General features: G+C 38.5%; 2 protein-coding genes, 1 long non-coding RNA gene and 1 pseudogene across 3 annotated transcripts; 3 read left to right on the top strand and 1 right to left on the bottom strand.

Moving 5' to 3' along the window:
• Positions 1-21609: 21609 nt before the first annotated feature.
• LOC138316570 (uncharacterized) lies at positions 21610-25027 on the top strand. The gene is made up of 2 exons (XR_011207657.1): positions 21610-23677; positions 24474-25027. It is a non-coding gene; the product is annotated as an uncharacterized lncRNA (long non-coding RNA).
• A 30405-nt stretch (positions 25028-55432) lies between these two features.
• On the top strand, positions 55433-58195 carry LOC138328965 (uncharacterized; annotated as a pseudogene).
• A 1382-nt stretch (positions 58196-59577) lies between these two features.
• LOC138321096 (uncharacterized) lies at positions 59578-61633 on the bottom strand. Its single transcript, XM_069268368.1, has 5 exons — positions 61598-61633; positions 61280-61440; positions 59989-60236; positions 59769-59787; positions 59578-59734 (listed from the first exon to the last, which is right to left on the bottom strand). Exons 1-5 carry the CDS (start codon positions 61631-61633, stop codon positions 59578-59580), a joined length of 621 nt encoding a protein of 206 aa, XP_069124469.1.
• Positions 61634-61836: 203 nt separating this feature from the next.
• LOC138304586 (uncharacterized) lies at positions 61837-70750 on the top strand. The gene is made up of 6 exons (XM_069257081.1): positions 61837-61990; positions 63291-64338; positions 66914-67206; positions 67620-67757; positions 69708-69801; positions 70699-70750. The coding sequence occupies exons 1-6, from the start codon at positions 61837-61839 to the stop codon at positions 70748-70750; spliced, it is 1779 nt and encodes a 592-aa protein (XP_069113182.1).
• Positions 70751-72089: the final 1339 nt, after the last annotated feature.

Raw genomic sequence — 72089 nt, 5'->3', positions numbered from 1 at the left:
ACAACTGTAAACATAGAATTTTTCATAAATTTTCGGCTCTTGCCTGTCCTGAAGACACGATGGTATAGCACAGCTCATTCCAACAAAACGAAATCCTTTCGGTGTCACGACTGTTACTTTGGTTTTCATCAAACTGCTGCAGGTTGGCGTGGGATTTCATCACTCCAGGAAAATAAATGTACACATCTATTTCGACGATTCCCTCATACTCCATCGAGTCTAGGAATCGTTGGAGCGATGACAGATGACATGTTTGGGGACTTACCTCGACGGCCATTGCCAGTCGGGGGAGTGGTCTGGGGATCAGGTTTCCGAGCACATCAACGTGCTGGGGATAAGGCTGTTCGGTTGGCTCTGCAGGCTTTTCGGAAGATTCTACATTCCAAGGTGGTTTGTGTGACTACAAACAACTCTACAGTTGTCGCGTATCTAGAGAGAAAGGGTGGGGGCAAAGTCCCACGTCCTTTGTGCCCTCGTCATTCGTGTTCTCCTCTTCTGTCAGGAAATGCGGTTGACTGTCTTAGTCAAGCATCTTCCAGACAGGTTGAATGTTCTGACGGATACTCTTTCCAGGCGCCGCAAGCCGGTTGTGACAGAGAGGCAGCTAAATCTTCCGATCTTCGAAGGTATTTGCTAGGTGTGGAACAGACCTCATATAGACCTTTTCTCCACTTCGCCACTAATTGTCCACTTTTGTCTCTCCGGTGCCAGACCAAATGACTTGGGCTGTGGACGCTCTATCTCTAGATTGGGAAGGGATACATGCTTATGTATTCCCTCCATTCAACCTGTTGGGCAGGGTTCTAATAGAAGTTTCGGGAGCATCATTTCCCCCTCCTTCTGATAGCGCTCCTGTGACCGAGACAATCCTGGTTTCCGGAGCTCTTGTCGTTTCTGTTGGTGGATATTCCTCTGGTTTTCCCACTCAGAACCAATCTCCTGCGCCAGCCTCAGTCCCGAAAGATCCATTCAAGAGCGTGGAAGCTATCTCAGGAGGCCTCGCTCAGTCAGTCTTTTCATAAGACGTGTCAACTCGCATCGCCCGATCTATAGGTCTTCCTCACCTGCCGTCTAACAGTCATGGAAGATTGTCTGTGATTGGTGTATCGACAGGAAGATTGATTAGGTCAAGGCCTCTGCCCAGCTGATTGCGGATTCCCATCTCTATTTGTTTAGGGAACGCAAACTTGCCTCTAGTACTATTGCAGGCTACCACATGGCTATTTCCAGTGTACTGTATTCTCATGGTAGATCAGAGTACGGCAGTTAGCTCCGCAGTGGAATATATCACTTGTGTTACTAAAAGGGGCTCCTTAAGAGCCTTTGGTGTCGGTCTCCATTAAGCTTTTAAATTTTGTCTTCCTGTTTGCTTTTGCCTCAGGCCGTAGGAGTAGTGATATCCATCTATTCACTTTTCGTGCTTCGTTGGGCCAGATATAGCTCTGTTACCCTACTCACTGATCCTGCCTTTTTGGTAAAGATTCACAATCTCTATTGAGTCGAAGGAGAATGATCGGACGCTTAGGTGTTCCCTTGACAAAACAAGGGGGCGATGTACTATTCTTGCCCTTTAAACAGGGTCAGCAGGATTTCTCCTCCCAGTACATCTCCAGATGGATATGTCAGGTGATCAGGATTGCTTATGAGCAGTCTAATTATTAATCTTGGGCGAAATGCAAGGAGATGGTCCATGAGGTTAGAGCCCTTGCGGCTTCTTTGGCTCTCCATAATGGGTCCTGGTTCCAGGACATCATGTCTGCTGCCTTTTGGCGTGGTCAGACTACTTTCAATGACTTTTACCTACGGTCCCTGTCCTCTCATTCTAATTGACTGTTTCCTAGGATCCCGTTGTGGCATCCCAGTTTGTGACTGTTCCTCCTCAGCAGATATTATATGTATTTGTAGTTTTTAACTTATGCGAGCAGGCATCACCATGGTACACCTTTTTCAAGGGGAGGTATATCTGAACTAGCCTTTGGATACAAACTGGATCAGGGAATATCTTATATTTTTTTTAAATTATTGGGGAGGGGGTTGGAGGTCATCTCGCTTCTGCTGCTAAAACAATAAATATATCATTTTATAATGCACATATGTTTAGACAAGAGTCAGTTCAATTCAGAATAACTGTTACAATGTGTTGACAGAATATTTGGAGTTTTAATTTATTTTAATTTTATTTTTTGTTTTTCAATTTTTTGTCTTCTGCATTTTCTTTTCGGTGTTGGGGGTGTGGGGGGTGGGGGTGGGTGTGGGTTCCCTCTATTTTTCCCACCTCACTAATGCAATATATCTTTTTATCGTACACATGTGTTTACACAAGGGTTAATGCAATTCGAAATAACTGTTACAAGGTCATTTGTCCATCAATTGTTTTACTTGTGATAAAAATTATGACATTTATCGATTTTTTAGGGAAAAATAACGGAAAATTTTTATTGTTTTCCCGTCATTTCACAAAAATGAGAAGACGTAACGTCATTATTATGATTTAATCGGATTCAGCATGTTTAATTTATATTTAAAAATGTGTTTATTTGCCTCTGTGTGTTGTCTGGTTCGGTATCTATGCGCGTATTTACGAATGTGTCATTTTGGCCATTTTTTGATATTTTTTTATGGGGGGAGGGGTCCCTCACTTTTTCCGACCTCATTGATGCGATCTTTCTTTTTATAGTACACATATATTTACACAAGGGTTGGTTCAATTCGAAATGACTTAAAAGGTGATTTGTCCATCAATATTTTTACTTGTGATAAAAATTATGACATTTATCGATTTTTTAAGGGAAAAAAAGCTGAACATTTTATTGTTTTCCCGTCATTTCATAAAAATGACAAGACATAACGTCATTGTTATGATTTAATCGTATTCAGCATGTTTCAATCATATCAAAAAATGTGTTTATTTGCCTCTGAATGTTGTCTGGTTCTCTATCTATGCGCAAATATGCGAATGTGTCATTTTGGCCATGTTTGATACCTGAAATCCAAGATGGCCGCCATATGACCCCCATGGGACATTAGTTGTAAATGGCAACAAGCATAAAATGAAACTAGACATCATATCGCTCCTAAAAAACATGTTTCGAAAAACTGCTAGAGGGGTACATGGGAACCTATTTCTCCTCCAAAGATTCAGCATCGCGCAAGACAGTATCCAAAGTCACACTCTCGCGCGATTACAAAATCACACTCTCGCGTAACTACAAACAATTAAGTAACGCTTGCAAAAATTCAAAATGAAAACAAGTGGAAGATAAACCTTCCAATTTATTCTTACCTGAATCTAACAATTACATTTTGTCCTGAATCTTAACTTAAAAGCCGTTTTACGTGAGCAGTTGCTTCGGAATTTTCCGTCTGGCAACGGAGAATGACGTTGAAATATAATTTGTAGCCGCAGTCACGTATTTTTGTAGAAAGTGAAAGTAGAAGTATCCTATGTTCAATATTGTTTTTCTTGTCATAAACTCAATGCCAGTAATTCAGCTAAGCTATGATTAATGATTGATAATTCCATATATGGTTTCTACCAGTACAGTTAGTCAACGCACACAATAAGCAATAAAAACAAAACACATGTCAATATCGATAAGACTGATGGGTCAGGGGAGATTACTCTTTCGCCGTTGGAAATGCTTTATTTAGATCTACCTGGCATATTTCTATTTAGTTACACATTTAAAAAAAACAACAACGAAATAATGGATCAACTGCTGCGCTCTCAGATAGAATTTGCCTAAAATTATATTATATTGTCTCATTAATATTAAGTGGTAAAAAGATGACATTGACAGTTTAAAATGAAGATTAATACTTTCAAGTATAAGACATTCAATTAAGAACAAAATCTAAAAAGAAATTATTCAAAGGTTCATTTCAATTAATAATTCAAGATTTTTTGTCTTCCATAAGTTAAAAAACGTTCTAAATCCAGGATGTATAGACCTTTTCGTATTATCTGCGGTCCTGAACCTCGCGCATGCGCAGAAATACCATTGAGTGGGTTATCCACTTCCGCATTTCGTCCATGACGCTTTCGCTTTCAGTACTGCTCCACTTATATGGCGAAGACTTATTAAGTGTAAGTTGCAAGTGTCGATATGAATGGAGATAACGCAAGTTGTTCTAATCGTTTTTAGTTCACCTGGCCCGAAGGGCCGGTGAGCTATTACCATGGCGCGGCGTCCGTCGTCCGTCCGTCAACATTTCCTACAAATCACTATTTTTCATAAAGTACTGCATGGATTTTAACAAAATTTGGTCAGACACTTCCTTAGGGGAATGGGATCAGATTTTGTATAAATGGTGACCCTGACCCCCCTGGGGCAGGAGGGGCGGGGCCCAATAGGAGTAATAGAGGTTAATTCTATAAATCGCTTCTTGTCCTAGAGTTCTGCATGGATTGCAACCAAATTTTGCCAGAAACTTCCTTAGGGAAAGGGGATCATATTTTGCATAAATGGTGACCCTGACCCCGCCCCCTTCCCTGGGCAGGAGGGGCGGGGCCCAAAAGGGGTAATAAAGGCAAATCCTCTAAATCGCTACTTGTCCTAGAGTTCTGCATGGATTGCAACCAAATTTGGCCAGAAACTTCCTTAGGGGAAGGAGATCAGATTTTGCATAAATGGTGAACCTGACCCCCCTGGGGCAGGAGGGGCGGGGCCAAATAGAGGTAATAGAGGTAAATCCTCTAAATCGCTACTTGTCCTAGAGTTCTGCATGGATTGTAACCATATTTGGCCAGAAACTTCCTTAGGGGAAGGGGATCAGATTTTGCATAAATGGTGGTCCTGACCCCCCTGGGGCAGGAGGGGCGGGGCCCAATAGGGGTAATAGAGGTAAATCCTATAAATCGCTACTTGTCCTAGAGTTCTGCATGGATTGCAACCAAATTTGACCAGAAAATACCTTAGGGGAAGGGGATCAGATTTTGCATAAATGGTGACCCTGACCCCCCTGGGGCAGGAGGGGCGGGGCCCAATAGGGGTAATAGAGGTAAATCCTATAAATCGCTACTTGTCCTAGAGTTCTGCATGGATTGCAACCAAATTTGACCAGAAAATACCTTAGGGGAAGGGGATCAGATTTTGCATAAATGGTGACCCTGACCCCCCTGGGGCAGGAGGGGCGGGGCCCAATAGGGGTAATAGAGGTAAATCCTATAAATCGCTACTTGTCCTAGAGTTCTGCATGGATTGCAACCAAATTTGGCCAGAAACTTCCTTAGGGGAAGGGGATCAGATTTTGCATAAATGGTGACCCTGACCCCCCTGGGGCAGGAGGGGCGGGGCCAAATAGGGGTAATAGAGGTAAATCCTATAAATCGCTACTTGTCCTAGAGTTCTGCATGGATTGCAACCAAATTTGGCCAGAAACTTCCTTAGGGGAAGGGGATCAGATTTTGCATAAATGGTGACCCTGACCCCCCTGGGGCAGGAGGGGCGGGGCCCAATAGGGGTAATAGAGGTAAATCCTATAAATCGCTACTTGTCCTAGAGTTCTGCATGGATTGCAACCAAATTTGGCCAGAAACTTCCTTAGGGGAAGGGGATCAGATTTTGCATAAATGGTGACCCTGACCCCCCTGGGGCAGGAGGGGCGGGGCCCAATAGGGGTAATAGAGGTAAATCCTATAAATCGCTACTTGTCCTAGAGTTCTGCATGGATTGCAACCAAATTTGGCCAGAAACTTCCTTAGGGGAAGGGGATCAGATTTTGCATAAATGGTGACCCTGACCCCCCTGGGGCAGGAGGGGCGGGGCCCAATAGGGGTAATAGAGGTAAATCCTATAAATCGCTACTTGTCCTAGAGTTCTGCATGGATTGCAACCAAATTTGACCAGAAAATACCTTAGGGGAAGGGGATCAGATTTTGCATAAATGGTGACCCTGACCCTTCTGGGGCAGGAGGGGCGGGGCCCAATAGGGGTAATAGAGGTAAATCCTCTAAATCGCTACTTGTCCTAGAGTTCTGCATGGATTGCAACCAAATTTGACCAGAAACTTCCTTAGGGGAAGGGGATCAGATTTTGCATAAATGGTGACCCTGACCCCCCTGGGGCAGGAGGGGCGGGGCCAAATAGGGGTAATAGAGGTAAATCCTATAAATCGCTACTTGTCCTAGAGTTCTGCATGGATTGCAACCAAATTTGGCCAGAAACTTCCTTAGGGGAAGGGGATCAGATTTTGCATAAATGGTGACCCTGACCCCCCTGGGGCAGGAGGGGCGGGGCCCAATAGGGGTAATAGAGGTAAATCCTATAAATCGCTACTTGTCCTAGAGTTCTGCATGGATTGCAACCAAATTTGGCCAGAAACTTCCTTAGGGGAAGGGGATCAGATTTTGCATAAATGGTGACCCTGACCCCCCCTGGGGCAGGAGGGGCGGGGCCCAATAGGGGTAATAGAGGTAAATCCTATAAATCGCTACTTGTCCTAGAGTTCTGCATGGATTGCAACCAAATTTGGCCAGAAACTTCCTTAGGGGAAGGGGATCAGATTTTGCATAAATGGTGACCCTGACCCCCCTGGGGCAGGAGGGGCGGGGCCCAATAGGGGTAATAGAGGTAAATCCTCTAAATCGCTACTTGTCCTAGAGTTCTGCATGGATTGCAACCAAATTTGGCCAGAAACTTCCTTAGGGGAAGGGGATCAGATTTTGCATAAATGGTGACCCTGACCCCCCTGGGGCAGGAGGGGCGGGGCCCAATAGGGGTAATAGAGGTAAATCCTATAAATCGCTACTTGTCCTAGAGTTCTGCATGGATTGCAACCATATTTGGCCAGAAACTTCCTTAGGGGAAGGGGATCAGATTTTGCATAAATGGTGACCCTGACCCCCCTGGGGCAGGAGGGGCGGGGCCCAATAGGGGTAATAGAGGTAAATCCTATAAATCGCTACTTGTCCTAGAGTTCTGCATGGATTGCAACCAAATTTGGCCAGAAACTTCCTTAGGGGAAGGGGATCAGATTTTGCATAAATGGTGACCCTGACCCCCCTGGGGCAGGAGGGGCGGGGCCCAATAGGGGTAATAGAGGTAAATCCTATAAATCGCTACTTGTCCTAGAGTTCTGCATGGATTGCAACCAAATTTGACCAGAAAATACCTTAGGGGAAGGGGATCAGATTTTGCATAAATGGTGACCCTGACCCCCCTGGGGCAGGAGGGGCGGGGCCCAATAGGGGTAATAGAGGTAAATCCTATAAATCGCTACTTGTCCTAGAGTTCTGCATGGATTGCAACCAAATTTGGCCAGAAACTTCCTTAGGGGAAGGGGATCAGATTTTGCATAAATGGTGACCCTGACCCCCCTGGGGCAGGAGGGGCGGGGCCCAATAGGGGTAATAGAGGTAAATCCTATAAATCGCTACTTGTCCTAGAGTTCTGCATGGATTGCAACCAAATTTGGCCAGAAACTTCCTTAGGGGAAGGGGATCAGATTTTGCATAAATGGTGACCCTGACCCCCCTGGGGCAGGAGGGGCGGGGCCCAATAGGGGTAATAGAGGTAAATCCTATAAATCGCTACTTGTCCTAGAGTTCTGCATGGATTGCAACCAAATTTGGCCAGAAACTTCCTTAGGGGAAGGGGATCAGATTTTGCATAAATGGTGACCCTGACCCCCCTGGGGCAGGAGGGGCGGGGCCCAATAGGGGTAATAGAGGTAAATCCTATAAATCGCTACTTGTCCTAGAGTTCTGCATGGATTGCAACCAAATTTGGCCAGAAACTTCCTTAGGGGAAGGGGATCAGATTTTGCATAAATGGTGACCCTGACCCCCCTGGGGCAGGAGGGGCGGGGCCCAATAGGGGTAATAGAGGTAAATCCTATAAATCGCTACTTGTCCTAGAGTTCTGCATGGATTGCAACCAAATTTGGCCAGAAACTTCCTTAGGGGAAGGGGATCAGATTTTGCATAAATGGTGACCCTGACCCCCCTGGGGCAGGAGGGGCGGGGCCCAATAGGGGTAATAGAGGTAAATCCTATAAATCGCTACTTGTCCTAGAGTTCTGCATGGATTGCAACCAAATTTGGCCAGAAACTTCCTTAGGGGAAGGGGATCAGATTTTGCATAAATGGTGACCCTGACCCCCCTGGGGCAGGAGGGGCGGGGCCCCAATAGGGGTAATAGAGGTAAATCCTCTAAATCGCTACTTGTCCTAGAGTTCTGCATGGATTGCAACCAAATTTGACCAGAAAATACCTTAGGGGAAGGGGATCAGATTTTGCATAAATGGTGACCCTGACCCCCCTGGGGCAGGAGGGGCGGGGCCCAATAGGGGTAATAGAGGTAAATCCTATAAATCGCTACTTGTCCTAGAGTTCTGCATGGATTGCAACCAAATTTGACCAGAAAATACCTTAGGGGAAGGGGATCAGATTTTGCATAAATGGTGACCCTGACCCCCCTGGGGCAGGAGGGGCGGGGCCCAATAGGGGTAATAGAGGTAAATCCTATAAATCGCTACTTGTCCTAGAGTTCTGCATGGATTGCAACCAAATTTGGCCAGAAACTTCCTTAGGGGAAGGGGATCAGATTTTGCATAAATGGTGACCCTGACCCCCCTGGGGCAGGAGGGGCGGGGCCCAATAGGGGTAATAGAGGTAAATCCTATAAATCGCTACTTGTCCTAGAGTTCTGCATGGATTGCAACCAAATTTGGCCAGAAACTTCCTTAGGGGAAGGGGATCAGATTTTGCATAAATGGTGACCCTGACCCCCCTGGGGCAGGAGGGGCGGGGCCCAATAGGGGTAATAGAGGTAAATCCTATAAATCGCTACTTGTCCTAGAGTTCTGCATGGATTGCAACCAAATTTGACCAGAAACTTCCTTAGGGGAAGGGGATCAGATTTTGCATAAATGGTGACCCTGACCCCCCTGGGGCAGGAGGGGCGGGGCCCAATAGGGGTAATAGAGGTAAATCCTATAAATCGCTACTTGTCCTAGAGTTCTGCATGGATTGCAACCAAATTTGACCAGAAAATACCTTAGGGGAAGGGGATCAGATTTTGCATAAATGGTGACCCTGACCCCCTGGGGCAGGAGGGGCGGGGCCCAATAGGGGTAATAGAGGTAAATCCTATAAATCGCTACTTGTCCTAGAGTTCTGCATGGATTGCAACCAAATTTGGCCAGAAACTTCCTTAGGGGAAGGGGATCAGATTTTGCATAAATGGTGACCCTGACCCCCCTGGGGCAGGAGGGGCGGGGCCCAATAGGGGTAATAGAGGTAAATCCTATAAATCGCTACTTGTCCTAGAGTTCTGCATGGATTGCAACCAAATTTGACCAGAAAATACCTTAGGGGAAGGGGATCAGATTTTGCATAAATGGTGACCCTGACCCCCCTGGGGCAGGAGGGGCGGGGCCCAATAGGGGTAATAGAGGTAAATCCTATAAATCGCTACTTGTCCTAGAGTTCTGCATGGATTGCAACCAAATTTGGCCAGAAACTTCCTTAGGGGAAGGGGATCAGATTTTGCATAAATGGTGACCCTGACCCCCCTGGGGCAGGAGGGGCGGGGCCCAATAGGGGTAATAGAGGTAAATCCTATAAATCGCTACTTGTCCTAGAGTTCTGCATGGATTGCAACCAAATTTGGCCAGAAACTTCCTTAGGGGAAGGGGATCAGATTTTGCATAAATGGTGACCCTGACCCCCCTGGGGCAGGAGGGGCGGGGCCAAATAGGGGTAATAGAGGTAAATCCTATAAATCGCTACTTGTCCTAGAGTTCTGCATGGATTGCAACCAAATTTGGCCAGAAACTTCCTTAGGGGAAGGGGATCAGATTTTGCATAAATGGTGACCCTGACCCCCCTGGGGCAGGAGGGGCGGGGCCCAATAGGGGTAATAGAGGTAAATCCTATAAATCGCTACTTGTCCTAGAGTTCTGCATGGATTGCAACCAAATTTGGCCAGAAACTTCCTTAGGGGAAGGGGATCAGATTTTGCATAAATGGTGACCCTGACCCCCCTGGGGCAGGAGGGGCGGGGCCCAATAGGGGTAATAGAGGTAAATCCTATAAATCGCTACTTGTCCTAGAGTTCTGCATGGATTGCAACCAAATTTGGCCAGAAACTTCCTTAGGGGAAGGGGATCAGATTTTGCATAAATGGTGACCCTGACCCCCCTGGGGCAGGAGGGGCGGGGCCCAATAGGGGTAATAGAGGTAAATCCTATAAATCGCTACTTGTCCTAGAGTTCTGCATGGATTGCAACCAAATTTGACCAGAAAATACCTTAGGGGAAGGGGATCAGATTTTGCATAAATGGTGGTCCTGACCCCCCTGGGGCAGGAGGGGCGGGGCCCAATAGGGGTAATAGAGGTAAATCCTATAAATCGCTACTTGTCCTAGAGTTCTGCATGGATTGCAACCAAATTTGACCAGAAAATACCTTAGGGGAAGGGGATCAGATTTTGCATAAATGGTGACCCTGACCCCCCTGGGGCAGGAGGGGCGGGGCCCAATAGGGGTAATAGAGGTAAATCCTATAAATCGCTACTTGTCCTAGAGTTCTGCATGGATTGCAACCAAATTTGGCCAGAAACTTCCTTAGGGGAAGGGGATCAGATTTTGCATAAATGGTGGTCCTGACCCCCCTGGGGCAGGAGGGGCGGGGCCCAATAGGGGTAATAGAGGTAAATCCTATAAATCGCTACTTGTCCTAGAGTTCTGCATGGATTGCAACCAAATTTGACCAGAAAATACCTTAGGGGAAGGGGATCAGATTTTGCATAAATGGTGACCCTGACCCCCCTGGGGCAGGAGGGGCGGGGCCCAATAGGGGTAATAGAGGTAAATCCTATAAATCGCTACTTGTCCTAGAGTTCTGCATGGATTGCAACCAAATTTGGCCAGAAACTTCCTTAGGGGAAGGGGATCAGATTTTGCATAAATGGTGACCCTGACCCCCCTGGGGCAGGAGGGGCGGGGCCCAATAGGGGTAATAGAGGTAAATCCTATAAATCGCTACTTGTCCTAGAGTTCTGCATGGATTGCAACCAAATTTGGCCAGAAACTTCCTTAGGGGAAGGGGATCAGATTTTGCATAAATGGTGACCCTGACCCCCCTGGGGCAGGAGGGGCGGGGCCCAATAGGGGTAATAGAGGTAAATCCTATAAATCGCTACTTGTCCTAGAGTTCTGCATGGATTGCAACCAAATTTGGCCAGAAACTTCCTTAGGGGAAGGGGATCAGATTTTGCATAAATGGTGACCCTGACCCCCCTGGGGCAGGAGGGGCGGGGCCCAATAGGGGTAATAGAGGTAAATCCTATAAATCGCTACTTGTCCTAGAGTTCTGCATGGATTGCAACCAAATTTGGCCAGAAACTTCCTTAGGGGAAGGGGATCAGATTTTGCATAAATGGTGACCCTGACCCCCCTGGGGCAGGAGGGGCGGGGCCCAATAGGGGTAATAGAGGTAAATCCTATAAATCGCTACTTGTCCTAGAGTTCTGCATGGATTGCAACCAAATTTGGCCAGAAACTTCCTTAGGGGAAGGGGATCAGATTTTGCATAAATGGTGACCCTGACCCCCCTGGGGCAGGAGGGGCGGGGCCCAATAGGGGTAATAGAGGTAAATCCTATAAATCGCTACTTGTCCTAGAGTTCTGCATGGATTGCAACCAAATTTGACCAGAAAATACCTTAGGGGAAGGGGATCAGATTTTGCATAAATGGTGACCCTGACCCCCCTGGGGCAGGAGGGGCGGGGCCCAATAGGAGTAATAGAGGTAAATCCTATAAATCGCTACTTGTCCTAGAGTTCTGCATGGATTGCAACCAAATTTGACCAGAAAATACCTTAGGGAAAGGGGACCAGATTTTGCATAAATGGTGGTCCTGACCCCCCTGGGGCAGGAGGGGCGGGCCCAATAGGGGTAATAGAGGTAAATCCTATAAATCGCTACTTGTCCTAGAGTTCTGCATGGATTGCAACCAAATTTGACCAGAAAATACCTTAGGGGAAGGGGATCAGATTTTGCATAAATGGTGACCCTGACCCCCCTGGGGCAGGAGGGGCGGGGCCCAATAGGAGTAATAGAGGTAAATCCTATAAATCGCTACTTGTCCTAGAGTTCTGCATGGATTGCAACCAAATTTGACCAGAAAATACCTTAGGGAAAGGGGATCAGATTTTGCATAAATGGTGACCCTGACCCCCCTGGGGCAGGAGGGGCGGGGCCCAATAGGGGTAATAGAGGTAAATCCTATAAATCGCTACTTGTCCTAGAGTTCTGCATGGATTGCAACCAAATTTGACCAGAAAATACCTTAGGGGAAGGGGATCAGATTTTGCATAAATGGTGACCCTGACCCCCCTGGGGCAGGAGGGGGCGGGGCCCAATAGGGGTAATAGAGGTAAATCCTATAAATCGCTACTTGTCCTAGAGTTCTGCATGGATTGCAACCAAATTTGGCCAGAAACTTCCTTAGGGGAAGGGGATCAGATTTTGCATAAATGGTGACCCTGACCCCCCTGGGGCAGGAGGGGCGGGGCCCAATAGGGGTAATAGAGGTAAATCCTATAAATCGCTACTTGTCCTAGAGTTCTGCATGGATTGCAACCAAATTTGGCCAGAAACTTCCTTAGGGGAAGGGGATCAGATTTTGCATAAATGGTGACCCTGACCCCCCTGGGGCAGGAGGGGCGGGGCCCAATAGGGGTAATAGAGGTAAATCCTATAAATCGCTACTTGTCCTAGAGTTCTGCATGGATTGCAACCAAATTTGGCCAGAAACTTCCTTAGGGGAAGGGGATCAGATTTTGCATAAATGGTGACCCTGACCCCCCTGGGGCAGGAGGGGCGGGGCCCAATAGGGGTAATAGAGGTAAATCCTCTAAATCGCTACTTGTCCTAGAGTTCTGCATGGATTGCAACCAAATTTGGCCAGAAACTTCCTTAGGGGAAGGGGATCAGATTTTGCATAAATGGTGACCCTGACCCCCCTGGGGCAGGAGGGGCGGGGCCCAATAGGGGTAATAGAGGTAAATCCTATAAATCGCTACTTGTCCTAGAGTTCTGCATGGATTGCAACCAAATTTGACCAGAAAATACCTTAGGGGAAGGGGATCAGATTTTGCATAAATGGTGACCCTGACCCCCCTGGGGCAGGGGGGGGCGGGGCTCAATAGGGGTAATAGAGGTAAATCCTATAAATCGCTACTTGTCCTAAAATTCTGCATGGATTGCAACCAAATTTGGCCAGAAACTTCCTTAGGGGAAGGGGATCAGATTTTGCATAAATGGTGACCCTGACCCCCCTGGGGCAGGAGGGGCGGGGCCCAATAGGGGTAATAGAGGTAAATCCTATAAATCGCTACTTGTCCTAGAGTTCTGCATGGATTGCAACCAAATTTGGCCAGAAACTTCCTTAGGGGAAGGGGATCAGATTTTGCATAAATGGTGACCCTGACCCCCCTGGGGCAGGAGGGGCGGGGCCCAATAGGGGTAATAGAGGTAAATCCTATAAATCGCTACTTGTCCTAGAGTTCTGCATGGATTGCAACCAAATTTGGCCAGAAACTTCCTTAGGGGAAGGGGATCAGATTTTGCATAAATGGTGACCCTGACCCCCCTGGGGCAGGAGGGGCGGGGCCCAATAGGGGTAATAGAGGTAAATCCTATAAATCGCTACTTGTCCTAGAGTTCTGCATGGATTGCAACCAAATTTGGCCAGAAACTTCCTTAGGGGAAGGGGATCAGATTTTGCATAAATGGTGACCCTGACCCCCCTGGGGCAGGAGGGGCGGGGCCCAATAGGGGTAATAGAGGTAAATCCTATAAATCGCTACTTGTCCTAGAGTTCTGCATGGATTGCAACCAAATTTGACCAGAAAATACCTTAGGGGAAGGGGATCAGATTTTGCATAAATGGTGACCCTGACCCCCCTGGGGCAGGAGGGGCGGGGCCCAATAGGGGTAATAGAGGTAAATCCTATAAATCGCTACTTGTCCTAGAGTTCTGCATGGATTGCAACCAAATTTGGCCAGAAACTTCCTTAGGGGAAGGGGATCAGATTTTGCATAAATGGTGACCCTGACCCCCCTGGGGCAGGAGGGGCGGGGCCCAATAGGGGTAATAGAGGTAAATCCTATAAATCGCTACTTGTCCTAGAGTTCTGCATGGATTGCAACCAAATTTGACCAGAAACTTCCTTAGGGGAAGGGGATCAGATTTTGCATAAATGGTGACCCTGACCCCCCTGGGGCAGGAGGGGCGGGGCCCAATAGGGGTAATAGAGGTAAATCCTATAAATCGCTACTTGTCCTAGAGTTCTGCATGGATTGCAACCAAATTTGGCCAGAAACTTCCTTAGGGGAAGGGGATCAGATTTTGCATAAATGGTGGTCCTGACCCCCCTGGGGCAGGAGGGGCGGGGCCCAATAGGGGTAATAGAGGTAAATCCTATAAATCGCTACTTGTCCTAGAGTTCTGCATGGATTGCAACCAAATTTGGCCAGAAACTTCCTTAGGGGAAGGGGATCAGATTTTGCATAAATGGTGACCCTGACCCCCCTGGGGCAGGAGGGGCGGGGCCCAATAGGGGTAATAGAGGTAAATCCTATAAATCGCTACTTGTCCTAGAGTTCTGCATGGATTGCAACCAAATTTGGCCAGAAACTTCCTTAGGGGAAGGGGATCAGATTTTGCATAAATGGTGACCCTGACCCCCCTGGGGCAGGAGGGGCGGGGCCCAATAGGGGTAATAGAGGTAAATCCTATAAATCGCTACTTGTCCTAGAGTTCTGCATGGATTGCAACCAAATTTGGCCAGAAACTTCCTTAGGGGAAGGGGATCAGATTTTGCATAAATGGTGACCCTGACCCCCCTGGGGCAGGAGGGGCGGGGCCCAATAGGGGTAATAGAGGTAAATCCTATAAATCGCTACTTGTCCTAGAGTTCTGCATGGATTGCAACCAAATTTGACCAGAAAATACCTTAGGGGAAGGGGATCAGATTTTGCATAAATGGTGACCCTGACCCCCCTGGGGCAGGAGGGGCGGGGCCCAATAGGGGTAATAGAGGTAAATCCTATAAATCGCTACTTGTCCTAGAGTTCTGCATGGATTGCAACCAAATTTGGCCAGAAACTTCCTTAGGGGAAGGGGATCAGATTTTGCATAAATGGTGACCCTGACCCCCCTGGGGCAGGAGGGGCGGCGCCCAATAGGAGTAATAGAGGTAAATCCTATAAATCGCTACTTGTCCTAGAGTTCTGCATGGATTGCAACCAAATTTGACCAGAAAATACCTTAGGGAAAGGGGACCAGATTTTGCATAAATGGTGGTCCTGACCCCCCTGGGGCAGGAGGGGCGGGCCCAATAGGGGTAATAGAGGTAAATCCTATAAATCGCTACTTGTCCTAGAGTTCTGCATGGATTGCAACCAAATTTGACCAGAAAATACCTTAGGGAAAGGGGACCAGATTTTGCATAAATGGTGGTCCTGACCCCCCTGGGGCAGGAGGGGCGGGCCCAATAGGGGTAATAGAGGTAAATCCTATAAATCGCTACTTGTCCTAGAGTTCTGCATGGATTGCAACCAAATTTGACCAGAAAATACCTTAGGGGAAGGGGATCAGATTTTGCATAAATGGTGACCCTGACCCCCCTGGGGCAGGAGGGGCGGGGCCCAATAGGGGTAATAGAGGTAAATCCTATAAATCGCTACTTGTCCTAGAGTTCTGCATGGATTGCAACCAAATTTGGCCAGAAACTTCCTTAGGGGAAGGGGATCAGATTTTGCATAAATGGTGACCCTGACCCCCCTGGGGCAGGAGGGGCGGGGCCCAATAGGGGTAATAGAGGTAAATCCTATAAATCGCTACTTGTCCTAGAGTTCTGCATGGATTGCAACCAAATTTGGCCAGAAACTTCCTTAGGGGAAGGGGATCAGATTTTGCATAAATGGTGACCCTGACCCCCCTGGGGCAGGAGGGGCGGGGCCCAATAGGGGTAATAGAGGTAAATCCTATAAATCGCTACTTGTCCTAGAGTTCTGCATGGATTGCAACCAAATTTGACCAGAAAATTCCTTAGGGGAAGGGGGATCAGATTTTGCATAAATGGTGACCCTGACCCCCCTGGGGCAGGAGGGGCGGGGCCCAATAGGGGTAATAGAGGTAAATCCTATAAATCGCTACTTGTCCTAGAGTTCTGCATGGATTGCAACCAAATTTGGCCAGAAACTTCCTTAGGGGAAGGGGATCAGATTTTGCATAAATGGTGACCCTGACCCCCCTGGGGCAGGAGGGGCGGGGCCCAATAGGGGTAATAGAGGTAAATCCTATAAATCGCTACTTGTCCTAGAGTTCTGCATGGATTGCAACCAAATTTGGCCAGAAACTTCCTTAGGGGAAGGGGATCAGATTTTGCATAAATGGTGACCCTGACCCCCCTGGGGCAGGAGGGGCGGGGCCCAATAGGGGTAATAGAGGTAAATCCTATAAATCGCTACTTGTCCTAGAGTTCTGCATGGATTGCAACCAAATTTGGCCAGAAACTTCCTTAGGGGAAGGGGATCAGATTTTGCATAAATGGTGACCCTGACCCCCCTGGGGCAGGAGGGGCGGGGCCCAATAGGGGTAATAGAGGTAAATCCTATAAATCGCTACTTGTCCTAGAGTTCTGCATGGATTGCAACCAAATTTGGCCAGAAACTTCCTTAGGGAAAGGGGATCAGATTTTGCATAAATGGTGACCCTGACCCCCCTGGGGCAGGAGGGGCGGGGCCCAATAGGGGTAATAGAGGTAAATCCTATAAATCGCTACTTGTCCTAGAGTTCTGCATGGATTGCAACCAAATTTGGCCAGAAACTTCCTTAGGGGAAGGGGATCAGATTTTGCATAAATGGTGACCCTGACCCCCCTGGGGCAGGAGAGGCAGGGCCCAATAGGGGTAATAGAGGTAAATCCTATAAATCGCTACTTGTCCTAGAGTTCTGCATGGATTGCAACCAAATTTGGCCAGAAACTTCCTTAGGGGAAGGGGATCAGATTTTGCATAAATGGTGACCCTGACCCCCCTGGGGCAGGAGGGGCGGGGCCCAATAGGGGTAATAGAGGTAAATCCTATAAATCGCTACTTGTCCTAGAGTTCTGCATGGATTGCAACCAAATTTGGCCAGAAACTTCCTTAGGGGAAGGGGATCAGATTTTGCATAAATGGTGACCCTGACCCCCCTGGGGCAGGAGGGGCGGGGCCCAATAGGGGTAATAGAGGTAAATCCTATAAATCGCTACTTGTCCTAGAGTTCTGCATGGATTGCAACCAAATTTGACCAGAAAATACCTTAGGGGAAGGGGATCAGATTTTGCATAAATGGTGACCCTGACCCCCCTGGGGCAGGAGGGGCGGGGCCCAATAGGGGTAATAGAGGTAAATCCTATAAATCGCTACTTGTCCTAGAGTTCTGCATGGATTGCAACCAAATTTGGCCAGAAACTTCCTTAGGGGAAGGGGATCAGATTTTGCATAAATGGTGACCCTGACCCCCCTGGGGCAGGAGGGGCGGGGCCCAATAGGGGTAATAGAGGTAAATCCTATAAATCGCTACTTGTCCTAGAGTTCTGCATGGATTGCAACCAAATTTGGCCAGAAACTTCCTTAGGGGAAGGGGATCAGATTTTGCATAAATGGTGACCCTGACCCCCCTGGGGCAGGAGGGGCGGGCCCAATAGGGGTAATAGAGGTAAATCCTATAAATCGCTACTTGTCCTAGAGTTCTGCATGGATTGCAACCAAATTTGGCCAGAAACTTCCTTAGGGGAAGGGGATCAGATTTTGCATAAATGGTGACCCTGACCCCCCTGGGGCAGGAGGGGCGGGGCCCAATAGGGGTAATAGAGGTAAATCCTATAAATCGCTACTTGTCCTAGAGTTCTGCATGGATTGCAACCAAATTTGGCCAGAAACTTCCTTAGGGGAAGGGGATCAGATTTTGCATAAATGGTGACCCTGACCCCCCTGGGGCAGGAGGGGCGGGGCCCAATAGGGGTAATAGAGGTAAATCCTATAAATCGCTACTTGTCCTAGAGTTCTGCATGGATTGCAACCAAATTTGGCCAGAAACTTCCTTAGGGGAAGGGGATCAGATTTTGCATAAATGGTGACCCTGACCCCCCTGGGGCAGGAGGGGCGGGGCCCAATAGGGGTAATAGAGGTAAATCCTATAAATCGCTACTTGTCCTAGAGTTCTGCATGGATTGCAACCAAATTTGGCCAGAAACTTCCTTAGGGGAAGGGGATCAGATTTTGCATAAATGGTGACCCTGACCCCCCTGGGGCAGGAGGGGCGGGGCCCAATAGGGGTAATAGAGGTAAATCCTATAAATCGCTACTTGTCCTAGAGTTCTGCATGGATTGCAACCAAATTTGGCCAGAAACTTCCTTAGGGGAAGGGGATCAGATTTTGCATAAATGGTGACCCTGACCCCCCTGGGCAGGAGGGGCGGGGGCCCAATAGGGGTAATAGAGGTAAATCCTATAAATCGCTACTTGTCCTAGAGTTCTGCATGGATTGCAACCAAATTTGGCCAGAAACTTCCTTAGGGGAAGGGGATCAGATTTTGCATAAATGGTGACCCTGACCCCCCTGGGGCAGGAGGGGCGGGCCCAATAGGGGTAATAGAGGTAAATCCTATAAATCGCTACTTGTCCTAGAGTTCTGCATGGATTGCAACCAAATTTGGCCAGAAACTTCCTTAGGGGAAGGGGATCAGATTTTGCATAAATGGTGACCCTGACCCCCCTGGGGCAGGAGGGGCAGGGCCCAATAGGGGTAATAGAGGTAAATCCTATAAATCGCTACTTGTCCTAGAGTTCTGCATGGATTGCAACCAAATTTGGCCAGAAACTTCCTTAGGGGAAGGGGATCAGATTTTGCATAAATGGTGACCCTGACCCCCCTGGGGCAGGAGGGGCAGGGCCCAATAGGGGTAATAGAGGTAAATCCTATAAATCGCTACTTGTCCTAGAGTTCTGCATGGATTGCAACCAAATTTGGCCAGAAACTTCCTTAGGGGAAGGGGACCAGATTTTGCATAAATGGTGACCCTGACCCCCCTGGGGCAGGAGGGGCGGGGCCCAATAGGGGTAATAGAGGTAAATCCTATAAATCGCTACTTGTCCTAGAGTTCTGCATGGATTGCAACCAAATTTGGCCAGAATATCCTTAGGGGAAGGGGATCAGATTTTGCATAAATGGTGACCCTGACCCCCCTGGGGCAGGAGAGGCGGGGCCCAATAGTGGTAATAGAGGTAAATCCTATAAATCGCTACATGTCCTAGAACTCTGCATGGATTGCAACCAAATTTGGCCAGAAACTTCCTTAGGGGAAGGGGATCAGATTTTGCATAAATGGTGACCCTGACCCCCCTGGGGCAGGAGGGGCGGGGCCCAATAGGGGTAATAGAGGTAAATCCTATAAATCGCTACATGTCCTAGAACTCTGCATGGATTGCAACCAAATTTGGCCAGAAACTTCCTTAGGGGAAGGGGATCAGATTTTGCATAAATGGTGACCCTGACCCCCCTGGGGCAGGAGGGACAGAGCCCAATAGGGGTAATAGAGGTTAATCCTATAAATCACAACTTGTCCTAGAGTTCTGCATGGATTGCAACCAAATTTGGCCAGAAACTTCCTTAGTGGAAGGGGATCAGATTTTGCATAAATGGTGACCCTGACCCCCCTGGGGCAGGAGGGGCAGGGCCCAATAGGGGTAATAGAGGTAAATCCTATAAATCGCTACTTGTCCTAGAGTTCTGCATGGATTGCAACCAAATTTGGCCAGAAACTTCCTTAGGGGAAGGGGATCAGATTTTGCATAAATGGTGACCCTGACCCCCCTGGGGCAGGAGGGGCGGGGCCCAATAGGGGTAATAGAGGTAAATCCTATAAATCGCTACTTGTCCTAGAGTTCTGCATGGATTGCAACCAAATTTGGCCAGAAACTTCCTTAGGGGAAGGGGATCAGATTTTGCATAAATGGTGACCCTGACCCCCCTGGGGCAGGAGGGGCGGGGCCCAATAGGGGTAATAGAGGTAAATCCTATAAATCGCTACTTGTCCTAGAGTTCTGCATGGATTGCAACCAAATTTGGCCAGAAACTTCCTTAGGGGAAGGGGATCAGATTTTGCATAAATGGTGACCCTGACCCCCCTGGGGCAGGAGGGGCAGGGCCCAATAGGGGTAATAGAGGTAAATCCTATAAATCGCTACTTGTCCTAGAGTTCTGCATGGATTGCAACCAAATTTGGCCAGAATTTCCTTAGGGGAAGGGGATCAGATTTTGCATAAATGGTGACCCTGACCCCCCTGGGGCAGGAGGGGCGGGGCCCAATAGGGGTAATAGAGGTAAATCCTATAAATCGCTACTTGTCCTAGAGTTCTGCATGGATTGCAACCAAATTTGGCCAGAAACTTTCTTAGGGGAAGGGGATCAGATTTTGCATAAATGGTGACCCTGACCCCCTGGGGCAGCAGGGACAGAGCCCAATAGGGGTAATAGAGGTAAATCCTATAAATCACAACTTGTCCTAGAGTTCTGCATGGATTGCAACCAAATTTGGCCAGAAACTTCCTTAGTGGAAGGGGATCAGATTTTGCATAAATGGTGACCCTGACCCCCCTGGGGCAGGAGGGGCAGGGCCCAATAGGGGTAATAGAGGTAAATCCTTTAAATCGCTACTTGTCCTAGAGTTCTGCATGGATTGCAATCAAATTTGGTCAGAAACTTCCTGAGGGGAAGGGGATCAGATTTTGCGTAAATGGTGACCTTGACCCCCCTGGAGCAGGAGGGGCCCAATAGGGGTAATAGAGGTAAATCCTAAAAATCGCTACTTGTCCTAGAGTTCTGTATGGATTGTAACCAAATTTGGCCAAAAACATCCTTGGGGTTAACAGAATTCGCATAAATTTTGGCTTTGACCCTCTGGAGCAGAAAGAGTGGGGCCCAATAGGGGAATTAGAGGTAAATATTCAAATTCCTTCAGAAAAGAAACAATGAACTTGCATTCAGAACATTACTTGGCATTACAAACCAAGTGAGCAATACAGGCCCTCTGGGCCTCTGGTTTATTTAGTTTTCTAGATTTGAATGAACAGTTTTACATTTGTCATCCATTTTTGGATGAAGATGACAAGTAGTACATTATATACAGTGTAATCTGTCAAAAGTGAACCTTGTTCAGTCAAGATCCTTGTCTACTCTGGCTGAATTGCATGGTATTTTGCTTTATAACATATAGTAATTAAAACCTGTTTAATGCGGAAACATGTTTATACCGACCATATATTCTGGCTCTGATAACATCCTGTTTAGACAAGTTTTATATAAAACACATTTTTATGCGATACTGTGACGTCCTTTGTTTATCGCCTGTCGTCAGTCCATCCGACGACTTCTTCTTCATAACCACTGATCGAAATTTAACCAAAGTGATGGTAGCATCCTTATGGGATACTAACTGAAAATTATACAAATGGTCAGGTTGACAACCCCCCCCCCCCACCCCCCCCCACCCCCCCCCACCCCCCTCCACCCCCCCTCGCCTTTTATCCCTATGCGATGGTAATTGAATCCTTTTAACAAATTTTCCATGACTGACCCCCAGGGACCTTAGGGGCGGGACCAAATGGGGTCGTATAGGCTAAAATTTCAAAATTCTTCTAAAATTCTGGAATTGGTAGAATCAAATACTTTTCATAGATGGAAAGGTCTTAAGGTCCTTTACAAAAATTGTGAATTATATGACCCTGGGGTCTCATGTTTCCCCCTAGGGAGGGGTCAAGTTTACTATAGTTTATATAGGAAAAACACATTTATGAACGTTATTTGCTGATTTTTCATAGGAAATGAGTCAAACTGGGTTAGAATTATTAGCCTGAGATGGCATTTAAATGTCATATCCATATTGGTCCTGGCAGACCCCCAGGGGCCTTAGTGGCGGGGCCAAAAGGGGTCAAATAGGCTAAAACAAATAAATCTTCCTCTGAATTCACAGATTTGATGGAACCAGATACTCTTCATAGATTGAAAGGTCTTAAGGCCCTTTACAAACATTGTGAATTATATGACCATGGGATCTCAGATTTTCCACTGGGGAGGGGGTCAAATTTACTATAGTTTATATAACAAAAACACATTTATGAACATTATTTGCTTTGTTTACATAGGAAATTAGTCAAACTGGGTTAGAATTATAAGCCTGAGATAGCATTTTAACATCATATCCATATTGGTCCTGGCCGACCCCCAGGGACCAGAAATGTGGGGCCAAAAGGGGTCTAAATGGCTAAAATTTCAAAAATCTTCTGAATTCACAGGTTTGATAGAACCAAATAATCTCATTGATTAAAAGTGAAATTTATAAAATCACTGACACTGACTGACTTCTAGTTTGGTTTTGTTGTTTAACGTTGGCAAAGCAAATTGGAATTTTAAGCATGAGGTTCGGTAACATAATACACTATATTACTATCAAAATTAGAAACAAAAAGTGAAAATTTTAATATGAAGGTCCAACTTTAAAGTTTATTCTAATTCGTCAATACTTTTTACAGATTTGAACCAACTTTGCAATGCTCTTTCTGTATCAGCACTCAGGTGGCCGTCAAGGCCTCTTGGGCCTCTTGTCATATAAACAACTTCTTCTCTGAAACTAAGCATTGGAGAACATTCATATTGCATTTGTAACATCCTTATGGGGTGGGGATTAAAAATTGTACAAATGATTCAAGTCCACTTGTACATTTGTTATTGTAGAATGATTCATTAATATAAGTACTTAGAAATAAGACATATATATGTAATGTGCATAGCACTGCCTAAAAGTCTCAAAATAATTTGTGTGGGACAAGTGATTATTTCATTCGGACATGTGAATTTACCTTTCCCTTGTCCAAAGGGACAAATGCATAAAAAAGTTAATGTCGACTCCTGAAGAGTTTTTGTGATAATAACAGTACATGTACTTAAAAAAAACAGGTCAGCGATACAGGCCCACTGGGCCTCTTGTTGTGATGTGTTATGGTATTACTGGTATAACGTAATAGTTTGATGTTTATATACAAATATACCGTATTTCACCACAAATAAGACCCCCCTTTTATATACAAATATACCGTATTTCACCACAAATAAGACCCCCCTGTTTATATACAAATATACCGTATTCACTACAAATAAGACCCCCCTGTTTATATACAAATATACTGTATTTCACCACAAATAAGACCCCCCTGTTTATATACAAATATACCGTATTTCACCACAAATAAGACCCCTCTGTTTATATACAAATATACAGTATTTCACCACAAATAAGCCCCCCCCTCACCTGTTTTAACAAATTTCCAGAATTTTGGGCGATGTCTGAAAATAAGACCCTTCACTTATTTTCCCCAGTAACTAGATGATGGATTGCTAAATGGAATAAATATAAATTTCAGAAGAAAGGATTTTGTACCAGTAATGTTTTTTATTTGTATGTATTTTTATAGGCAGATTTCATGGTTTTATTGATTCAATAGGTTATCAGTTTGGAGTTGAAGCCCTGAAGTCGTTTCTGTTGATGTTAGCTGTAGTCAACAAACAGATATCTGTAGAGCGAGCTGTCTACCTTGCCACACTGGAGAGCCAGTATCAGGTATGTCTTCGGGCAAATCTCATAACTCGATAGATCTGTGTCCAAAACACTTGAAGATCACTTGAGACAAAATCTCCGTTGAAGTCACCTTTTTTCTGTTGTGCTTCGTAATTAATTTAACTTCTCCTAAATGACAATGAGGCCTAGGGACTTGATATTGGACCTGTAGCATGCTTAGTTGGAAAGCTACAAAGTGTATTAAGTGAATGACTTTGACCTTCATTCAAGGTAATGGGGGTCAAATAGGCTAAAATCTTTTAAATTTTTCTATTTGTCCCAGAGTCCTGATATTGATACTGTAGCAAGCTGCAATGAAGGGCTTCAAAGTTAATCTAATTGAATGACCTTGACTTGCGTTTAAAGTCAAAGGGTCAAATCGGCTCGAACCTTGTAATTGTTCATTAAAAGGTTGAGACTTAATAGTTGACATGCAGCATGCTAGGATGAAAAGTTTGTTCAAGTGAATGACCTTGACCCCCTTTCAGGGTCACAGGCATACATACAAGGCTTCTTTGCAACAAAGAGGCTATAGTCCTGAAATGTGTAGCATACTCTACCAATGGACTGTTAAAATTTTGTATTTGTTACATGTATATGAATTTCAAAAGAATAATAGTTTCTTTAATATGCTTTATGCACATTGAGTCAAATCCAGTGTTATTCCTGATTAAGGACATATAGAAAATGCATTTAGTATAACACCAACTGAAATAATGATATTATTATAAGAGCAATGTTCTGTATAGTGTATGAATATGTTTTGCTTGTAAAAATATTTGTATTATACTTTTTACAGTTAAAAACCTGGGGCAGTGTGGAATGGCACCATGAACTGGACAAATATGACCTACAAGCACGTGTGTCTGCTGCAGCCCTCTTTGTCCACTGGTCAAATGAGAAAAGCAGCAAAAGAGTCTGGTCAAAATCATAGCTAATTGACTTTCTCTGTGATCTGGTCAAAAACAGCCTATTTGACCCAATTAGCGCCCATGGCGTTTAAAAATATTTAAAAATAATAATGAAAAGATGCTGATCAGACAAAATTATTGCAAATCTATACATTTTTGTGTAGATTTGGTCTTTATCTATGCTGGGGCAATTGAAATGGAGGCTTCAAAAAGGGTGAGGTTCGCTTATAGGGACATGGGGGCTTATTGGGTCGAATACAGTAATAGACTTTCCCTGTGATCTGGTCAAAAGCATAGCTAACAGTCTTTCTCTGTGATCTGGTCAAAAGCATAGCTAACAGTCTTTCTCTGTGATCTGGTCAAAGCCATAGCTATGATGGAAACAACTTTCTCTAGCCAACACATTGATAACTATAGAGTTTAATAAAGCCTTAAAAAGATATTGGATGGCTTTGTCTTATAATTTAAGGGCTTATCATTTTAATCTCTTAAAGATAATCCATCACTGACAGAGCAAAAATGATACTTACCATTTGAACAATAATTGGTGTTTAATCGTGTGTATATGTCTAATTAACAAAAAAATAAAAAGATAATTTTGCTTTTGGTGCATGCGCAATCAGTACTTCATTCCATATAGGATGAAGTGCCACAGAATTTTTCAGGACGCAATTAATTATTATCTCCGCCCAACAAAGTTGGCGTGGGATATACGAATGGGTTCCGTCCATCCGTACGAATGGTTTCCGGAGCATTACTCTAAAACCAGTTGAGATATTTCCACGAAACTTTATACACACATTAGTCTTATGGTCTAGTAGTGCCTTTTGCTATTTTTAGGTTTTCATTTTTTGCATTTTTTCCGTAACCATGGAAACATTGCTGAAAATATCATATTTTTGTGTACCAGGTTCGTTTCCGCAGCATAACTGGAAAACCAGAAGAGATATTTCCACGAAACTTCATAGACACATTGGTTCTTATGGTCTAGTAGTGCCTTTTGCTATTTTAGGTTTTCATTTTTTGCACTTTTTTCTGTAACCATGGAAACATTGCTGAAAATATCATATTTTTGTACCAGGTTCGTTTTTTAGGTTTTCATTTTGCCTTTTTCCGCAGCATAACAGGTTCTGGAAAACCAGTTGAGATATATGCACGGAACTCCATAGGCAGATTAGTCTTATAGTCTAGTAGTGCCTTTTGCTATTTTAAGGTTTTCACTTTTTGTACTTTTTTCTGTAACCATAGAAACATTGCTGAAAATATCATATTTTTTTAGCAGGTTCATTTCCGGAGCATAACTCTAAAACCAGCAGAGATATTTCCACTTCATAGACACATTCATTTTATGGTCTAGTAGTACCTTTTGCTATTTTTAGGTTTTCATTTTTTGCACTTTTTCTGTAACCATGGAAACATTGCTGAAAATATCATATTTTTATACTAGGTTTGTTTCCGCAGCATAACTGGAAAACCGGTTGAGATATATGCACGGAACTCCATAGGCACAATAGTCTTATGGTCTAGTAGTGCCTTTTGCTATTTTAAGGTTTTCACTTTTTGTACTTTTTTCTGTAACCATGGAAACATTGCTGAAAATGGCAGATTTTTGTGTAAGAATCGTTTCCAGAGCACAACTCTAAAACCACCGGAGATATTTCCATGAAACTTCATAGACACATTGTTCTTATGGTCTAGTAGTGCCTTTTGCTATTTTTAGGTTTTCATTTTTTGCACTTTTTCCGTAACCATGGAAACATTGCTGAAAATATCATATTTTTGTACCAGGTTCGTTTCCACAGCATAACTGGAAAACCAGTTGAGATATATGCACGGAACTCCATAGGCAGATTAGTCTTATAGTCTAGTAGTGCCTTTTGCTATTTTAAGGTTTTCACTTTTTGTACTTTTTTCTGTAACCATAGAAACATTGCTGAAAATATCATATTTTTTTAGCAGGTTCATTTCCGGAGCATAACTCTAACACCAGCAGAGATATTTCCACTTCATAGACACATTCATTTTATGGTCTAGTAGTGCCTTTTGCTATTTTTTAGGTTTTCATTTTTTGCACTTTTTCTGTAACCATGGAAACATTGCTGAAAATATCATATTTTTATACTAGGTTTGTTTCCGCAGCATAACTGGAAAACCTGTTGAGATATATGCACGGAACTCCATAGGCACAATAGTCTTATGGTCTAGTAGTGCCTTTTGCTATTTTAAGGTTTTCACTTTTTGTACTTTTTTCTGTAACCATGGAAACATTGCTGAAAATAGCAGATTTTTATGTAAGAATCGTTTCCGGAGCACAACTCTAAAACCAGCAGAGATATTTCCATGAAACTTTATAGACACATTGTTCTTATGGACTAATAGTGCCTTTTGCTATATTTAGGTTTTTCACTTTTTGTGCTGTTTTCCGTAACCATAGAAACATTGCTGAAAATATCATATTTTTTTAGCAGGTTCATTTCCGGAGCATAACTCTAAAACCAGCAGAGATATTTCCACTTCATAGACACATTCATTTTATGGTCTAGTAGTACCTTTTGCTATTTTTAGGTTTTCATTTTTAGCTCACCTGGCCCGAAGGGCCGGTGAGCTTATGTCATGGCGCGGCGTCCGTCGTCCGTCCGTCTGTCTGTCAACATTTCCTTTAAATCGCTACTTGTCCTAGAGTTCTGCATGGATTGTGACCAAATTCGGCCACAAACATCCTTGGGGGTAGGGGAACAGAACTTGTATAAATTTTGGCTCTGACCCCCCAGGGGAGAAGGGGCGGGGCCCAATAGGGGAAATAGAGGCAAATCCTATAAATCGCTACTTGTCCTAGAGTTCTGCATGGATTGTGACCAAATTTTGCCACAAACATCCTTTGGGAGAAGGGGAAGAGACTTGTATAAATTTTGGCTCTGACCCCCCAGGGGCAGGAGGGGCGGGGCCCATTACGGGAAATAGAGGCAAATCCTATAAATCGCTACTTGTCCTAGAGTTCTGCATGGATTGTGACCAAATTTGGCCACAAACATCTTTGGGAGAAGGGGAACAGAACTTGTATAAATTTTGGCTCTGACCCCCGGGGCAGGAGGGGGGCCCAATAGGGGAATTAGAGGTAAATCCTATAAATTGCTACTTGTCCTACAGTTCTGCATGGATTTTAACCAAATTTGGTCACAAACGTCCTTGGGAGAAAGGGAACAGAACTTGTGTAAATTTTGGCTCTGACCCCCCGTGGGCAGGAGGGGGGGCCCAATATGGGAATTTGAGGTAAATCCTATAAATCGCTACTTGTCCTAGAGCTCGAGTTCTGCATGGATTGTGACCAAATTTGGCTACAAACATCTTTGGGAGAATTGAAACAAAACTTGTATAAATTTTGGCTCTGACCCCCCTGGGGATAGGAGGGATGGGGCCCAATAGGGGAAATAGAGGTAAATCCTAAAAATCGCTACTTGTCCTAGAGTTCTGCATGGATTGTAACCAAATCTGGCCAGAAACATCCTTTGGGTTAACAGAATTCGTATAAATTTTGGCTCTGACCCCCTGGGGGCAGGAGGGGTGGGGCGAATAGGGGAATTAGATGTAAATATTCAAATTCCTTCAGAAAAGAAACAATGAACTTGTATTCAGAACATTACTTGGCATTACAAACCAGGTGAGCGATACAGGCCCTCTGGGCCTCTTGTTTGCACTTTTTCCTGGGTTTTTTCATACACATAAGTCTCCACAATCAAACTTACTTTAGTTTTGATATCTCCATTGGCGGGGGATCTGAATGACTATGTCCTTGTTTTTGATATTTTTATCTTGAAGTAATATGAAAAGATCAAACTTTTCAATGGTGTAAATTAAGTAACTTTTGTAACTGAAGAAAAATACATATTTCTCTGCTTATGTTTTTGATAGAGAAAACATAACATTTGTCAGCGGTGGAGCACCTTTAAATAACTATAAATATTCCAAAATGTGACAAAAATATCGTAAATTGACTTAATAACAATTTTTTGCAAACTTTTGTAACTGAAGAAAAATACTAATTCGTCTTTTCCTGATTTTGATAGAGAAAAAATAACATTTGCCAGCAGTGGAGCATCTTTAAAGCGAATAGTCGGACAAACAAAGGCGGTCGGTAAAAATGGTGTTAATATATCCAGTATAAGTTCTTATGAAATAGAAAAAATAAAATCTTCCATCAAAATCGCTCTGCATGCGAAGAAATTAATATATATTATATTTCAATGGTCAAAACTGGACACCGTAAGCAGAACTTGACCATCATTACGGTATAAAAGGACTTTTGGAAGGCCAAAGAACGCATTGAGACTAGTTTCCTTTGCCCTACTATTCGCTTTTAATATGATAAAAGCGAGACAATTTGTTAATGGAAAATTTCTGCAGTATGGGAGTACGGTTATTCTCTTTCAAAGTTAGAGAAAAAATTTTCATCTTCTCAACATTTTTTAAAGGCTCAATACAGTAAGACATGTTTATTAACGAACACACAAAAATCGATTCCCTTTCTATAACGTGTCTGTGTGTATAACTAACTATACTTTACCAAAGTAAATTTTTAGGTCCCCAGAGGTTTGTTTATAACTGTGTTTTACTGTATACATAACATTCAAATCTAACCGTAGCATCAATAAGATATGGCCTTGTGATTAAGATTAACATGTTCTCTAGAATCAATCATATTAAGGCCACACCAAATTAATTTAGTAGTTCGTCGGGAGCAGCGCACGTAAATTTTCGGGTTCGAGAAAAAAATATAAAAAAAAAGTGTGACCGCAAGTCAAAAAAAAAAAAACGATTTATTTTTCCGTTGTTATATATATGTATTATCTGGTCTACGAGATATCTGGTAAGATCATACTTATGGTCGAAGGGGAGATAAGCTAATTCCGGAATTGTCCATTTTCGCTTTTAGTGTATACCAAAATCCGGAGATTCTTACCGGAAGTGATGTATTGATGTATAATTAGAACGTAATAAAAATGGAGGAACATAACGGAGACGTTGATCATTTTTCCCCAAACAAGAACTACAACATGGTGGAGAATTTCAAAACGATCCCAAGATCATTACAAAATCTGTAAAGGATGTGATCTGAAGTTTCTAAATATACATGGGTTGATTACCAAAATTGTTGATGCAAAAGGGTGAAAAATCACTTTGAAACAAAACATTGGGTTTTCATGAGTTCCACAAAAACATCTTGAGAGTTAAGGGGTTAAACCAATGTCCGACTTCGTATAACATAATATTCCTCCACGCTTTCTTCAGACATGGCAAGCAATACCTTTTTCTTGCATTTGCGACAGTCTAATTACTTATTTACTAGTTTCTGAACTGAGATATTACATGTCTGGCAATGTTTCCGATTCTCGCCTACATCGTCAATATTCTCCGGAGACACAAATGGAGGTGTTATCACCGATGGATTCGTCACGCTAGCTTTATTTATTCTTGAAAGGATGGTCGCCACGGTCGATCCCGTACTGGCGAATTATGGTGTTTGATATTTCTGTGAACATATGGGAATGACAAACTAGAACATCCAAACACTAAAGTGTTGAAGGGGGTGTGGTGAAACAGCCTAATACTCGAGCATCTGTGATTTTCTGGAATTTTACACCGCAGCGTCATCCATCTACTGTGGGTGACGTCACAATGAATGAAGAATATTGCTATAGTGTTCATATGCACATGCTTATGCATATTATTGGTCTGTGTATTTGTCAATTGTTAATGAATCATATTTTCCATCTTAACTATCATGCATTACAACTATAGTTCTATTTTGGACAAATACTAAATTCAATTTGCTTGGAATGTATAATGAAATTAAATGCTGCTGTCCTTGATAATACATTTTCTTAGCACTTTTTTATAGCATATGGAAACATAATGGACACAGTAAACTGTTGGTGATTCACTTCAAACTCTTCTGTCGTTATATAGTATCATATGGATTATACATAAGAATTTGTTTAATCAAATGTTGAATTGAGCAAGAATTTAGGATTCCAATACAATTTTCAGTATTGGTTTGACAGAAAATTCAATAGAAATTTACTTGAATTATATTGGAAATATCATTGGAAACACAAGTGGCAATTGAATGAAAATAAACATTCTGGAGTATTTTATCTCTGTTGCAGTGAAAATTTCACTGGAAATACAACCGGAATTCTAATGAAAATTCTGGCGAATTTTACCACTTTTCCAGTTTAACAAACTATCATATTGCAGTTATATGTGTATGGACTTTAATTTTAAGGGTTGTGATATATATATTACATATCAATATCCTGGTTATTGGCTCATTTCATAGCCATTTTTTTATAAATGAAAAACGGGCCACGAAAAAAAATGATGACTATGAAAAGCTGAGTTTATGACCTTGGAAAGAAGAAAAAACTCATTGCCATAACTACTGTTATTTTTAGTGAATATTCATTGTGGTGATAATTATTTAAATTTGATATTGCGCGATATTATTTGAAATGTGATAATTAAATATATGGCAATGAATGATAAACAAAACAGAAAAAATTAATGGCAATAAAAATATGTGGATGTTTTGTTTTCATAGTCATGGATTCTAGTTAATCAATAATTTTCATTGCATTGCAAATTTCCTTCAATTCACTGTCATGAACTTTTTTCACAACACTGAAAACGATAAAAAAAATCAGATCAACAAGAAATCATGATGGTGACTACATATACTTCTCACAACTGAATTTCATTGGATTTCATGGGTATTTCACAACATTTTCAAGACATAAGTTTAATGAGATTTTAATAGGCAATTTCATGGACATGCACATAGTAGTAATCGTACCATGGAATATTTTCGAGACCCAATTCATTATTTTCATATTATATTACAGATTATTGATAATAATTAAAAATCAATAATTGCATCCAGAAAAAAAATCCGTAGCACTATTTCCCATGTGGAATGAAGTACTGATTGCGCATGCACCGGAAACAAAATAAACTATTTTATATTATTTTTGTGTCAATTAGACATATATGATTAAACACCAATTATTGTTCAAATGACGTGTATCGTTTATGTCATTTCTGAAAATATAGAAACAATACACGCCTAATTTTTGACATATTTTCTATATGGTAACTTGCTACAATTATTTTTTTTAAATCACAAAAACTGATTAATGTTGAAACGAGACTTCAACAAGACTAAAACCTAACCAGAGCAGATCTTTAAAACGAGATAACTAACGCGTTAAAACGAGATAATTAGCTCTGTATATATATTTATTAGATAACATTCAAATGATACTTTACAGAAGTTCTGTTTTCATAAGTTTTCATTAACTGTATAAGACATTTACATGACGTCATTCGAGTATAGATGATGTTTACAATTTGTTACGTGATACTAAGGAGAAGTAAGTTCGATGTAAATCTTACAATTTAGGAAAGCTAGAAATATTGATCAATAAACTATTTGTCACATTTTCATTTTCCATTTTTACTTGTGGAATATCTATAATACTTATCCTACATCCCCACATTAATATAATACAGTTGCTCGAGAGTTAAAAAGCACGACGCGTACGTATTGTGGTAGAAACACGATTTCCTTATATTCTGTTTAACGATTGACATACTGAGAGAAATACCGGCCTTATTTTTCACAGTTTTCACTTGAGCGTGTGCGCGTAAGTCTGTTTCCATAGCAACACAACACCTATTCAAGTAAATTGAAAAGTCGAGAACGAGTTTACACAGAGAAAGGTTTGATCAAGAGGACAGAAGCGACATTTTCCAACATCCTGTGTAACCAAGTAAGTTCATCTTAATTATTTTACACTATCTTAAAATTAGCAATATTCTTGACTCTGTCATTAGTAACAGGTTTCTTTCTATTTGGCATATATATCAGTGACATTGTGAGTTAGGGTATTATTAGTGTAGTTTCTCTTTGATTGGTGTATCTATAAGTGACATTGGGAGCTAGAAGATATCTTCTATATAACTACAGTACGACAAAAAAGAAGAGATATGGGAGTAAATGTAATACTTATGTTTGTGATATTTACATTGTAAACATTTTTTTCCTTATATACGGAAGTTTATATAACGATACAGAAGACGAACATGAATGGCTTCACAAACGATTTCTGTTTATTTAAATTTCAACTTAAACTTATCATTATGCGGGCCATCTTCAATGATCAATTATCTTTTGAATAAGTAATATAATAGACATACCATTACATTTCAAACTTCGATAGAAAACCAAAATTACCAAATTTATAGATGTTTGTCAGTTGTTAAGAATGAAGACAAGCCCCTTCATTATTGATCACCAGACATTCGACTTTTAAAGTTGATCACACCTACACTAAATGTGTTACTTTGTACATTGTCGCTATATTACAATTGTCAATCTGTCAACCTTGGCAACACCTTAGCAACGTATAATAATTAATGGTAAACCGTGACTTTCAATAATGTTGTGTAGCTCGACATAGGACAGTCAACTTACATAATTTGAAAGTTGTGTCCCTCGACATAGCACAGCCAGCATTCAAAATTTGAACACTGGTGTAATTGGACATACGACATTCAACATTCAGAATTCGAATGTCGCAAAGCTCGACATACCACATTCAACATTGAAAAACTATAACTGGACAACGAGAACGGACAATTGAATGTCGTGCAGCTCGACATACGTCATGAATATTCACAAACTATAACATTTGTTGAATGCCCTACACTGAGCTGCATGACATTCAAATGTCCGTTCGTTCGTCATCTATTTTTAGTTTTTGAAAGTTGAATGTCGACCTACACAACATTCAAATTCTGAATGTTGACTGTCACAACATTCAAATTCTGAATGTTGACTGTCATATGTCGAGATATACAACATTCAAAAGTCCTTTCCCCTCAACCAGGTATAGTTTGTGAATGCTGAATGTCAAATGTTGAGCTGTAAAACATTCAAAATGTAGAGCTGCATAGCATTCTGAATCTTGAATGTTGTATGTCGAGCAAAATGACATTCAAATTCTAAAAGTTTAATGTCGATTGTTGAAGGTCATATATCGAGCTGCATACTGTTCAAATTTTGAATGTTGCATTTAAAAGTCTGTTATCGTTGGTCAGTTACAATTTTTCTAATATTGAATGTGGTATATCGAGCTGCACGACATTCAAATTCTGAATGTTAAATGCCGTTAGCCGAGCTGCACAACATTCAAATTCTGAATGTTGAATATAGTTTGTCGAGCTGCACAACATTCAAAAGTCAGTTCTCAGTAACCAGTTATAGTTTTTTTATTGTTGAATGTCGTAATTCAAGCTATACCACATTTAAATTTTTGAATGTCGAATGTCGACTTGCAATGCATTCAAATTCTGAATGTTAAATGTCGAATGTCGAGCTGCACAGTACATTAAAATTCCGCTCGTAGGCAAGGAATAGTTTGTGAGAACTGAATGTACTATGTATGTTTGGTTATTTTATTCCCTGCCGACGCACTTTTTTGCCCTACAGGGAGAGCGTTAAAATTGTATCCGTTACCACTATTTTACGATCTTAAAATGCGTCTAAATAGCAAAATTATCTTTTCTCATCTTCCCAACCGATGTTCTTCTTCCTATCGTCTCCCTTGACATCGCCTCACTTTTGCCTTCGATTGAGCATTCATCCATGTGCTTGTTTTCCGATGATAGGAAAGTTATTACCCTATATTTCGATCATGCAGCTGATGCAAGTCTAATGCTCTATCCGCAAGGCATTCGTAAACAGTTTGTGCGATGTATGAAATATTTACTCCTACATTATCGTCTTGAAATATGATATTTTGTTTTAACGTTGCGCAATTAAACAGTAATGCTAATAATTAATGATTCTAAAGGAAGCTTTTAACATAATTTAGTTTGTTCTTGAAAGAATACGTGTCTATTTTTCAAAACTAAGATAGAAAAAAAGTTACCTTTTGCATTTACTTAAGAGTTCAATCCTAATTCAATTGACTTATAAGAGGCCATCTAAAATTATTGACAACCAAAAGTGTTGATATTTTGCATTGAAATGTCATTAATCATTTATATTCCACGTCTTTGAGATAGTTTAACATTATATACTTGCGAATATAACGCTCGATAATCCACGATTTTTGTATTTTTTTTAAGGTTCAAATCAAATTTCATTCAAAAAATCATAATATGACATAACATTAAGTGTCCTCACACCGGAGGAGATTCATTCAACACAACCATATATACTATTTTCATTCAACCTAATATCCTTAATATATAATTTAAATCTTACTTGGTTCATTTGATCAAATCACTTTATGCATTCATAGATACATATTACCTCTCAACTACAGGAGGGTTCCAGATGAACATATGGCTGATGAGATATGCCTCATCTAACCAATTGCTTTCGTCCTCCCATATTGAGAGGTAGCTAGATTTCAAGAAACAAAACCGATAGTTTCATTTCAACACAAATGTATTATCTAATTCACACTCTTCACTCTCTTTTCCCTGTTAAATCCGGACTTTAGTCTCCCTTTTCGAGTCCATTAATTATAAATTTATGTGTGTTTCCGGCACCTGGATTTTGACCTAGTAAACTTTCGGTAAATAGTCGAATCAACCTAAACGCCACCATTTTTTTTTCGTGAACATAAGCGGCCTTTCGGTTAAAAATCGGTGAAAACAAATGTCAGTGATACGCATGTTGCGCGGGATATTCAAGCAGCTTCAGTGTTCCTAATTCGAGATTACTACGTAGGTTTAGGAAATGTTATAGAACGACATATTTATTGGTTTGAAAGCATTTTAAACACTGTTGGTGTTAGAATCTTCAATCTTGAATATATATTTATTTCAATAATGGGATGGTTTTGAGAACTCGCAGCTTTACTCGGTTAGATTAACCTTACTTGTTCGTCTGACAGAAAATGATCAGAAGCAAGCCGATTTGAAAATGAGCATTTTTTGAAATTTTGACTTTGTTTACACTGGGATATCACAGCTGATTTTAAGAATGTCGGTAATAGATATTGTTGTAATCAATTTCTGAGTAACAGTACATTAATTACTGTTATATGACGTCGCGATCGTCTGTTGGCCATGAATATCATGCATTATAGACTTGACTGGCATTACATGTACACGGTATGTATATTTCACAGGTTTCACAATTAAACTACAAATAATTAATTAAAACAAGACAAGACACCAATTTTTTCCAACATACAAGTTTAATATATATATAAACTTTCATTACCAATTACAATGTTTAGCTGATGGTGGAACTATATGGCCACAGCTTATCTCAATTTATGATAAGATCCCGGGGGTGGTTCTCTCCTTCTTTTAAACTCTTTATCTCCTGACCGCCTGTGTTTAAAAACACTTATTGGCCTGCCAGTGCCTCTCGGATATCTACCTCGAAATTTCTACCTGTCACCTGGGTACCCGCAGGTGGATAACACCCCTAGCTGTATCGCTAGTGAAGAGGATCCCTCCGGTACCCGTGAGTGGATCAATCCTGGGGATTCCATATTTTGGAATACTCCCCCACCCCCACCCCCCCTTCCCGAACCTGCCCTCTGGTGCCTGGACTGCATATTCCAGAGACCCCTCATGATCTCGCCCTTCCTTAACTTAGTTGCGACAAATACCTATTGAAATATTCCTTTAAAACCCCATTTGGTTAAAATTATATTTTTTTCTGGTAAAGAATCCTTATGCCCAGTTGAAAGTTCTATTATTGGTGCTTATATGGAACACATCAAATAGTAACCGATACGCTTATCACACTTGACAAAGTAATCATTGTTCATTACATAATATCCTGTATATGAATATGAGTAGATAAAATTGACTAGACACTAAAATGATTTAAGGAATGATTTTTATTTTTTGTTGTTTACTGGTGTGTAAACTGCATTTTTTGTACAGATATTTTAAATGACGCGCGTCAGCGTGTCATGTTGAAATATCTGTACAAAAAATGCAGTTTACACACCAGTAAACAACAAAAAATTAAAAACATTCCTTATATTTACATTTCGACCGACCATTTCATTTAAATTTAGTGTTCCGGTGAAATAAAACTTCGTTTTTTCAACGTTATACGATTGATGGAACAGCTGAGTAATTGATGGAATCGCGAAACAGCTGGCTCCAATTTGGCGGGAAAATGTGTCAAGTTCCGGGAGTAAATAAAATATAGTTCCACAATAACTTAAGCATTTTTAATCCATTTCTTCCATATGTTTTCATTTTTTTATGTTTTTAATATTAACACAATGCTTTCCATTGCATTCAAACTGATGTTGATATCGAACCTTTGTCATGGCATATATTTTGGCCTAACCGGATGCGCATTCACATAAGGGCGGAAGTCAGTGTTTCGGTTTGTGTTCTTGTGCAGCAGCCCCTCTGCGTTTACGCAAGTGTAAACGATTGCCCGGTTAGTAAGGTTATATAGGAAGGTGAAAACGGAAATGTAAATATATAAAATTAAACGTATGTTAACATAGTAATGTAGAAATTGTACATAACTGTCCCATCCGCGTGAAGAATGTTGTCCAAGTTAAGAGAATAGTTCTGTATCACAAACTACATACACAATAGGCCTTAACACTATCTTGTCCACTGAAATAACAGTGACTGTCCGAATATGAATTTCCAGAACTTCCATGAAATGTTGGGTGATCCTGAGTGCCGGATGGTGAGGCACACATTTCTGTAGCACAATAACTCAGAGCAGTATACAATTCATATGCACATGTACTAAATAGAATGGGTGGGTGGGAGGGAGAAATTTTCCAAAACTGATAGATTGTATAATGGGGGCTATGGAAGATTGAAAGATCGTGATCAGCTAGACGCTCTCATTCTTGCCATCTAAGCTAAAAGGGTAACAGAGTTATGTCCTTTGCCCCTAATTCTAACAAGACAGAAATAGCTTGCTTTAAAGGAGATTATTTTACATTTAGCATTAATAATCTCAATTAAAACAAGACAAGACACTATTTTTTCCAACATACAAGTTTAATATATATATAAACTTGCAATACCAATTACAATTTTTACCCAATGATGGAACTATATGGCCTCGAAATTTCTACCTGTTCCCTGGGTACCCGCAGGTGGACAACACCCCCTAGCGGTATCGCTAGTGAAGAGGATCCCTCCGTTACCCGTGAGTGGATCCATCCTGGGGATTCCATATTTTGGAATACCCCCCGAACCTGCCCTCCTCGGTTAACGTGGGTAGGACTTAACATATACAACTTGGGCTATATGCTGCCTGGACTGCATATTCCAGAGACCCCCAGGATCTCGCCACATGAGAGGGTCTAAACCCTCTCACGCCACATAAATTGGTCTATTGCCATTCTCAGTACCCCCAACCCCGGGACTCTCAGACCCCCATCCTATACTCTTTGCGAACTTTGACCGATGTTAATAAAGTAGTGGATATGACTACGGCATAAAATACAAGGTAGGAAGAGCTATTTCACGGAAAAATCTGGGTTGATAGGTTACACGCTCTAAAGCTCCCTGAATATCATTGTTAAAGATACTATTGCCTAAAATAGTAAGATGAGTACCATAATTCATATATAGACTATTTTTCTTAACCACTATAGTGGGATGATTGATGATTTTCCCATTATTATTTAATAAGATTCTTTTTACTGCATTTTTCACTCTTTTTCTTGACTTGTCCAGCTGTACAGGCTTGTCAGCATTATGCCAATAACACCTAGGCAACATATCGGACCAGATCAATGTTGTCAACCGATTTTGTGGAGGTCAAGTCGTTGGCCCCGAGGTGTATGATGAGCATAGCTGGAGGTGGGGAGGACCTAAGGCGTTGCTGGATTGTCTCATCAAGTTACCTTCATCTCATTCCTGACTTGCCATACCAGCGGACTGTAACATCCAAACGGCCATACAGCCCCATGGAAGCTCCCCCGGCCAGGTAGAGACATAAGTTCCAGCCCATCTGATATATGATGAGCCAACAATCCAGACAGAAGATCCTATAAACAACTTTAACACAATTTACTGCCAATAAATTACAATTGTAATCACATACACCCCAACCCCCATAGAGTCTATTAGTGGATCCCTGGTATCCTAATATAGAGTTTAAGGCCTCAGATCTCCATCTTCCCCAAGATTTGATAGTCTCATCATCAATACATCGAATAGCTGCTTCTGTGGCTGCCCCTATCCGGAAATTATGAGAACGATAGTGACCAGTCCTTATTCCACAAAATGTAAGTGAATTTTAAGGACACCTAGTAAAGGGTTGGCCATTGTAGTGAATAGAGAGTTGTCGTTCAAGTATATTTGGACGTCTGCTTATATAGTTATGCATAGATTGAACTAGACACACGCATTGATTCGCTGTTTTTTAAATTATTAATGAATGTGAGGGACCCTTTTGGTCGGTCTTTGATGATCGTATGCACACCCGAATTTTGTCCCCTTCCCTGGTAAACCAAATATCCCCTTTTTCAAGGGGCCTAGACCGCTGGGCACATTTTAATGTTGTTGTAAATTTTCCTACCCTAAGAAAACCCATGAATGCTAAGCTGAAGGCAGCTGTGAACAAACTAGCGTTATTATGAGAAGAACACACTGAGGGCAGGGCCACTATTAACTTGCCTAGCAAAGAAAGATTAATCGATTAATTGGAGCTCTGATATCAATCCTATTACCCTCTCGTTTTATTCCCTCCACGAGTTTATATACTATAAAGATTTTTGTGTTGTCCGTCACACCGCGAATTTTATGAAAATAACTAAGAGCACTGATGTATGTACAAACAGTACTTGGTGCACGATCATTTAAGGATAAAAAAGCAATGTACTCGTAATTTGTGATGTAGGATATAGGGATAGGCCATTTTAGGGGAAGATTATATTGGTCTAGATATGTCTGGAATGAACAAAATGCTGTATCATAAGTAGTTTTGGAACTATGTGCAATAGAATTTGCTAAGACTCTGTTTACTTCTGTGTTAAGAGCCGCCATAACCGGGCTGGAATTGTTTCTGTATTGGGATCCGCCTCTCGGGCCAGAAGTTTGAACCTTTCCCACTGACAACGAGAAATAGAATCAGCTATTGAATTTTTTTACCCTTCAATATGCTCAGCTTTTAGGATTATGTTGTATTTAAGACACACCACTACTAGACGCCTAACATGTCTCATGACTAAAGGGTCCCTCGATGATTGTTTGTTTACAATTGTACATACTGCCTGATTGTCGATGTGAAAAAGGACCTTTTTATTACACATGTCCCTACCCCAAATATAGAGTGTGATAGTTACCGGATGTAGCTCCAGGAAAGTGATATTTCTAAAAATGGGTAACCCGCTCCAGTCAGAAGGCCATGGAGCAAAGGCCTATCGACCCTTTAAATACATACCGTACCCTTTGTCAATGCCCCTGCACTGTCAGTATATAGTTCCAAAGAACTATTTGAAGTCCAGAACTGATCAGGCATAACAGTTACCCCGTTGTATTCATTTAAGAACTCTAACCATGCCTCCAAATCCCCTTTCATGTCGAGATAAACCCTTAACTTGTGGTGTGGTTTGTTAATCCCTTTGGTTGCATCTATGAGCCGCCTATAGAAAGCTCGGCCTGGTCTTACAACCCGACAGGCAAAATTTAACAGTCCTAACAGTGACTGAAGTTCTGAAAGTGGGATTTTTTTCTCATTCAAAATGTTGTCTATTTGTGATTTTAACTTAGCTAACTTGTCGGCCGGAAGTTTAAAAATCATATGAATAGTATCAAATTCTACCCCTAAGAATGTTAACACTGTACAGGGGCCAACTGTTTTGTCATCAGCCAAAGGAATCCCTAATAAAGCACAGCTGTCATAAAAGACCTTCATTGTGACTTTACACTGGTCTGTCAGACTTACCGCCAAACAAAAAATCATCCAAATAGTGAAGTAATGCTGACTGGATGTTGTTATTGTGGAGAATCATGTTATGTTTTACAGACCAATCTAAAAATGTAGCAATTTTTTCGAACCAAGCACAGCTTATAATAGCTCCCCTCGGAAGGTATTTGTCAAAATAGAAAATAAACTTCAATTTGAAAACCTAGTAGGTCAAAATCACCTGGCGATATCGGTAATAATCGAAAAGCTGATTTTATGTCGGATTTCCCCAGAAGAGACCCGGGGCCTAATGACTGTATCATCTCGATAGCATCATCTATACTAGTGTTTTTACTGCACATTCAGATTCATCTATAATATCATTAACAGAAACAGACTTAGGAAATGAAAGATGGTGGATAATTCTAAAATCTCTTTTTTGGAACTAGACCTAAAGAGGAATTCGTAAAGTTGGTAAAGGAGGGTGGTTAAAGGGTCCAGCTATTTGTCCGGCCTGTAGCTCTTTCTGAATTTTCGCTTTAATAACATCAGATGAAAGTAATGCACTACGGAGGTTTTTGGCTGTAGTTGGTAAACGCGGCCCACTATATTGAAGGGGGAAACCATAATGAAAGCCATTTAGTAATTCATTTGCTAATGATTTTTGAGGATAGATTGAGAGAGATTAGACAGGGGTTCTATTTTAATTGGGGAGTAGCCTAAAGAGTACAAAGAGTTATTTTTTGTTGCACTTGGAACTAGGATGTTGTCCTCCACAGACTGCGCACACGTGAAAGAATTTGCACTGAATTCCAAAGGAGCAATGTCCTTTTTTAACCCCCCAACAACAATCTTTTGATCGTGGTGTACGAAAATTGTTAGGTTTCCCCTCACCGACCTTATTTGTCTTGAAACACTCGTTTGAAGTTTGAGTGGGAGTTACCTTCCTTTGCACCGGGCCACTGTTGGACATATACAGCAACCACAGCTCGCTAACAATGACCCTCACGAAGAGCTAAGGTAGCGTGTCTCCTTTAAACGATATTGTTCTTCATATTTTGACCATTCGTTTGAGGACGATCTATTTGCTGCCAATCATATCCCGCATATATCTAAGAAGTTCTTGTGCCTTCTCTGGACATTTCTCCAAAACCATGAACGAGCTCGTCCAGTGGTGTATGTTTGTGATAGGTTTAACATACATTCGCTTCTGAACAACCAATTTCCCGTTTTTCATAACAGGGTCCCCCAGCTTGGTCAAGGTCATTGTTAAGGTTCCTCGCTGATTTTGTAAGTAGGTTGAGTCCTCTAAAAACATCCCCCGCCCATATCTTCTCCTTCAAACTCAATGGAACATGCCCTCCAATGTCGTCAAATACACTGGTAGTGGGACGGGGATCCATTTCGGGGACCATTACCCATTCGGCTGTTGGTTCGTTAGTCCCAATATCTACATTACCTGACGTAGACGGTCTCGCATCAAAGTAAATGGGCCTATCCGGTGTCGCCGTCCTTGATCTCAGACTGTGAGATTGTCGAGGGTGCGTTTTCAGCGGCCATGCCGGTGTCATTCTCTCTCCTTTTTTTCCCATTGCTAGCCTGCCCGTCGTCTTGGAACCTTGATGGTAAACGGGATGGGCGTTTTCCGCGACCCCTCGCGCTTGTCCTTTGTGATTTTTTTTTTCTTTTCCCATGTCGATTGAGATGGATTAGTTATCGAGAAATTTTCCAAAACTGATAGATTGTATAATGGCGGCTATTAAATATTGAAAGATCGTGATCAGCTAAACGCTATCATTCTTGCCATCTAAGCTAAAAGGGTACAGAGTTATGTTCCTTGCCCCTAATTCTAACAAGACAGAAATAGCTTGCTTTAATGCAAATTATTTTAGATTTAACATTGATAATTTCAATTAATTATTGTTGTTTATCAGGTTCTTCGACTGCTTTCATAGATTTATACAAGTTACCTTTGTTGTCATGGTGAGATATTACTCCCATAACATGAGAGTCGACTGGTCAGCCGTTTTTTATCGGACGTTATTTTGCTATCTATCGACTGTTAGACACGACGTAATGTTCCAAAAGTGTCTCGTCGTGCTATATCTCTAACATTGTTGGAGGAGATTAGATAAATACATATATATCAAGGATTTATAAGTGAGACTTATAAATCGTTGTATACACATACATTAAATGCATTCTGAATTTCAAATATGATTTATTTGTTCTTTTTCAAATAGGTACAAATCTAAGCATACATGTGCATGCACATGAGCCATAGTATACATGTACACCGGTACATTATGTTTCTTATTTACATATATAACATAATGTGCTATTTTTCTATAATCTTTATGTTTTGTTGGTTTTTTTTTCTATGTTCTGTATTATTTAGTGTTTTTCTATATCAGATATAGCCTTATCTGTTGACAGCTGATAATTAGATTGGGGACACGCTGGGCCCTCTTAATTTGTGAAGTAATAGTCTGGAAGATCTGCCAGTGTCCGCAACTACATTACACAAGAAGGTCAACATTTGCTTGTGGCTAATCGTTTTTCTCAGTGTTATGTTCTAGATTGTCCTTTTTGGTAACCGGAGCCCACCGCTCCTGCAAAGATGCGAGATGCTCATGCGGCGTTCCTGCAGGGCTCCTGCATATTTTGATATACAAGAAGTACAACACTGAAGCTCCACATGTTTGCTGGTTTGAATGAAGGAATTAAAGTGTTAGCTGGTTTTTGCTGAATACTCATGGAACTTTAGGAAGGTGTTGAATTGTGCTGTACTGACCATGGAAGACCCACTCTACTTTCTAAAAAAATGTACCATTTTATTTTTCTATTTAGGAAGAGATTATTTACAAAAAAATGTTTAAGTTTCACATTGCATGACCAAAGGGCATTTTATTTCTACAAGACCTTCCCCACAACATATACATTTTATTAATACGTCTGGGGAATCAGATAGAAAAGGAAACTGTTTACATAGTATAAGGCCAAATGCACTATATAACATGATGTATAGCAGAAAAGAACTTTACACATTCCTAATAGCCACAGGTTGTCCCTTCCATACTTAATGGATTTTTCAGAAGCTATATATTGGTTTGTTACACCAAGAAGGGTATTACATAATGGTTATTAACCGAAGAGGAGGTATGCATCGGAATACCTTCTCTTCGTTTTTTCCTGCAGAATCCAAAATATATGCGACGAAACAATCGAATGGTTAGCATGTCAGTATTTCTGAAGAACCAGAAAGATGCCAGCGGCTATAGGAGGATACTACTTTCAACCAACATTTAAACATTTACATTTTCACTTCGCCTCAATGAAACTAGTAAACTCCGATTACTTCATTTCCGAATGAAGATGCTTGGTCACGCGCTGACCTCTGACATACACGTATTATATAGAAATACGTCAACCTTACTCTTGCGATTTTAAATAGTGTTACATGGAACCTTTATTTCTCCAATATCGATTTTACGTACAACTATAGTAACAAGCCCCTGTGTTCTCAGTCATGTACAATATCCTGTAGCTATGCACAGACGCAGGTTGATAACCAAATACTAACTGGCACACGGGCTTGAAACAGTTTAGTATTCAAATAGTAACCTGTGTTTTTGCATTGTAACAGGCAATACACTCAACAATTAATAAAACCAGTCAAACAAAGGAGCTATGAACCAAATGAAAATTGAAAGTTGTTATTCCTCCCTTGCGAAGGGTTCTCCACTTTTTATTCACACTCTGACCTCTTGTGGCTCCCAAACACTTTCCACATCTGTAAATGTTACCTTGGGAAATGAGTTAATGAAATCATCTACTGCATGTACAAAGAAATTGAAAGTGTTACGATTTAAAATATGTGGGTTTTCTGTTTTGTTTTCCCCTTCTTTTCTTAAGTTAACAGCTGTTATGTACCCGGTATGTCATTTCTCCACATACATGTTATATATTATGACATAAATGTGACAAAAACCAATACACGTATGAACTTTGCTGTTAGCATTATCATTGTTCAATGTTGGTAATTGATTTATACATGTATTATTTTGATATTGTTAATGAAACAATAGTACAAATGATAGAAATCCATTATGTTAATTTATCACCTGGTTGAAGCAATTGTGTGGTCTTAATTTTTCTGCAATGGTCAACACATTCAATTTTGAAGTGTCAAATCTGGGTCTTAGGGATGTACATGGCAATGCGTTGACAATAGTTGTTTTGGAATATTTTAATTTCTCTTTACACATCAAATGATAGAAAACTTTATTGCACATTCGTTAATTTTTGTAAAGCATTCGATGATACTATCTGGCGAGTAGGACTGGAAAAAAATGACAAAACAAGTTTTAAAGGGTAAATGTTTCAAAACAATATACAATATGTACGATATTATCAATCCTGTGTGAAATTTCTGACTTTTTTCCTTTTCAAGTCGGGGTACGCAAAGGTGAGAATCTCTCTCCTTTTTTGTTTTCTGTGTTTCTAAACGATCTGGAGGAATTTTTTCATATCCAAATGTAGTACTTCTCTCCAAATTATTATAACAAGAGAATTACATATTTTACTAGAAGTAGTTGTACTATAATATACTGATGATAGTGTTATTCTTGCGGAAAGTGTTGAATTAAGGTATGCATGCTGCACTGAATAATTTCAGCGAATATTGTAAAGTATGGATGGTAGAAGTAAATATTAATAAAACTAAAGTAATGATATTTAGCAAAACAACTATATACTCGATAATGAAATATTGGAAATTGTAGACTGCTTTACATATCTCGGAAATACTTTTAAATTTAACGGAAATTGTGTGGTGGCTACACAGAGGCTTATAGAACAGGCACCAAAATCTATATTTTCAGTTTTTTTAATCGAAAATAACCCAGAAGATCTACAACATAAGCTATTTAAAAAGTTAGTTGAACCGATTTTGCTATGTGGGTCAGAATTATGGGGATACAAAGATAAAACTTTTAGAACAAACTCATCTTAAAATTTGCAAAATAATTTTAGATGTTAGGGCTGGCACACCTGGGTACTCGAGGAAGATATCAATTAGAAATAATAGAATAAGCTTAGAATGTTAAATTTTAGAACAACCTTTTGTCAAATGAAAATAATATACCGACGGTAATTATAAGCAATATCTTATATAGACTAATGTCGAGTTTAAGTCTCAATGGACAAATGCGGTTCAAATGGTTAGATAAGGTTAAACAGGTTTTTAATGAGACTGGTTTCACATATTTATTTGACAGTGAATTATAAGCATGAAGTTGCACAAAGTCTATGTGACGCATTTATACCAAAATGGTTTGCGGACATAGAATCCTCGTGCAAAGGTTGATTTTGTTAAAAATTAAAAAAAGAAAAACATATACTTTTTTCGAAAATTATTTAACAAAGTAATCTGAACAAAACAGAATTACTATTACAAAATTCCGTACCTCTAATATAATGCCTATGTATACTAATATGTCCTCATTTAACACATTTTCATGTGTCTTATTGAAACAATAAAAATTTTGAAATCTTTTGGGATTATCTAAACCTGAAAAAAAATTTGAGAAATGTAAATTTGTATGATTATGTCATTTTCGCCATTACTAATTTTTTTAATTTCATTGCAGAAATTCCAAGGCAGTACTTATTTTTTAAGATTAATTTGTTTAATTCTTTTAGGTAGTCCTTCTTGATGAATTAAAAGATAGCTATTGGTAATTGAAAATCAAAAGTTTACAATTTAATGCCCCTTGCAAGAGTCACATTAAAGATCTGCTCCATCACCGACACTACAGAGCATAAAAGATATTTACCATTTTGGACAATAAATTGATGTTTAATCTGGGTTTTTTTTCTAATTAAATTTGATTTACTTTTGTTGTCTTAGCATACAGTGTCTCATTCCATATATGGCATATGTCCGTGGATTTTTTTTTCAAGATTTTTTTTCAAGAATGTAAGTAATGTTGAATAAATCCTCCCATTGTAATCGCTGCTGGATCACTTCACAAGAAATACGTCAGATTTCAGCTCTGAGCGGCGAGTGCTTTATCTTTCTCATTACATCATGCATCAAAACATGTCATTTTAAAAAACTAATCTATACTGATATATTATTATAAGTACATAATGTCAAAAGTAGTAATGATTATATCGAGATTACACGTAAATACACGTACAACATTACTCACTTGTGACTTCAATCAAAACCTGCTGGTCACCGTGTCCGGAAGTTTTAACCGGAAGGTCGCTTATATCATTGCTCAATACGAATAGGTTGATTCGTCTATACCTTCGATTAACATTTGTTTTGTATTAGCGGTATGTTTGTCTTCTTTGATTATGACCAAGTAATTATCTAGTGTCTTACGATTGTTATTTATATATAAAGCTTCTTTATTTACACTTGTTTTACATTAATAATCTAGATTTACTTATTCGCTCCTTGACTTTAACAGTGTAAGGGGAGGTAATTGGAAATTTATCTGTTTATAATATGTAATAATTTAGAGTAGTTTCTAATAATACCTGTAACCTTTGCCGAGCTGATTTTTTTTATTGTATACTTTCATAAAAAGCTGAACATTTTACCGAAAAATAGTTTTAAATATATTAAAGGCACAGTTGGTGTTGTTCTTTTGTTTTGATATTTTATAATATTATTCACTTTCTAAATTACCCATTTTATTGTAAAAATCACTGTGTTTGTAACTGGAGTATCAGTTGGACTTTGGTGAAATCCTATCAAAAGGTTTATTTCATTTAGTTCTATCCAAGCTGGTTGCAATTGATCCTGCGTTAGAATTTCATTTTTCACAATTTCTATACATGTTTTGTAAATTGACAATGAAAAAATAAATGACTTATGGTTTCTATATCATTACTGCAAAGATGGCACATTCAATTTGATCTATTGAGACTGAGCTTATATTCAGTATATACTATTTGATGCCGACATTTCCAGTTAAATTCCTTAATCTTATTACTGGTTGCAGTTAAATTACCTTTGCTATTACTCCATATTTTGTCCCAAATAAATGTTGTTTATAGTTCATTTTCCCATTTTATTTCACATTTTTGTCTGTTTTTTTTTTTTTTTTTTTTCAAAAAAAGACTGTCGAATGATACTCATGGTATGTTTTTTGTCTCAGGAATTTTTGTTTTTGTTTCCATAGACATACACATTTTCATTTCATTATTTATGAACAATTCCAGTTTTGCTTAGACTACATTAATGTATGTTTATGGCCTCTGGGGTATTAATGACCTTAAGCGTTCTGAGAAAATTTTGAGGAATGGAGTTCCTAATCTAACAGATTTCTGCTATCCAATTTTGCGTGTTGTTAAGTTTTTGAAATATCAGTTGATTAGACAATGTTTTTTTCTTCATCCCTGAGTCCACTTTTCAAAAATGACTGTATGAATAATGGTTTATTTTGAAATGGGATATTGATATTCCCAAAGAGGTTGTGAAAAAAATTCCATTTTTTATTTTATGTTAGCCCTTGGCCTAAAATCTTTGTCCATGCTAAGAATATCAGAGTAAATTTAAGAAGTATTCTAGTGATGTCGATTCCTTTTAAGTCTGAACATGAACATAGAAAATTGTTTGTGGCATACTTGCTGTCTATTTTTGCGAGAAAAACTTTACCTATAATGTTCCAATTCTCTATGTTGCTGATAAGAATTTTGTGAATGGTTTTTATTGGTTTACTGTGTGAAAAGTCTTCAATATCAATCATTCCCATGCCTCCTTATTCTATGCTATAGCAACACAGCTTTCTTTCTATTTGATGAATTTTCCCATTCCATATGAAATCCCACATTAATTTAATTATTTCTTTGTTGTATTTTTTCTAGAATTCCCCTTATTTTTATTTCATAAGCTATGGTTGATATGACCAGTGATTTGATGATTAGCACTTTACCTTTAAAAGTTAGGTTTCTTGTTTTCCATATCTGCAGACAGTTTTTTAATTTGATAATTTTCTCTCTTCAAATTTTTGCATCATCTATCAAATATCTATGGTTAATCCCTAAAGTCTTCACATTTGTTTTTGTCCATTTTATTTTTTGTAATTTTTTTTATTTTTTTCCAAAAGCAGTAATACATACAGACAAAACAGTTAAATTTATTATTTTTAAATTATATAGTTTATCATATTCCTTCTGATCATGCGCATTATTTCTTATCATCATTATCATTCTCAACAGATTTTCATTCACATCTAAAAGTTCATCCTCATCCATCATAATTGATCCTCATCAACACACTTAAAACTATCATTCTCATAAGTCATCGCCATTCATCATCACTTTCACCAATCAAATCCTTTCATCATTTAAATTTACTCATAATTTTTACAGTAACTCGTCATTTTCACACTCATCCTCATCATCATGGTCACCCATCATCAATGCTGTTATCATCCATCATCATCCTCATCATCTTTTTTATCATATCATCTTTATTATCATCTCATCAACATTATCATTCATCGTCATTATCATTCATCATCTTTATCATTCATATCATCATTATCATTCATCACCATCATCATATATAACTCATCCTCATTTTCATAATCACTCATCATTATTTTAGGTCCTTTCAAGTCTTCCTTAGTAATCTTAATGATCATAATTAATTAACTAAACATAATTGAGCTGTTGGTATAAATAAAGGCATCACACAGCATTCATACCACTTACACCACATACACGCACCTACTCTCACATACATGTTCTCACATACATATATATATATTCTATTTTTCTCACAAACAAGAAAAGTCCTCACTTACATACTCAACTTTACACACATACATACACATTAGAATAGACAAGAAAAGGAAAAGAGAATTAGAGTAGTAAACAACAGATTGAGTCAGAAAGGAAGAGAACAGAGATAAAAGAGAAAGAGACTGGGCTAGAGAAAAAAAAAAGCAAAAAAACCGTTGCTGCAAGCAATATGTATTTGAGAAGTATAATGCTCATGGATTAAATTAATAAGTGCATTTATTATGATTAAAATTTATTTATCTAGTCTATTTGATGGAGAAGGTCTATCATTCAGACACATACCAAAAAGAAAACTTGGCTTGGGATATACAAAGCATCTAAAAGTGTCTCTATAGTTTGCAAAAATCTCTGAGTCTCCCTGCATTCCCATAAAATATGAACAATATTCTCACATTCAAGATTATAGAGTTTACATATTGGATCATTAACTAATCCTTCTTTATATAAAAATGAGTTTGTTGTTAAGATATTTTGAACTACCCTGTATTGAAACCATTGTAGCTTTGTGTTTTTAGTGAGCTTGAAAGGATTGCTATATATTGTTTGTCCCAATTCAATTCAATTTCATCAAATAGATTCTCCCATTTTCTTCTACCAGGTGAAATAAAATCACCATATATGGCCATAATCTTATAGAAATATTTTGTCCCTTTTAGGCTATTTATAAAACACAGCAAATTATTAGGAATAATTGGATAAAATACTACATGATTTTCAAAATTTAGCCTCCTTAAAAATGTTTTAACCTATGAAATAAGACCTTGAAATTGAAGAAAATTTGTATTGATGTTATATCTTTCTGTAAATTCTTGAAAAGTATAGAAGGAGCATGTTACATAATCTTTTATCAAATCATTGTTTATTGTCACTCCTTTTTCATACCAGGACTTATAAAACACTACTCCTCCTCCAACAATAATATATTTATTATACCAGATTTGCCTCCATTTTATTTCATCAAAAGTTGGAATTCTGTGTTTTTTGATGCCCCAATATATAAACCTTCAGTTTTTTCTAAATTAATTTTTGCTCCTGGTGCCTTTTCATATGCCTCTAATATTTTAAAAGCTGGTCCTATACTTTATTCTGTTTTATTGAATAGTTGTGTGTCATCCACAAACGTATTAATTTTAATCTCTATTGAATTATTGTTAGGAATCTGTATACTTTTAATGTTTGGGTTCGCTCTGATTGTACATGCTAGAGTTTCTGCTTGTATAATATAGTAATATAACATTGTAGGGGAGATATTTGACATCCTTGTCTGGCAGATCTTGATATATTGAAAAACTTAAAAGTAAAACAATTAGTTTGAATATATGTTTCAGACTTTTAAACGCATATTCAATTTCAAAAGTTCCTACCAAAATTAAATTCGTCCAAACATTTCATTACCCATCCCAATTCAATTCTGTCAAACGCTTTCTGTTGATCAAGGAAAATGATAGCACCATCTTGGTTTTCCATATCACTATATTCAATTATATCTTGGATCATTCTGTTTGCATCCATTATATTTTTTCCTGGTACAAAATCTTTATGGTCAGGATGAATTATTTTTTAAGGACATGTTTAATTCAATTTGCAAGAATCTTTGCTATTATTTTGTAATCTACATATATAAATATAAAATAAACTTTGTTTATTTTACATCGATTCAGAAACAAGTTATACAACTTATGTAAATTACTCTCGATGGCCCGGATGTAAGCGCGCGAGGGGTCTTAATGTGGGAGAAAATCGGAGAAATCCAACGTGATCGGGCAGGTTACCCCTGACCTTTTCATGTCCGTGCCGGGGATCGAACCCCGGCCGTCGAGGTGAAAGGCTCCATTTAATAGCGTTATTGGTCTCCAGTGCTTAATGTCTTCTCTCCCTCTCTCTTTTTAAATTAAAGTTTGAGTAACTTCTTGTTTTGAGAGCTAGAAAGCTTGTTCTCTGAAAATATTTTTTTTAAATAGGAGAGTTGTTTCATGTATAACCAACTTCCAATAGATTTGATGAAATTCACTTATTATCCCATCATCTCCTGGTGATTTATGCTTCTTTAATGTTTCGATTGAATCTGTGATTTCTTTTTCTTGTATTGGCTGATCAATTAACCTACTTTCTTCAATTGATAGTCTATTTTCAATTTTATCTGTCAACAATTTTGTATTATCTTCATCCTATTCTTCTGTCTTGAACAAATTAGAGTAGAATGTTGTTTGTTCTTCTAATATATTGTTAATTCCCGTTTTGTAATAACCATCTTTTCCCTTATTTTTGAACCATAGCTTATTTTCTGCATTTCTTTTCTAAGACTGCTTCTATTCTACTTCGTATTCTGGCTGCATCAGTTTGATTTGTATAGAATAGGTTGATTTTCTCCTTTATATCACTAATATTATCAGTAATGTATTCCCTGTTGTTCACTTCTAATTTTTCTAAATTTGTCTTCAAGGCGTTTAATTTCCTTTTTCGAAATGTTTATTGTTTTTCCAACTTCAATACACAACAGCTTAATTTCTATTTTGGTAATATCCCACCATTCCATCACATTTTCATATAAATTTTGTTCATTTTTCCATACAGCCCGGCAAGATTAAGATCATTTTTTTAATAAATTGCTTGTTATTACTTTATAACTTATTTTCCAGGTCCCTGGTCCTCTTTCTAATTTCTCCAAAGAAAGTATAAATAAAATCACATCATGGTCACTGTATGGACCATTCTTGACTTTTACACTATGTATTAGATGATTTAGGGTTCTTTCTGTTAGAATTAGATCAATTCTAGATTTTGGCGTGCGTCTTTTAAAAATGTATTTACTCAAGTTTGGTTTCTTTCCCGTCATACACCTTCAAGGTTTTGATTTATCAGAAATGAGTCCAGTTCTATTTTACCGATATCTCCAGTGTTTCGGCTTGGGTATCTATCTTTCTGTTTGTCTATAGCACAGTTAAAATCACCCAAAACATTTTTTTCATGTGCATTTGTCATAATTATATTCTAATTAGTTATATTTTTTTCCGATCTGTTCCTTTATTAGGACAGTATATATTTATTATATCATACTTTTTATTTTTACAACCTATTCTGCCGATTAATATTCTACCATATTCATCTCTGTATTGATCCGAATGGCTACACCCCTGGAATCATGTTTCCCATTATTCCATAAGCTACCACTTCATTCCAATTATTACTCCATCTCGCCATACCTACCTTCTGTATGATGTGTTTCTTGTTAACATACCACATCATATTTCTGGCTTTTTAACCAACTAGAAATTCGCTCTCTTTTCTTATTATCTCTCATTCCATTCACATTCAAGCATGCTACATATATACTGTTATCTTTCATATATTTTGATATGATAGAGATAAAAGATAATTTTGTTTTGTATTCTTACTTCCAATTCTTCCCTGATACTTTATAGAACCATTGATACATGTATTTTATTTATAAAAAGTAACAAATACTATTTATATACATATATATGAATGTAGAAATAATACTTACATTTCCAAGTCAAATCAATATGAACTGGTTAATCTGTTAAGTATACAGTGTATACACTCATTACTTGCTAGTCCCTTAAGGGACAGTTGTACCTGTAACTGCTGTCTCATCACCTCGAGCTCTGTCGTGTCTACTGGCCTTTGAGCACGGTCTCTCAGAGGAGGTGTAGACTTGATGCCGAGGAAGTGTTTGCGTTGAGCAGGGGTTTGGGGTATTTCTTTATTTCATCATTGTTTAAGAACTCCACAATGAGAGACAATAATGTTTCTGAACCGCTTTAACTAATGTGCACATCACTCGGATCATTGGTATCATATTTACCTTTACTTGGTGTACCATTTTGTACGAATCCACTGCGAGTGTCAATCAATGATAGTTTTTCTGTTCTCTTACACAGTTTTTCAATGAACTTATTTGCACTCTCTGTGGTTTCGTTTAGTTCCTGGATGCGATTGCTTTTCCCTTTCCGTGGGATTATGTTACAAACACCCAGCGATGTGTCCGGGAAGGCATTTTCAAATTGAAAAAGCGCCTCTGTGATACATTGTGGTGTTTTGAAATGTCATTTGTGCCTAAACAAACCACCACCTGACTACTCTGACAGTTTTTGGTTTCCTTTACATTTGGAAGCCCGAGCACTGTTTTTGTTCATCATGTTGCTTCGCATGTTGTTCTTCCATGATTTCCGGTGTATAATCTCCATACATGTCTCTCGCTACCTCTAGTTTTGTTGTTTTTTTATCATAATCTCTTTGTATGTCCCTTTTCTCCACAGTAGTGACATACCCGTTTGTTCTTCTGAGGGCAGTTGCTGATAAGTTGTTCTGTGGAGTTTTATTTGAAGCATGCTTTTACAGTCTCTCTCCTGTTTGGACATCGAGATGAAGAATGGTCACTCTCATTGCACCGATAACGTGAGCGGGAGCACCGATCAGTATTTTTCTAACTGTATGTACCGTGTTCCATTGTCGATTTACGTTCCCTACCCCTTTTAATGCGGACATTGATTACACGAGGTGATTGTTTTTCGTCGCGTTGTCGGTGATGGTCATTATACACATTTTGTCCGTGATCTGTAAAGATTTCACATTTATCTTTTGTATCACTTTCCCAACAGCTTAAAACCTCTTTGTGGGTTATTCCATCTGTGATTAAAATGCAAAGACATTGGTCTTTGCAGTAGCGCCATCCCGTGTTGTAGATGATGTGAGTAGAATTCAGATGATTAGAGAAACAAAGTTTCACTCTTAAAGTCTAGATCCAAACGTCAGACAAACACTAAAGTGCGAATGGGTGAAGAAGTCATAGTTGTGTACCATCACAACAAAAATTGAGGACGATTAATATAATCAATAATCATATAGCACTCCTATAACACTCCTATAACACACGTCTGTCACCATCAAGGGTAGATAAATCCTTTTCTGATTTGCAATTGCGAGTTAACGACACGTTTTATGCAATAACTGACAAAATATTTTAATAAGCATGTGGTTTTCTCGTAGCATTAGATAAAACCATGGATCATATCAGACAAATGAGGTATACAGTTACCAATTGGTAACATTTAAAGGTGACAAACATAGAAACTAAGTTTACATTATGATATATGTATTTTCCAGTTCAAATTTATCATAATAAACGATATCCGCTTAAATTTTAGAAAAAAATAATGCTTTTGTAACATTTTGCCTGAAACAAAAAACCCGATTTTCAGTGTCGTTTTCTCGGTGAAGGATTCCGATACGAGTTACGTCCCCTCCGCTGTGACGTCATCTGAGCCACTCGCAGATGACAGATGACAGCTGAGCGCGCCATATGTCAAATACTCGGTCGTGTCGTAATATGTAAACAATGGTTCAGTGTGCGGCATTTAATTGTACGAATAGAACGGGAAACAGAGAGAAGATAAGTTGGTTTACATTCCCGAAGTTTCCAAGGCTACGTAAAGAATGGACTCTTCGATTAAAGAGGAAAGACTTCGTGCCGACGGATTACAGCAGACTGTTAGGTACATTTCACACCTGAATCTTTTACCAAAGATCCCCGCATTGTGAGCTCCATCGGATATGACCCTAAGTCCTTAAAACTGAAGCCGGATGCTGTCCCCACCATTTTTAACTTTTCTTCGCCTACATCTAGAGACGTCGATAGTGAAAGAGCAAATAGGGATCGAACCCCCTCTGTTTATCATGAAACACCAAGCAGGAAACGATCAACATCAAGGAGTCGTAACAGTCGTGCGATAAAAAAAAGACGAAGATTTGAGGTATGTTATGCATTTTAAGTAAACATCCGTTTTTTATGTGTGAAAACGGATTTTTAACGAAAAATAATTTCATTGTGCGATTATTATATATCTATACCATGTTAAAAAAATCATCAAAAGTTAAAACATAGGCCAAACAGTAACATGGGTTCCAACATGTATGGCTACCAGGTTATCAAGGTACACAAGTCACAAGGTGTACAAATGTATTTTTTCTGCTAAAACAGTAGCTAGGCTATATTGAAAAAACCTAACTGTATTAAAATATTGCATCATTAACATGTATAAAAAAGCAAATGTTGATAATATATATCCTTGAAATAAATTCTAATAGTAGACTAATAGACAAAACTATTTATTGTTAGATGTTAGCTGATATCACTGACATGCATCAGGATGAGAATGAATATGACAGTGTGCACTACAGACCAGACCAGTGCCATATTGAGACACAGACAGAAAAACCAGGCCCCAGGGACAAATGTGTTGGGACAGATGATCTGGATACAGGGAGATTTTCTGTTGGATGTCAGACTTCCTACAATATAGTGGTATGTTATACCGAGTCAAATATAATTGTACAATTCTACAATTTTAAATACATCTTATTACAAGATTTGATATATTATATTACTTTAGCATTACTAGAAGTATATCATATGTACCTGTAAGAAAGGAAAAATATTTAATACTATTTAATCATTTAGAATATGTAAATATTTGCAAATGAATGTTTTGAAAACACCTTGATGAGGAAATATGCTCCTCATACTCCAGAGGTTACTGTAATTAATTGAGGTTATATATTCTATCCACCCCTAGACTATTTAATACATGTAGTAAAACTGGTAATGATCCTTGATGCACATCAAAGGAATGGTATATTTACACTGTGTTGCTTTGAAGTGGGGCATCACTCTTTGAAATCTTCAAAGGAAGTTTCTGGAGGCCCGTGATTGACTGATTGGATCTTTTTTCTCTCCTCAATTGCCTCCAGTTTTACTTTGAGATAGTCCAGGGGTGGATATAACATCAGTGATAGTAACCCCTGGAGTATTGTGGATGGGAAATATCTTACTTTAATTTTAATGATCATTAAGAAAACTTAACTTGTTGAATGGAATTACCTTTTGAAGTACTTTTATCTTGATTTTTTTTTCAATGAAGGTTTTAATAAATTATATCTGTTTAATTTTCTCTAACAGCAACGACGGCATGTGTCGCTGCAGGTGACTTCAGCTAGACCAAAATCTTCATGTGGTGTTCAAGCGACTTGTATGATGGAAAACACATCGACACAGTGTACCAGATATAAAAAAATTACAGGTAGTGGAAACTGGAACAGACCAGAGTCTGGATGATTATCAGGAGGAGGTTGATTCATCAACACATGATCCTGACTGGGTGCCAACTTGTGAGACTGAGGACGATAATGATGAAACTGTTGATAATCAACAAGTTAACATGGATACTCAGGAAACTGAACCGGACAAGGCCAAGAAGTATGTGGTCTTTGAACAGTGTCTGATGGAACTTTTAGATTCCTGTCCAGATTGTATGAGAACAAGTTTGCAACATGTAAGAACTATTATAGGGACATGCGTGTGTTTTTCTTCCAGATGTATGTGTGGTTTTACACGGCAGTGGTGTAGTCAGCCATTTTCAAAATCTATGCCTTGGGGAAATATCATTATTGCCAGTGCAATATTTTTCAGTGGAAATAGTCCAGTTAACACTTTAAATTTATGCACCATGCAGGCATTTCCAGACTGTGTTGTACATCCTACAATATGTTGCAACGGACTTACATAGTTCCTTCCACTTTGTCCTGCTGGCAGTTTCAGCAGTCAACTATGTTTGAACAACTGCGAAATAGTGGTCAAAAACTTAAACTTGGGGTTGATGCTCGATGCTCTTCACCAGGCCATACTGCCAAATATGGGAGTTACACCTTAATGGATGCACAGACTTCAAAAGTCAGTGACGTACAACTTGTTCAGGTAAGTGTAATATGAAGTATTTGTGACATCGTTATAGTTATTTTTAAACTTTCTTGTTGTTTTAGATATTTTGATAATATTTATACACATAAAACACGTGATGGATCAAGAATGTAATACATTGTGAGATCTGCAGAACATATAAAAGTCCGAATCAATTGGCAAATCAATAAGTGAAATAATTTGTGTGTGTATATATGATAATATATATCAATTTTACAGTCAAATGAAGTGAAAAACTCCTACGGTATGGAACTTGAAGGGCTGAAACGTGCACTACATCATCTCCAGGAAGAAGGTGTGACTATATCAGACTTAGTTACAGATAGACACAGTCAGGTGAAAAAGTTCATGAGAACAGAATGTCCCAGTATCAACCATTTGTTTGACGTGTGGCATGTTGCTAAAGGCAAGTGTTTAAATTTCAATCTCATATATTTCAAAATAGTAATTAAATAAATAGCACTTTCTTCTTTTAGCTAATTAATTGTTATGCATAATTTATGTACACCAGATGCCACATACACATTCAAATTTGGTTGATTTATAGTAGTAATTATCACTACATTCATTACATTGTATTTATGGAGTCCCTACATTCTACCACTTTATAATACAGTCACATAGTGTTAAGTTCTCAAAAGGTTATAACTTATACTTAGTTCTTTAACTGACATTTATAACAGAATATATAGCAGTAAAACATTTTATGATTTTGTTATGACTGCTATTTGAATATATAATTTACTTGAGTTTCTATGAAACTATATATTTAATAATTTAGTCTTATCCAGATCAATTGCCATACATTTGCCTTGCATCAATTATTTATCTTCTGAACTTGTCACTAATCTAATATTTTCTGGTATTCAGGTGTCTACAATAAGTTGGTAGCTCTTGGCAAGACAAAGAAATATACATTGGTCGGACAATGGGCAAGATCCATAGGCAACCATGTGTATTGGTGTGCTGCCAGCAGTGATGGTGATGGGGAACCCGTACGACAAAAGTGGACTAGCATCACTAATCACATAGCTAACATCCACAAGGGTCATGGTGACAAATATCAGAGCTGCTAGCATGGAAATCTTGAAAGGATATGGTTTAAGCCAGGTATAACTAAGAATTAACTCATAGTACAACCACATTATTTCAAACATTATTTGAAACAGACATACCAGGTAATTTTTGACGAAATTACTAATTATGCTGTGAAGAAGACAGAAGTTTGTTGAAGTGAATAACTTTAACTTTTGATTACATCAAACAGACTGAAATGTTGCTAATTTCACAATAACAAAATTGAAAAGAGAAAAGGAAAGTTGACCTGCTGTTTGCTTGAATAGTATAGTGTGTTAAAATTCCATAACCTTGACATGACTAGGTTCCAAAAGATTATTAATGTTATAAAGACTATATAATATTATTACAGCAAGATTTTTTTTTTAATTTTTTGACTTTTTAATTGTGATACATTGTTAGCTGATGGGTGTACCCTGTCAGCGTAAGGAAACACTAATTTTACACTGTATTATCATTTCAGGTAGCAAGGCTTTGGGAGAAGTGGAAAAGATTGTCCACAGTAAGCTGCTTCTGAAGGACATTGGTAAACTGTCTCCAGCAGAACAGACATCAAGCCTCGAATCTTTCCACTACATTGTGAACTTCTTTGCACCAAAGTCAACACACTATTTTACATCCAGATGAAAGCCAGGTAGTGAATGATAGTTCATTGTTGTAGTTATAACTTTCTAACATATATATATAAGTCCATAGCACAAGATAACAAAATGTTGACAGAATCAAAACAAACACATGAATATATATTCAATCAACAACATAACATGTTCAAAATTTAATAACTAATTGTTTTGTTATTGCTCTTGGAATCTTTCACCCTTGCGGCACTTCACTTCAATGCTAATTCATCAAGATCACAGGCAATGAAGGATGGAAAAGGGCAATACAGAGTGTCATTTCCTAAGAGTAGGAAAGGTGGGAAAAGAAGTTAAAGTCAACCAGAACTTTGGTAAATAAAATTAATTTATATTGATTCTGCTACATCCTTTAACTATTCTTCTGTTAATTCCTCACAACTGGTCAATAGTAGTCCTGAGATTTCTTTAAGGTACATTTAAGGCCAAAAAGATATTTTTTTGCTGTATTTTTCTTTCTTTATTGACAGATTACATCCAAGAGCTTATGGAGGAAGTGGTAGTCAGGAGAGAGATGCTTAGCAGCTATGGCCAGGTCCTGAGAGCACTGATTCAAGAGATTGATCCTGCTCCACCATCCATCTCTGGACAACGGAGAGCAGTGATCCACAACTATGACAGAGACACTGTTATACAAAACACTTGCAGGAAATTTAACTCTTATCCATGTTAGAAATGACGGCTGATAAACACAGTGAACTGTCCCTATGGAAAATGTTCCTCTATACAAAACCCTAACTTTTCAGTTAGAAACGAGGGTAGAGAAACCATGTGAACTGTTCTGATGGAAAAGTTCTTCTAATAGCAGAGACAGCACAAGATGGTAATACTTTACGATTCCTCTTGCCTAGAATTTTCCACGTCCTTCTTATGAACCTTCTATATGCAACATGTCTGTAGGTTCTAAATTAAAGCGAGAGAAAACAAAGCAATGTACATAATGTAATTGCATAAAGCTGACAGACACAAGTTATAAATGCTTAACATTCTAACAAATTTACCCTTTTATATGTAGGTATAAATTAATTAACATAATTGTGCTATAGATAGAGACATCTTACCCACTCGGCCATCTTGGCCCCTATATCTATATGCTATATCATTTATGCTATAGATATCTTTGATCATAAAATGAAATTAGTCCAGCGATAATTAACCAATGATTAAAGAAACTAGTGTAGATCTGATCAAGTACCTGTGGATGTTTTCTTGTGAAACATCGTTTTCTTCTGCATATTCGTAGAAGGATGTTTCCAGAACATGGATGTTTAAGCAGTTTGCTGCAAATCCTTCATGCTGAGTTGTACATTCAATGCCTTCTAGTTTCTCCTGTAAAATGTCCATATCGTGGCAACATTTTCGCTCCTCACTTGTGGGCATAGGGGTGCAAAAACTACAAGAACACCTGTTCAAGGAATTTTTTTATTCGATTAAGATTACCGTTAAAGTTAATATTGTTTTGGTTGTTTGAGAAAAAAAGCATGATGAATGATGATATACATGTTGAGTTTAATATGTTTAGTATCAGTATTGTTGGGATATTTTTAGTCTCTCTTGTGTGTTTTTAATGATCAAAATCAATAACTGATTTTGTAGTTAGAATTAACTGTTTCAATTTAATAGAGTATGTATATAGTTTCAGATATTTGTTGGCAAGTACACTCTTGCTTAAGAATTATTGACTTCAAGAAGTGCTAAATATAAGAAATAAACAATTTATATTGATATAATTGCTGAAACAGCTAAATAAGAATGCCAGATTCAACAGGATGTTGCAGATTTATTTATTTGTAAGTTATTTTTGGAATCATCAGCAGTCATCATAACATGTCCATATGACTGCCCGGTTTATTTGCAACAATTAAATTAATTCAGTACATTGCATATATGTGTGTGTGTTTGTGTTTCAAAATGATAAATTATAAATAAATAATGAAATTTAACCATTGTTTTTCATTGTGCTTTCACTGAAATGAAGTGGTTTATATCTAGCACTAACAGGAAGTACTGTAGACGTGCACAACATGTATTATTTTTATCAGCTTTTTATTAAAATTGAAGTTCAATCAATATAAGTGCACGTGACTATTGTCATAAAAAATAGGCAGCTGATTATAATAAATGATTATTATTTTGTTGCTTTGCATGATTGGTACTGCAATGCAACAATGTCAGGGTTTAATACTACACGACATTTTTGAGACGTTCATTAGGCTACGTCGAGTGAAAACATGATCCGGCTACACCCATCACTGGCATGAGCTGATCAGATAATCAAACTAAATACAATCTTCTGGTGATGTCAGTCAAATGATTGTTATGGCATAGTATCAATGGGCAGAAATTTGAACAGTTTCAAAACTGTAAATAGCGGTACTTACTTCAGACTACACACAGAACAGCGGAAGATATGCAAAAAATGTAAATAGCATGGTGTAGTAAACTAACCATTGTGTACTGTCGCCGTCGTCCTGACTGGAATCGTCGCTGTCTTCGCTTAATTCTGGCGAACTACAATCATTCTGTGTGTCTGTTTGTGCTACAGGTTCGTACATATATGGACAAATATCTAAACTAAACGATACTTCTGGAATATCGTCGTAATCGCTCTGATCATTATCGGATAAATCCAAAGTTGGCTGGAGTTTTTCTATGTAGTGTATAAACCGGTAGTGTATCCTGTTTGGCTCAGATGATGTCACAGCGATTCCGGTTCAAGGGGAGGTAACCCGTACAGATTTTCTCCAAGATACAAAGACACTTCGCCAGTTTTATTTGAATTTCGGCAATTTTCGTCAACATTAATTTTTTTAAGTCGTAATTTATCTTAGAAAAATACATAATGTATATATATTTGCACTTAATATATGATTTCAGATTTCTATGTTTGTCCTTTGTTCTTTTAAAACGTTAATGTATATTACTCAAATGTTTCAGCAAAATGATTTGCAGTTGATTTAATTGCTTACAAGATAAACTTAATACATTTTTACAGTTAAAGCATCATGGCAAGCAACAAAATCACACCAGTGGAGCCTGCCACCATTAAGAGTACTTCGTCCTCCACAGAGTCTTTGAATGAATCCCAGCTAAACGCGGTCATCATGGATATGCTGCATGTTAATGAGAACTGGAACAGATGCGAGATCCTTTGTCGAGGTACAAATGTATACGTTTAAATGTATAAGTTGAGAAATTCTAGCTCTATGTATTGAACATTTCATATATTATTTAAACTGACATTTTAAGGTAATATGTATAAAACATATTCACATATCAGTCTCATATCAATATTTGAAAAGACAAACTTTTTATCACAAGTATAACCTTCTTAAGGGTGTACGCTTCTGAGAAGTCAAAATTTTAATGTATCAAACTTTTTCTCATATAGATTTTTGTCAATGCGAGTTCATACAAAGAGGTGTGTGATATATACGAGCGTTTGCAGATTTTATGATACTTCTTTGAAAAATATCTGTTAAAAAGTTATTATTAATAAGATTCACAATAACAACATATACTACTGCACCTAACTCTTAATTTTGAGATACAACATTGACCATTTTCAGCCATTTTTGCTAGATTTAACCATTTATAGAAAAGGTTTATCGCAAACATTTTGCATATCAATAAGGAAAATGTTACTTTTTTAAAATCAGACAGAAACATATAGAGTTCGTGTGCTTCCTTTTTATTTTAAATATTTGTAATTTTTCAATATTTTAGGGTAAAAAATAAAAGGGCTCAAATTACCATTAAATGTAAAAAATAAAGTGACAACTGTATTACCTTGAAAGTACATGTATAACACCTGTATGAACTATGTGCCACATTATGTAATAATGACACGTGAGTCTATATTTATATTGCTTTCATTTGAGGAGGGTGACATAGGTTTATTCTAAGACATATTAGGTCAATAGAATTTCATTTGTTTAATAGTATAGTAGGAAGGTGACTTATCTATTCACTTGTTATTTTTTTCGTCTTTAATATAGTTTACAAGGTATATCATGCATATTTTTTTTTCGTTATAATTCCGTAAAGATAGCCTGCATCGGCAGATAGCCCTCAATAGACATCTTTTTTATGTAAAAAATCGTATAGCCCGCAGACAATACGCAGAAAATTACGGTACTTCAATTATTAATGCTTAACATTTTAATTACAACGGACCTAGGAAAGATTGCATTAAAAATTAATAAAAATGGCAAAATTTTGGCCGTTCTAAAACCGGAAGAGAGACATTTTCAAAATTTTGTTGAAAGTCAAGATATTGCCTTCAGATATTGATGAATTTATTTGAAAATCTGATAATTTCTTTGATCTATGTCGAAACGAGACTTCAACGGGACTTAAACCTCAGAAGTGTTGATCCTAAAAGCAATGTTAGAGGTAAATGTATAGTACGTATGAATTTGTATGAATTTAGTATTAATATTAGTGTTTTGTGCGGCAGGCAACCCTATTACGGACGCCGGCAAGAGACTACACATGTTCAAAATGTTGACCGTGGTTCTAGTTCCTGTAGTCGTATTGACCGGAATGACTGCTAACACATTCATCGTCTCCCTAGACAACTACATCAGTTTATCAAACATTAGGAATATCCTCTACTTTAGTATCGAGCTTGGATGGTTGTTACGTATGATGCAGAGAGAACGAGACATCAGTGCTCTGTATATTAGTAGTAAGAGTCCCCAGACCAAGGACTTTTTGCTAGATCGGTACCCAGATACAGATGTGGGACTACAGAATCTCTCTTTCTGGCCAACTAGTGAGACGATTGTTAGGCGGGAATTTCAAACAAAGGAAAGTTTTTTGTCTTATCTCAACAGACATCGATATCAACTGGAATCCTATAATCGAACATCAAAGGACGAAGTAGCATTCTACTCTGATAGCATCGAGGTCTTCATTAAGTGGTTGTATCAGGCAATTGTAGAAGCCCGATCGGGGACTGTATGGCCTACACTTGTTGCATATCAGGAAATTGTAGTAGCTAGTGAATACTTCGGGCGAGAACGAGGGCTAGGGGTATCGTTTTATGCCATAGGAGGTTTTATGACTCGAGACGAATATCTGGATTTTGTTGAAAGTCAAGATATTGCAAATATTACCTTTGAATCTGCAAGAAGATATTCTGAGTTAGCTTACAGTATTTATGAAGATACTCTTTTGAGAAATTCAAGTGTCATCCAACCCATTAACGAAATGAGAAGTGAAATAAGAAGCAACCGAAGTTCAGCTGTGAAAGGCTCCTTTAAGTATGCAAACTGGTGGTTTGAGAATATGACAGTTTATCAGGACACTCTTCGTGAAGTACAGATCCGCCTCGCTTCAGAAATTGACGAGATTTTGCGAATGGAGGCTGAAGAGGATCTGAGGAATATAGTGTTCATTTCCGTTGTATTTGGTATCATCCTGATTCTGTGTCCGTTAATTGTATTTGCTGTCTACTCACTAACATCGGAGATTCAAAAATATTCCATATCGATTGCCACCCGGTAAGTTATTATTATGATAAGAAGGATTTTCATAACTATTCAGTTCAAAAGTTGATTGAAAAATGACATTCATAAATTAACATGGGTAAGTTTGGTCGTTTATAGAATGCGTACCATCTTAATCAATATCCAATCCCATATGGAAATTATTGGTTATTTCAAAAAGATATTAATTAATGTCGGGTCTTCCGTATTATATTATCGCAATTAATATTGTGTATTTGCACATAAATGTCTTCTAATACATCCATAATGTGTATTTACTATCCATACATTAGAAGACGTGATAAGATATGATCTATTTTAAGGTGATGTCGGGCCAAGATAGATAAAATTGTTATATACGAATGAAGTAGATGATTTATTTTAGATTTCTATATACGCTCTTTTAAATAAATTGAAAGGAAGTTTAAACTCCATCTGGTGCACTGATTTCTTCTTTGATATTAATGAGATTAGAGCTACATACAGCTTACATTCTGATTCTATGTAATATGAACGTATCTATTGGATGGTTTCCTTCCAGATAATACTTACTGTCTTGTAGATAAGAAGTACAATTGTAAAATTGCCATAAATAAACAAATTCAATCCATATAAATACAAGTATAATCAGGTTGTATACATGCATTAGCTTTTAAAAGTGAAATACACAGAATACAACGCGATCTAGCACTCCCTATTCAACTTAACTACTGACAATCGTTGTTAAAACGATAGGTACATGTATAAGATAATTTACTTTTCAAAACGCAAATTTAAGGAGGGCTGATTGTTTTTTGTTTTGTTTTTTTTTTCATTTTCTGAAGCTAGGACCAATTTTACGAAGATTTCTTAACTTTAATGAATTCCTTAACTTAACGGTCTTACCTTAGGAGAGTTTAACAGAAGTAAAGGAAATAATATTAACGAAGACCGTCCCTTCTGTGACGTCATACGTTTGTAACATCGCTATCCGGATCCCGGCAAAAGTATTTTATTTCTCCGTACCCATTTATTATAACTCGCATCTTGCATCGGCATTCGAGCAAATACTTCGTCTGGAACCTTTCTGAGTGTTTACTTGAAGTGTATCAATCTAAAGGTGTGACAATCAGAAGATATAGTACAATTTTGAAGATTCGTTAATGAAGTAAAATCCAAGAATCACAATAGTCGCTAAACAGTCAAATGGAATACACATGAATTTACGGGGACCCAAAATGAAAAACTTCACGTCAATAGTAACAAATGAATAACCGTTATCGTTATAATTGTATACCTTTCTTTTTTAGAATAGAAATAAATTTACACAGTAGATGGGTGCCTAAGGAAGTTAGTGGTGTTTTGAATGGAAACTTTGAGTTTCGAGCTTCGATAGGCACTCTTCTTAAGATACCGGTATACTTATTTTCGTCCGGAAAAGGACAAACAAAATACGGAAATAAAATTGCTAAAAAATATTTTCATTTTATTTGATTAAATAATTACTTATAATTTGAAAGATGTTATAACGGGAAATAGTCCATTTTAATACGGTATCACACAGAGCAAATATTCGTCACAGAAAAAACTGATGTATTTTCTGCTGAATTAGACTCTTTTTGGAAGTTTGAGGTCAGGCCTACAGGTTTGTAGCTTGCAAACTGGTTTGTTGCTTGCAAACTGGTTTGTTATATTTTATATAATAAATAAATAAAATCATTAAGATATGTAATAATTGTTTTATCGTGTATTATCCAATAATACAATAAATATATAAAATCAACAGGGGTAAATGAATAGCATAAATCATTGAACAGTGCTACGGATTTGCCTATTCTAAGGTTTTCAGGCGAAAATTTAAGGGGTATTAGAAAGCAAATCGGTCATATTTTGAAAAATAATACGGTGAGGTATACTTTTTATTGGTTTTTCTTATTGCAAATAAATCAATCGTCATGGAAATTAAGAAAAATCGATTTTGCCTGAGATTATTTTTTCAGAAAAAAAGAAAACATTACTATTTTGATGCAATTTTTCACTAAAATTGGTCCCAGATTTTATTTTAAAATAATGATATTTCGTTTTATTGTTGAAAACCCAGCTAATTTGATAGAGTTATGAATTATATCTCACCTACTGAATGTATGAACATGTTACGGGCATATTCATTATATATTAAGGGATGTTACAGGAAGGGAATATTATTCATTTAAAAATCCTTAAAATCCGGAATTTTATGTCATTAGTACATTTCTTTAAGCAACCCTGGAAGAAAAATTAACCTAGTGACATATGATTTTTATGTGGTTTTTGTGATCAGAATATACCTAAAATCAAAATATCAAAAAATAAACGAAATCCCTGAAAAGAAACCAGAAGGGACGGTCTACCTCAAGTTATTAAGACATTTTCCTAACAAATTGCTAATGCTGAAGAATTTAAAGTTAAGAAATGTTAATAAAATGATTTTATTATTTCAGTGAAATCGGATCAAACGATATATGTTTACACGAAAACAGTCTTCATTGTAGAGAGTGCCAACTAAAAATTAGCATATTTGGTTTTTTTTTCGAAAATCATAATTACGCGTTCTTTATATTTTGAAATAAAGTACAAAGGCCCTTAACAAAGAGAAGAAGCGAACCGACACACTATTGTACCAGATGTTGCCAAAGTCCGTTGCTGAACGACTGAAGCGAAATGAAGAGGTTGGTGCCGAACATTACCCTGATGCTACTGTCTTATTCAGCGATATTGTGGGCTTCACACAGATTGCTTCACAATGTTCACCCATGCAGGTGGTTGATATGTTAAATAGTCTTTACCTGTGTTTTGACAAACGTCTGGAAATGTTTGATGTTTATAAAGTGGAGACAATTGGTGATGCATACATGGTTGTATCAGGTAAGTTTTCTTTTTCTTGTTGTTTATTAATACGTAATCTAGCATGCATTATTAGGTCTTCTTTTGAAACTTTTGTCTTTAATTTGTGATATCTTAAATTACACGTACAATACAGAGTACATGTGTATCTACGAAGAAATATTCAAAATGTATAAAACTAAGGTTTGAAATAACATTCTTCTTTGATGGAAACCCAGAAAGTACAATGTAGGATAACAATATAGTTTCGAAAACGTTTGCAGTACAATGACAAAACATATCCACTTTATTCATTGAAAGAACTATTCACCATTAGCAATCTTCGAAATGTAAATTATTACTTTTCAAATTCTTGTTAATCTCCATTTCTGGTAAGATTCATTTACAACAAACAGAGCTATCTCTATGTATTACTTATAAATATCAACTTCCAGGTGTGCCTAAGTTAAATGGTCGGCGCCATGCAGCTGAGGTGGCCACGATGGCGTTGGATATTCTGGAACACATTGACCGCCTAGAAATTCCTCATTTACCTGGGACAAAGTTTAAACTGAGGATTGGTTGTCACTCAGGTAAGGACTGTATAGAACGATTATTTTTTACATATTAGGTCATATAATCATCATACTTCGTCCGTCGTTCTCCACCGTGCGCCGTCCATATTTTTGTCTTTCAAACGACTTCTAACCGCAAGGCCCAGGTTATTGATATTCGGCCAGTTGCATACTGTGATAAAGGCTACTGATTTTGTTCAAATGAATGACATTAATCATCATTGAAGATCACAAAAGTCAAAAAGGCTGAAATGTTTAAATGACTTCTTTTGAATCACTAAGAAGCCTAAAGATCTGATATTGAACCTGTAGCATGTTGGAATAAAGGACTACCAAGCTCAAATATATGTCCACCATTCAATGTTACAGGGGTCAAGTAGGTTAAAGTTTTAAACAACTTGTCAATAGTTAAGAGACCTATTATTAAACCTATAGCATGCTAGAATAACATATTTCTAAGATTTTTCATATAAATAACATTGAGTTCAAATAAATGACCTGGAGTATTATGCTGGGATGAAGGGCTACCAAGTCTGTTCAAACGAATGACCTTAACATTTATTAGATTTCACAGGGGTTAAATAGGCTAAAGTCTTCAAACGACTTCATGTCTGTAATTAAAAGGCATGGACATCTGTTATTGGGCATGCTGGGATGAGGGACTACCAAGTATGTTCACTTTAATGAACGTAGCCTTCATTTTAGTCCACGGAGGTCAAAAAGACTAGTCTTTAACAATTTTCTATAAATAATTAAAAGGCCTAGAAACCTGATATTGGGCCTGCAGCATACTAGAATGAAGGGCTACCAAGTTTGTTGAATGACTTTTACCTACTTTTAAAGTCAAAGTCATCAAATATTTCGGAAATTACAGCTTCAACCAAGATGTTCGCTATAATGCAATAATTGTTAGCCACTATGTTAATTTGTGCCAAAAGCCAGATGATCGTTTAGGCCCGGGGCTTCCTGTGTACGTATACAAGCTTTGATATCCGCGATAGCAGATGAAAAAATAGAGTTTGAGATTAAATTTGGGGTCAAAAGGTCAGTTGTGTAATGAAATGACTTTCTTTAAATGTGTGTCGGTGTATGCTGGATGTGTAGCTTGTGAGGTTCATGTCGATGTAGTTGTAGAGTTGAATGATGATAAAGGCGTTGACTTTTAGTTGCATAGTTTTTATTTGGTTACATATGCATACTTAGTATAGTGGATAAAGGACCGTGTAGTCCTAAACATCCTGACGGAAATTACAATTATAACTTCTCCGTCTACTAAAATACATATACAAAATTATTTCCATGCTTCCCAGTGTTGGTATCTGCAGAGGTGTCCTGGTGTGAAGTGTGTCATGTCTGTAGTGTCTGTAGTGTATGTTGTGTATGTTCTGTCCGGAGTGTCTGTTGTGTATGTTCTGTCCGGAGTGTCTTAAAGACTATCACTAGTCTCTTATATATTCGATACCAGGAAGCAGGAAAGATCATGATTCCCTAAAATGATGTCGGGCAATGATTGAATAACAACTTCCTAGATATGAAATAACTTCCTATATGGACTTAATTCTTAGACGATGTTCCTGAATCAACTGCATGAAGATATATTCACATTGGTCAATCAAATTATCAAGTTATATACTGTATATAACTTACTTTAACTTTAATCTTTAAATTGAACTTTCATACCAAGGCATCGTTATACTTCAGTTGTACTAAAACTGATTGTTTAAAAAATGTAGTTTCTGAAGGATAGCTTGAGAACACATCAACAAAATGTGTTCAAACTTCATACAATGATAGCATAACTAAGCAATTATAATAACTTGCCATAGATTAGAAAGTGTAATTGTCGGCAGGGGACGTGTGTTGCTTGCAACACTTAATGTAAGCTTGTTGAACAGGTATGTGCTTCAGATAAGTACATAAGTGTATTTAGTGTATACCGTCCTGAGATAAGCCCGTGTTCTCTTCCAGGTCCTGTCGTGGCTGCTGTGGTTGGTACAAAGATGCCTCGATATTGTTTATTTGGTGTCACTGTCAGTATAGCTTCAATGATGGAATCCCTCGGAAAAGGTAAACATTGCCTGCTACATTATATAAAATATATAATATCAGTTTTGGTTTAAAATGAATGATTTTCCTCAAATGAAACCCTTTTAAAAACATAAGTGATGTTCTTTCATGATTGGTCGCTGCGTTATAAAATGCATTTTTCCTCCAGTGTAGTCCTACCGACCGCCTATAGCACATGTTCTCTTCTGATGTATTACTTGCTTACCTATACAATGTACAAGTAGGTTCTATTGCAGCATTGCTCAAAGATGCTTCGCTGCCGGTAGAACATATACGGTATTCAGCATTTGAACAATACTTGGTGATAACTTGTGTTAATTTGTCAAATTTATACAAAAACAATATTAACTCATTTATTTAGCCTTTTTTCATGCGTAATCAAAAACCTTTAAATGGTGGTATAGGTGTAAAGTAAGTAACTTTTGCAACCGAAAAAAACACCAATGCTCCTCTTTCAGATAGAAAAAAGTACCATTTATCAGCGGTGACCGCAATTATTAATGTAACCTTAACTTACCATGTTAAAGTTTTTGTCTTAATGACATTATGGGTAGAATACCCTGATTTTCATGCCGGTGTTACATTTACGTTGAAAATGGACCCCGTTGAAAATGACAACATTGAAGAATTACCTCGAATTCCCTTGAAACTGAACTTCAAGCGCACTTTCCACACCTACCAGTTGAAAATAGACCCCGTTGATAAGTGACCCCATATTATTACTTAACTCAACGCTACAACCTAGATTTCGACAAACATTTTCCTAATGAATCGCCCTAGTCGACTCGATCGATCTATCTAACTTTTGAGAAAATGAAATCAAAGGTCATTATTTTCAAAGGCCAAGGTTCATTTTTGTACATTTTCGTTAATTTCTTTATTCACAAAAGTATGAAACAAATAAATACAGAATTGAGCATAGCGTCGTCGGACCAAGGCCTTAGTTTATTTGGTTTGGTTTAGTTTTGTTATATGTATACTCATATTAACAACTAGGGTCATTTAATGACGTGCCTAGGTTAGTAGGTAGAGGCAAATTGAAGTACCCGGAGAAAAACATCGACTTACGTCCAGTACCTGGCAACTGCCCCATGTGGTACCAAGGTCAATGTAAGGGGTGATACTAATCGTTATATATTTATCTAGGCATCGAGTGACTGACTTTAACATTTTCAAGTTGTTTCAACTTCTTAAAATACGCATCCTGGAAAAGTAAAAGACAAAATGGATTGTTTAAAGGCCAACTACCTTTCCGGAGCAAAGCATACAGGTTTATCAATAACATTATAAATATATACCGATGGCCTAAGATGAGGTTACAATTACTAAACATATGTAAGATATCCTGAGTAATATATGATGACAGTGCAGAATAATTTCGCTGTTTTGCCGTCTTGCGCAGTGATAGTCAACTACCGCGCGGTATTTAGGACGACAACGACAGGGGAACATAAAACGATCCGCAATGTGGAAATAAACAATTTATTTATATTTATTTATATATTCATGTATTAGAATATGTTAAACTGAGTAGTCCCGCTTTTACTTATTTTATATCAGAGTTTTCCCCTGACATATTTGCTTGAAATTAACCAAATACACTATTTTAAAGTAATTATATATCAATTTATTTTGAAAGGATATGAATGGATGAGGTGTAATAACGAGTAAATGATGAAAAGGTGATGAAAGGTCGTGTTCAAAATAAGAATGACCAATTTCAATATGGAAACTGATGCGAGAGTCCTGTTGTGAAAGGAAAAACTCTGTGTTTATACGCCTATCGAATAAAAAAAATTGTAAAAAAAGGAACAAAGAATGAATTAATAACATACATCCATTTCCGGTTGCTTACTAATAACACTTGGTGGTTATATTGAAAGGTCATAGTACATTTAAAATGATACATAAGTACTTCATTGAACAGAGTTTTAGCATCTTTAAGATGAGTATGATTAGCTGGGCGGATTGGTGTAAAAATTGTGCTATTATGGTTACAAGCATGAAACTTTGCGTATATGTCAAGAAACATGTTTTGAGTGAATTTTGATTAGGAGCCACTTGAAAAAAAAATCCAGGAACAATTTGGCGGCCATTTTTGAATTTGGCGTCCATTTTCAATGGCGGCCAAAAATGGCCGCCACAAAACACAAACATTACTATATCTTTGAATACATGAGCGTTTTTATTATAATATTCACTGGAAAAAAACAAACAAATATGAAATAACTTGTAAGTTAACACTGATTATATGTTAATAAGTAGCAATTTGATTATTATCAC

Source organism: Argopecten irradians, chromosome 1, assembly GCF_041381155.1.
Source record: "Argopecten irradians isolate NY chromosome 1, Ai_NY, whole genome shotgun sequence".
In the NCBI taxonomy this organism is placed as follows: Eukaryota; Metazoa; Mollusca; class Bivalvia; order Pectinida; family Pectinidae; genus Argopecten; species Argopecten irradians.
The sequence above is the reverse complement of the archived record's forward strand: the minus strand, read 5'-3'. Positions and strand labels throughout refer to the sequence as shown.

What these genes read in the sequence shown, in the direction of transcription:
- LOC138304586 (XM_069257081.1), top strand. Translation starts at nt 61,837, where the DNA reads ATGGCAAGCAACAAAATCACACCAGTGGAGCCTGCCACCATTAAGAGT. An exon ending in ATGCGAGATCCTTTGTCGAG is followed by an intron (nt 61,991 to 63,290) that starts GTACAAATGTAT and finishes TTTGTGCGGCAG; the next exon opens with GCAACCCTATTACGGACGCC. An exon ending in TGCATACATGGTTGTATCAG is followed by an intron (nt 67,207 to 67,619) that starts GTAAGTTTTCTT and finishes ATCAACTTCCAG; the next exon opens with GTGTGCCTAAGTTAAATGGT.
- LOC138321096 (XM_069268368.1), bottom strand. Translation starts at nt 61,633, where the DNA reads ATGTTGACGAAAATTGCCGAAATTCAAATAAAACTG. An exon ending in CCGAAATTCAAATAAAACTG is followed by an intron (nt 61,441 to 61,597) that starts GCGAAGTGTCTT and finishes GATAATGATCAG; the next exon opens with AGCGATTACGACGATATTCC. An exon ending in GACGGCGACAGTACACAATG is followed by an intron (nt 60,237 to 61,279) that starts GTTAGTTTACTA and finishes TTCCTTGAACAG; the next exon opens with GTGTTCTTGTAGTTTTTGCA.